The sequence below is a fragment of the Phaseolus vulgaris genome, chromosome 10, assembly GCF_051622355.1.
Source record: "Phaseolus vulgaris cultivar YP4 chromosome 10, ASM5162235v1, whole genome shotgun sequence".
Taxonomy (NCBI): domain Eukaryota; kingdom Viridiplantae; phylum Streptophyta; class Magnoliopsida; order Fabales; family Fabaceae; genus Phaseolus; species Phaseolus vulgaris.
The window spans coordinates 35,411,645-35,483,733 of NC_143507.1; the positions used below are offsets into that span (position 1 = coordinate 35,411,645).

Below are 72,089 nucleotides of genomic sequence, written 5' to 3' on the forward strand. Positions count from 1 at the left end.
ACTTAGCTTTTGCCTTACAAAGGTTGTAGTAAATATAATATAGTGCAAATCTAATAGGTACATATTGTTATTCTGCCAATAAATTATATTATTTAATGTCACTTATTGCAAATATGTTGTATACGGTTCATGTTACGTTTACTTGTTCATAAGTTAATAAATTTCGATTTCAATACTATGTTCCAATTGATACTCTATTGCCTTCTTTCAAAATCTGTTTATTCAATAATCTCAAACATGTTTTCTCATTATTTTCATTCCTATATATAGAATATTTTTTTTTCTATTTTGACTCGCTGTCTTTTTATGAAAACAAGACAGACATACTAAAATACTATTATTTACCATGTCCTATTGCATTTTTTTAAAAATTTTGTCAATTTCATATTTATTAATTTCAATTATACTTGTATCTAATTTTTGTTTCTTTTAACTATTTTAAATTCTTAATAATTACAGGACTTATATTGTGTTTTGTAATTACAGATTTAATATAATACCAAAAAATTATAATTTTTTATTTTCTATAATATTGTAATTTAAAATTGATTTTTTTGTAAAAGTCCCTGGGTTGCACGCGTCAGTACTAGTAAACAACAAACTTTAAAAGCGTCTTGTACCAGGTTAGCAGTTGTAAAGTGGAAGAATGCCACGTTGTATCCATTAATGTGAATGTAAAAATACAAATAAAATAGTTAGAGATTCAAAAACGATCCAACTGTAAAAATGAGTGAAAAATATTTTATTACTATATACACTGAACAGGGTGTTTCTTCAACTACTTTGCATTTAAAGATTGTCTCTAATTTACATTCATCCTACATCCTAATTGCAACAATGTGAAGGTAAAAAATAATCAAATGGTCATATTTTCCTGAATGGCCAAAAATGATCCTATAATCTTTCCTCCCACGTCTGGGAACTCTTCATGGCCAGGAAGGGATTTTACATTACCCTTTTCATCAACTTCTACCGGGTACTTCAGAAGATGCCCTCTCATCTCTGTTACATCACTAGCTGAATATTGTTTCCAGTTCTCTTCACCCATTGTTCTAATCCTTCTAACACATTCAAGGCTCTCTGGTTGTAAGAAGCAGTCTTCAATAGTACCCGTATGTTCAGCCCAAAGTGACATCCTATATCCATGGATCTGCATGTATAGTTTCACAGAATTACAGCCAGGTCAAATGTAAAAATAACATTGTCAAAACAACATGGAAGCTATTTACAACTATTACTCTTTCACTTCACACATTACAAAAACATAAAATTAGTAAACCAGAAGCTAAATTCAGACTTTTAGTACCTTAGAAATTATATTGGGAAATGCATATTAATTTTCCTGGCAGTTAGAGAAACCAAAAATAAGCCCAAAGATATTGTTTTGTGCAAGGGCCTGATTATTTGGATTTGACTCAAATAAAGTAAAGAGGGCACTTTAGAAATTAGAGTGTGCAATAATAGATAGCTGTTGACAGAAAAATAAAAAAGGTGTAGATTTGATCAACTTCACAATATATTATTAGACATGTGTGTGTAATTTATCTCAACTTCAAGTAATGATCTTTCAATCAAGCCACTAACTTTACAATAAAATTAACCTGCCCATGTGGATAAGCCGACAATCTTGCCCAGGTATGATGAGGTTGGTAGGCTCCCATTGCAATCTCGGTGTCCCTCGTTCCCTCCATAGAGCGCTGGTTGATGTTTGCAGACCCCAATATGACATATTCATCATCAACTATCATACCTTTTGAATTAACATACATCATGAATCGTCGATTGTTTCTACTATTTTCCTGGCCAAAGAGCGCCGGCGCACAAGTTTAAAATTGCATTAAAGGGAGATTGCATTTGACAGATGAAGAAAAAAAACAATTAAGACACTTGGATAGAGTATATAACAGTTTTTCACCCTTTGTGTTGTAGGGGGCAATCTACATGCTAACAGAATCATGAAACTTTTGGTATTCATTGGTAATACATATCTATAACTTTATACGAACCCACTATTTCACGACACTATGCAAGCAGAAAAAATGTAGTTGAGAAGGAAAGTGGGAATGGGGAAAGCAGAATTGAAATTTTTTCTGAGCCTCCATGCTCTTCCGTTTTTTTTTTTTCTGAAAATGTAATTTTAACTACACACTAGAATCTTTCAGGGGAGGCCGTCAATAGGCATTAGCCAACATAAAACTGTGCAAGTAGAAAAATGTAATTGAGAAGGGAAGAGGGAATGGGAGCATAGCATTCATACTTGTGGACTATTCGCTGGCGGAGGAGTTTTGGACACACTGACATTCTCATACAAATCTATTGCCTCACGATTGCCAAGACAGAAGAAGTTCAAATAGTCTTGTGGAGAAAATTCTGCTTCAAGCCCAAAACGAGATCAATTCAAATTCAACGTACTCGAATATTATAGGAATTGTAAAATTCCCTATCTAACTGCAAGGTAAGTAATTTCGATGGAAGTTTGGTTTTTTATGATGCCAAATGGAATTGTTGATCCATGCAGCTGCTCCAATGTAATGAGAAAAAGGCTTAGTTGTTGGAAAAAGAAGCCACGTGGTCTAAAGCAGAAAGCATAGGAGAAAAAAATGTAATACTGGTCTATGATTAAAATGGAGCTTATATGCAACTAGAGGCCAGGGTGACCAATCAAAAACCTAAAAGACAGGATTTCAAACATTGCATAAAAGGAAAGCCAGAATAGAACGCAATTGAAAAGAATATTTATCGTAGGCCTTATCATTTCGATAAAATAAAATAACTAATACTCGATTCTTTACAGCATTTTTACACTTTTTATTAAAACAGTCAGACTAGTGATCAAGCCAGGTTGCTTTATGGGGCGAGAAGTCGCATAACTATTATCAACTTAAAGGTTGTTCCAGCCTAATATAAGTTTTAGTCATTTTCTTTTTTTCTGATGAGTCGAGAAATCAACAGGTCATCTGGGTGTTCAAAATCACGATTCATAAAGCAGGAATCCAGGTAGATAATATGAAAGTTCAATCAAATCCTTGTCAGACAAAAAATACTGGCCTTTATCTTGTGAGTTGAAGCATACCTGCCAAAAAAGAATCCTTTAACAGGCACCACCTGTTGGAACACCCTCTGGCCACATTGGAATAACAATGTACACTGCAAATCTCTCATTTTCCCTTATCTTTGCTGCAATCTTGAGCGCAATTTCCATTGGAATTAAATTATTAGCTCCTGCAAAAACATGGAATTACCGTTAAAATGACATATTTGAAACAATCTAATCAACCTCGTTATTCATCTTCACCCAGTATGTGATTATAGAAAATCCACCAGGAGTGTCTAGTGGTGAGAAGTTCAAGTACGTGCTAACTCGCTACAGGTTGTAGGTTCAAATCTCCTTGCAACAACATGGCCAAAGAAAATTAACAACTTAAAGATACAGTTGATATGTCATGAATGTATAAAAGGAACTAAACATTTGATAACACCTTGAAAATACAATTAGAACAAGTTAAATATTCAATTATTAACCTTTAGAGGAACGACAGGGATTTATATTTTCGTAAGATTTGGCTACAAACAATTTAATGAAATAGAAAAAATGTACCACACTATCTGCTATTAGATACTCGTGTAATTTCCAGAGCCTTTGATCCATATAAAATGCACCAAAATAACATATCATGGATTTGAAAGGAACTGGTCTTTTTTCTTTTACATAATTCGTAGATCATCAAGTTTAATTAGTAAAATATAAATTCTGCATAATGAATTTTCGCTTAGGATGCTTTATCCTTTATAAAAACTGATATACCATAACAATTTATGCTCTTCAAAATCTTCAGCACAGTAAAAGAAGGAATTCTTGAAGCAAAAGGCAAACATATTCAGAAAGAAGAGTTGCATACCAAGGTCTTTATATTGACTCCAATTATATGAAGACCCGATGAAAAATGCAGTCTCAATATAAATGTAATGTTGTGCAGCACGAATGGTCTTTATATATGCTGTATGTATACTCATGTCAATCAGAACATTCTTCCCACATACTAGATTCTGCATAAACACAGTAATATTTAACTATCCCTTCATTACACATACGGTGACTCATGTCTGATGAATTGAAATCTAGCATGAGAAGAAAACTTAGAAACATTAAAACCTTTCACTTACCACACTTGATGCATCTTTTGGCTCCTTCGGAAATCCCATGACAGAATTTGAATCAATTGAACGGAATATCTGCATTCCAAAAGCATGCATATTCAATGGTTTCCTTTAACTTGATAAAATGAGAAGAAATTAAACTGCTTCTAGAAATTCTAAATCTCTATTCAGCACTAATCAAATGAGCACCTGAACATGCCATGATGCAGGATTATCCTCATTAAGATTAAGACAATCAGTTGAACTGATAATATCTTTTATTCTGTCTAGCTTAAGCAATGCATCATCATATGAACTTGTAAATTTTTTAGTTCCTTCAGGTTTCGCAGCTCTTAGCCAGCGCTCTTCAAAGTTGGTCAAAACATCATAAGCTGCTGGACCATCAATTTTAGAATGTAATTCATGCCATGGCTCCCGTGGACAGCCACCAGCATTACCCCATCATTGTAAAATCCACATCATCAGAATAATATGGTCTTCTAGTTACAAACTTCGTTTTAGAATTGATAAGTATTAGTTCTTAGCTACATACTTCCATTATTTTTTATTGCAAGGCTAAAATAGGAGAACAACTCTACTATGAATTTGCAGGAAAATTTTAGATGTGCCAGAAATATGGAATAGATTTACATGTTCAAAGACCATCTAAATAGCAACAAACAACACATTATAGATAGAATTGTCAAAGTGGGTCAAAGCCTGTGAGATCCGGCCCACTAAGAACCCAGCTCACCTGAGTTGAACCAATGGTTAGCCAGGCTGGCTCACCAACCAGTGATAATTACTTGGATGTTATTTAAAATTATCATTTAGTGTTTGTACTTTGTATGCATATTAGTATGATATTTAGAATTATCATTTTCAGGTATTGTCTTTTATACATATTAACATATGGCATGGTCATTTATGTGCATATCAATGTGATGCTTTTTTTTGTTATGGTTATTCCAGTATTTTGGTTCCCATTTTCATATTAAAAAGAGATTGAAGAAAAAAAAAACTAAAAATTTGCAATTTTTAAATTAAGTGAATTTCGGCCGATTTAACCCACTAACTTGTGGTGAGCAGAGCCGAACTAATTTTTGTGCAACTCACTGATAAGTGAGCAGTTGGCCCACCAAATGGCCAACCAGTGGTGGGCTAGGCTGGGTAGCCCATTTTAATAGCTCTAATTATATATGAGGTTCTACACGACTGGCAATGATAGATTTACTATTCAAAGTGTGTTGAACTTATCACAACATACACTTAAAACTAATCCTTTAATCTTCCCTACACAAGAATATGGAAATATTTATTTGCCGAAATTTGGTTTCTTCAAGAACTACTAAAAATTGGAGTTATATTATAAACCTTAGTGGCTTTAATTTACACATTTACTTTTGTTGCCTATGAAATGATTGATGGAAAAATCTAGTGATAATACAACCAAACAGAAATATACTACCGTGAAAGTAGGGTTGTGATAGTCATCCTTATGCAGTGTCTGCAGTGACCTAAAGAGAGGATGGTGGGGATCATTATATCGCCCATAGCTCAAATCAAGTCCACCAACAAATGCTACAATTTTTCTTTTGCCATTTCCAGCATCAGCATCCACAATTACAGTTTTCTGATGATGTGTATATATTCTTTCAACTTCCTGATAATTAGAAAGAAAATAATTATTTTGGAACTCTAGAATTGAAATTGTAGAAGTATGTGAACATATAAACAGAGATTCAATGCAAAAAGATGTAGATATAGAAACAGCTAGAGAAACTAAATCTTGTCATAAATTCTGACATTCATGACAAAAAGTTAGGCAAACTACCAAATGGATCCACCCTATCAGTAGTAGTATGGTCCCCATAAAGTATACCTAACTGGGAACAGGAGGAGATTGTTTAAAATATTCTAAGACAATGAATCAACTGTTCCAGTAAATAAAAATATTTTAATGGGTAGAATCATTGTCAAGCCAAACCTTTTGTTTGGCCCAGCTGTGTCGTTTTCCAGCAATGCGAGGACAAAGCAGCACTTGCACAGAAGAGTGCTTGAAAAATCGTCTAGTTTCCTCGTCATGAGTTGCCATTACACCATCCTGAATGTAAAACAGAAATTTTTTGCATAATTAAAATAAAATCATATCATAAAACTATGATTTCAATCAAAAAGAAAAATTTGTTCATGAGTCTTAAAATAAAAATAAAAATGAAGTATACTTCATATAGATGAAGCTAGAAATGCTATCAACACATGACAAAATAATGACTTTGCAAGCTCACATAACATTCACATACCATATAGAAATAATCATTTAGACAAGGTTTACCTATTGTTAGTATTACTTAATAACAGATTAATTGTATATGGAAAAGAAATATCACAAGCCAATAATATGAAGCCCCACCCATATCCAACTGTAAACAGAGTTTGATTTGCAGACAGTTCTGTCAGTCCATTGGAAAGACAAAAACAGAGATTTTACTAAGTGGAACTGAACTATGAGCAGAGTATGAAGAAAGCCATTTCATCTCGGTATTATTTCATATGAGAAATGATACATTTTATAGAAAGAAGGAAGAAAACGAAAAAGAAAATTATAAATAGCATATTCTCAATTAAATAGGGATTACAAAATTACAAACAGATAAAAATAAAGTGTAAAATAAATTACAGTAATCCTTCAAAATAATGAGATGCTCCGATTCTCCTAGAATTTAGAAAATGGCTTCCATGCATTGCATTGCAGGGTATGAAGATGGATCTCTCTTGGCTTCTTCCCACTGACAACTTTTACCAAGTTAAGTTAAGGAACCTTTTTCTTTTCCATAGCTATTATTAAATGAGAAAAATAAATTTACTATCTCCAAGATAAAAAAAAATATATTTAATTCTTTCTTTGTTTAAAAAATAATGTGTATTACTACAACTTCTTTTAATAGTTTACTAAAAAAGTTAGTTTTTTTATTTATTTTATTTTTAGTTGTCATTTTATAACATCGATGAAATATTTTTGTTATATCTTCAATTATTTATCACAGAACTTGAAAATACATAAGCAAATCTAATTAATATAAAAAGATTAAAAAATGAAAATCTAAAATTAAATCACATTTCTTAATTTCGTTCTGAAAAACTTCAACGTCAAAGAGAGTATAAACTTCATTTTTCGTTTCCAATCATTTATTCAAACTTGCTAAACTTTTAATTAAAACTTGGTATGTAATTTGGATTGATTTAAAATATAATTTTATCATATTAATTCTATTAAAATTTAAATTAAATAAATTAAATCCCGAAATTCTAAACCCTAAAAGGTTTAATAATGTTTATTTTATAAAATAAATAAAATTGATCGTAACCTTAAATTCAGTTTTGTAGATAAACTAGATTTAAAATGTAAGAATTGGACATAAAAAAAATACAAACGGATTTAGCGTATATATGTAACAATAAAGACGATTTTAAAAGTTTAGTTTTAATTAAAATTAATTTTAAATTTTAAATTTATTCTAATATTTATTTAACTTAATTTATCTCTTAATATAATTTTATTTTTAAAACAATAATTCAACTTGTTTTAAGAAAAAATAATAATAAATTAAGTTAATTTTGATGGTTTTAAAAAAGTTGAATTAAAATGTTACCTGCGCAGTCGGTGACCGAAGGACAAATCTGGACCACACGGTTGGGTAAGAGAGAGAAAGAAAAAACAAACCAAAAGTGATTAGAGATTTGAGAATGTTTGAAAGTAGCAAACTGAAAGTATCTGATTCAGTGTAATATTTGTTAACTGTAATTATTTTATAATCCTCTGAAGTATTAGTAACGGAAATAACGTCCTGCTACAAAAAAACATAAATTATTTGTGCCTCAAACCGTTATAAATACTCCCATGTGTTACATTGCCAAGAACCAACAATTCAATTCAATTATGTCTAATGGTATATAAGATGGTGGAAATTTTCTTATGAAATTTTATTTAATATATTTAGAATTTGAAATTGAAATATGTGTTTCCATATCTGATTTAATTTTTAAATATAATATTTTTTAGAGAAAAATAGTTTTTATGTAAATTTTAATTAAGGTTTTGCTTAAAACTATATCTATATAAAGGTGAGAATTTAACTTTTCTCAAGTAAATATAAATTTACAGCAAAAAATACCATATAAATTTTTATCAATAAAAAAAATATAATTATTCTGATTTATCAACCTCGTCAGTATTGATTTTGTGTGTAGTACGATTATTTTTCTTGTATCAAACGTTTTATTAGAATGTGCTTTTCAGTGTGCTTCCTATTTAAAAGCTATTTTTAAATTAAAAATAAAAAAAGTGAAATATATTTGTTGTTGTTTTTTAAAAAATTTAAAATCTTTTAAATTGAAAGTTTTTTTTTAAGAAAAATGGTTTTTAAAAATAATAAAGATTGAAATTTTAAGTTATGAATATTTATTTTTTACTACAATTTTTTTTATTATCAGAAATTGCCTATTATATGACGAATAGAACAATCTGATTTAAACATATTTTTGTTATAAATATTTTTTTATATCTCAAATTCTTCTTCAAGTCTTGGGTTTGCTTATAGGGATTTAGGATATGCATATGAAATGAGTTAGATGAATGCTAGTTTAGGTAGTAATCATATTTTCTATTTTTGAGTTGTTGATTTTCTTAACTTGGTTTGCCTTTTTTTTTATTTAAGAACACATAATTAGAGGTAAGGACAATTAATATATTTATGTCATTTAGTGAAACTTAGAAGTTGACTTTTAAGAACACATAATTAAAGGTATAACATTTAATATGTTTATTATGTTTTAGTAGAATTTAGAGGTAACATTTGATTTGCAACTTGAAAAGAGTGAAAAACAAATTTAACATTATTTTATTATTACTATTTGTACTTTCAAGATAACAGGAAGAAATTAGCATCACTGCAAATTATTAAAATCAATTGCTTATATTTAGTCATATTTATAGAAATAATTATAGAAGTCTAACTTCAATTAATTAGCTAAATGGTGGATCACATAAATGAAAACCAAAATGTTCAAACTTCCTTAAAAAACTATGATGTCCTCTCTTCCCCACCATCCATCTTCCCTTTGGGTCACAATAATTTTATTTTTTTTCTCAAGAGTTGAAACATGTATTTATGTAATACATGTGCACACTCTGCTGTGATATTTTGTGATTCATTTTGAAGATTGATTAGGGGCAATGAGTTTTGATACCAATGTGCTGACTACTATGATTATGTTTGGGGTGATTGTAATCATCATTTTGTTTAGAGTATTTTGTGAAATACTACCAGGTCAAGAGCATGTGGGAGTACAAAGAAGAGACATAAAACTGGTAATTTTTCTCTTCTTTAAGATTTAATTAAAAAATATTCAAATAACCAAAATAAATTAATAAAATAGAAAGTACGCGGTAGAAAAACTATCAAATTTACGTGTTTTTTTATATATTTGAATTTATTAAAATGAACTTAAATTTATACTGATAATATGATAATATAAGTGTGTGAATAATAATATTGTTTATTCAATTTTAATATTAAACATAATTATATATAAATAATAAATAAAAAATACGGATACTCATGTTAAAGAATAATCACTTAATATTACTTTTATGTTTGATTATTTATAAGTATTTTATTGTGGTGTAACATTGTGTGTGTTGCACGTAAATGTCACGTTTTTGTAAGAACTTTAACATTTTTATCATGTCTTTTGTAATACTTATCACCTCATCAAACCTGGTTACTTTTTGTCAAATTGTTTTTCTACTTCATTTTAAATCCAATGCTAATTTATTACATTTGTTTTGTGTTATGAAAAAAAATGCAAAATTTATTTCTTTTAGAAAAACGCAAAGTAAGGAAAATACTAAAAATATGTAATTTGATTTTTTTTTTTATTTTAGAAAAATATAAGAAAATGAAAAAAATATTTATGTTTATTACATGTCTAATTTTTGAAATACTTTTCATTTTCTATGTATATTGTAGTTAAATTATTCCTTTTCTTATTTTTATTCAATCAAACAGCTTATATGATTTTCTCCCATTTGATTATCTCTACTTTACTCTTGAGCAAGACACATCTTTAAAAACATACAATTTGGCTTCAATCTTCAACCTTTTCCCCCCAACTTAACCATCATACTAGGATTTTAATCTAACTTAAATTGCAATAGCATATTTTTTTTTATAGATAAATAGAATACTGAGGGAAATAAAAGAAAATAAAAAGGTTTAAAGCAAGAAACTTGCGAGTTAGAACTTCTTCCAGGTTGGAGCAAATTGTTATCTGCATTGGGCATCAGAAGACTCTGAAATGAAGAAAGGTACACGTCTGGAACAAGATAACAAGTTTTATTCATTAAACACTCTGCCACTAAGAATATTCTTAAGAGGTAGATTGCTATATATTTAATATTTCTAAGGATTAATTATATAAATATTTTAGCATGCGAATCACACAAAATAAATACTATTTTGTATAACTATAAATATTATAATAAACAATTACTTCTAAATATATAAATAATTTCATAATTGAAATGTGTGATAAATAATATTTTTGAACATATAAATTATATTATCAATTTATATTTTTCTAAAATATTAAGATTTAATGACTTTTTCAGAGATTAAATTTGAAAGTCCTCATAAGACACGTTTTTCACTAATAATTTTATGAATTTAAATAAAATCATGCATAACATTAACTAAACTATATCTTCATTTTTTCATATTTACAGAAAAGTTATTTTTAATTTGATTTTTTTAGTTTTTTGTCATTACTATTTTTCTATCTTTGTTCTTCCTCTATATTTTCTTCTTTTAGGTTTTGATTTTCGATATTACAATCATCTTAATTTTTCATAAATTTATGATTTTAAACACCACCTTCAAAATAGGATTGGTCATTAGATAGCATTATGTAAAAAAGGTATGTCATTGTGTTCTTAACTCTACTTTTTACATACTATACAAATATTTTGTTTGTTCTTTATTTGTTAATTGTAGAGAGTTAATATTCATAGCAAAATAGAGGAATGAGAGAAAGAAAAACTTAAGAAGCAACAAGTCTTCTCCCCATTTATTTTTCTTAACAATTTTAGTGCGAAAGATAGAAACAATTTAAATGAGTCTTTATACGGGTCCAAGGCAAAGAAAAGATAGCAGATTTCATTGCATTTTCTTCTTTGGTATATAATATTTTTCATGATTAAAGTTGATTGAACAATTGAGAATGAATTTTTGCTTTATTATTTAATGGTGTCACATGTGTTGCAATGATTGTCATATATTATTCGTTGTACATAGACCTAATGGAAAATATTGGTTTGATTTCGATAATTGGTAAAATATTAAAAATATATGAAACTCAAATTTTATTTAATTGTTTTCTCAATTGAGTTTGTAGTTTTAAATAACTTTTAATTATTACCAAAGATATATATCTTTACCCATAATTAATAAAATATTAAAAATTATACAAAAATATGAAACTCAAATTCTATTTAATTAGTTTTAAATAAATTTAAACCATTGCAAAAAATTGTTTTTAGAAGAGTGTTCTGGCATTTTTCAAATTTCATTCTTATTTAAAATTCAATCATAGTGGTTTTATTATAAGTAACAATGAAACATAAAAAAAAATTGTAAGTTTATCTTTTACGTACAAAAATTTAGAAATTTCTTCATACTATAATTTTAACAATAATTATTGGAATAAACAAAACTTTTGAAAAAAAATGTAATTATGGTTGTTATATGATGTACCGTGGGATTTAAAGAAGAAAGAAAAAATTTCAAATAAAATAGTGAAAGTAAAAGATAAACTATAAACTCTAAAATTAACTTTAGAATACATCTTAAAAATATAACACATTATAAATAATATATATATATATATGAGATTAGTCATAAGATGTAAAAAATTAAATTAAATACTTATTTTGACAATCGTATAATCAAAATAATTTAATAAAGATATATTTTGGATTAAAAAACTGTTGTGAAGATAAATAAAGATTATAAGAAAATTGATAACATCAGTGGTGTATTGTTTTATGATAATTAACTAATGTAAAATTTTGTAACAACATCTTAATAAGAAATTAAATAAACCCTAAACCCTTGATTTTGTGGAAAATTGATATATTCAAAAAAAATATAATAAAATTAATAAGAAAAAAAAGAAAACAATTGGAAAAATGAATAAAGATTATGAATAAAATGATAGTATGTTTTTCAATTTTTATTAATAGTTATAAATTTTTAATTTTTATTGTGTCGTGAGTTTTTTTTTAGACAAAAACAGTCTTATATGAAATCAGTTAAAGAAAGTCTTTTATAATATTATCATTTGTATTTAAAATTGATCCATTTCTTACTTTAGGTGTATTTTTTTTAAAAATTTTATGATAAAAAAATATCACATAAGTTACTTTGTAGATAAAATTAATATTGTTAGCAAATATAAAATTTACTTGAAATTAATACATCAATACCCTTCTATGTTTATCTTAATATTTACTAACTTAGTTTTGTTTACTGTAACTTTATCAAAAAATAGTATTAAAAAAATTATATAATCTTATTTAAAAAAATATTTAGAATTTTAAAATGTCTAATTAAAAGTAAATATAAATATTTAATTTTTATAATTTTTTAAATACTTTTTATTGTTTATTATTTTTCTACATTTTAATAGATTACATAACAAAATGAAAATATAAGTGATAAAATATCATTACTAAAACGACGAACACAATTTTGAAGACTAAATGTTTGAAATAGAGAGGAGAAATGAATACAAGAAGAAGAACTTATAGAGAAACAACAATATTCAGAAATGAGATTGACATCTATTTGACATTTGCCTCAATCAATAAAAAATGCGGGTAACAAAAATGTTATTAGTGCTCCATACTATGTTATTAGTGTTCCATACTATGTTTTTACTTTTATTGGTGACAATATGCATTGTAAAATTTATTTAATTTGATTAAAAATTATGTTTAATTAAAATAAAACTAAATTGAATAATCGGTAAATTTATCATATATTACTACTATTTAGCTATGTTTTGATAAAATTTATGTGTTTTCTTACATGTATTTGTATTTATTAAAATGAACTGTAAATTTATCTATACATCTATACATATATATATATATATATAAAGGGGATTTCCCTCTTAAATGCTTTTAAAAAAAATTTCCCCATTTTATCCTTATATTAATATTTAATTTTATTATTGTATTATGGTCATTGTGTCATTTCTTATTTTTTTTTCTACAATATTTGGTATATGTAACGGGACGGTTTTGAATTGAAAGAGAGGTGGAAGAGCGGTTTTGAATTGGAAGAGAGGTGGAAGAGCGGTTTTGAATTGAAAGAGATGTGGAGGAATCGTTATGAATTGAAATAGAGGTGGAAGAGAGGTGGAGGAACGGTTATGAATTGAAAGAGAGGTGAAGGAGCGGTTATGAATTGAAAGAGAGGTGAATGAGCAGTTATGAATTGAAAAAGATGGTTTATTTTCTAAATCAGTTACATAAAGAAAGGAAGTTTATTTTCAAAATCAGTTGCATAAATAAAGGGAGTAACTATTCAAATTTGGAGAGAAAAAAAATATTAGAGAAAATAATAAAGAAGATACGAAGGAAGTGTTGAAAAAAAAAAGAATAAGGAACAGGAAGAAGCATTGGTCACTTTTTATCCTTGCACCTTCCAATCCCACCAATGAGTATCAGTGGCTTCATGTGTCTCCCTTACAACCCACATTCATGAAAAATGTGATATTTTTCTTTGAGTATTTTGGAAGGATCGAGGGGTGCCCTGCCTCTTCGGTCAACAAGGCCACTGGTAAGGCCTTGAAGCTTTGAATTGGTTCCTCTCATCCTGTAAGATCTTTCTCTCAAGGTTTACTCTTTCATTGCAAAATGTTTTTTTTATGTGGTTGTGCTTGATAATTGTTTTGCTAGTTTTTCAATTGGAATTATAGAGATCTTGGTTTTTCTATTACTATTGTATATGTATTTACTATAGTAACAACATGACCGATTTGGTAGCTTTTTCTGTTTTGAATAGTGTACATACCAAATATGGGATTTATGGGTGGACTGGATTGGAGCTTTATGCTTTTAAGATAAAGATGCGTTGTTTTGTTGTTCTGATGTGCAGATTTTGAAACTGTGTGCATTTGGATAAGAGCAACATTAATATGATCATGTCATCGCTTATTACACAACCCAGGTTTTCCCTTATCCCTTTGATTTCCCTTCCCTATGGTTTTGCCTTTTTCTTTAGTCGTTTCTTCATTTTGTTTGGTCACTTTCCGCTCATACTTTTACTTCTCCTTCAATCTTTTAAGTTTATTATACTAACTATTCTCAACACAAAACAGCGTCTGCACCTTATTCATTCCTTCCTTCTGTGACTGCAATTTTAATATTGTTTATATCGTGAGAGGTGAATTTGTTTGTTGTAACTAATTTGGTGTGCGGTCATTGTAGTTACTTGCTTTTCAATGTTTGAAAAGACCTTGATTGCAGCGAGTCGTGATGAAAGCCAAACTGACCAAATTGAGATGAAGATGTTTGGGCGAAAAAGTTGTTTGTAGAATCACAACAACATTTACAATTGAAATGGACATGCTACCAATATTACCGAGATTGGTCTTTCCATTTTATGGTGTAAAGTAGATTCACTTTTACTTTTACATATTATTATTTTGTTAAAAATTTATATATTTTAAATATTCACTCAAATAAAGAAATACATGATGCACAATAACTATATATAATCATGTCATGTTGTTGTGTGTATTGTGGTTGGAGACATGTGTTTTTTTTTTATCTTAGTACATTGCATTTATCTTACTAAATTTTTGGCTTAAGGTGAATGTAAAGTACTTTGTGTGAGATAGATTTAATGATGAATGATTCATTTGCAACTTAAAGTAAATGGTTAGAGAGGAACAAGATATTCCTAATTGGATTCTAGATGAGTCTGGTCGTTTCACTCTTAAATCGGCTAGGACTTTTTTCTTGGAACCAGGAGTTCCAGGTGGTTGGGGTAAGTTCATTTGGTCTTCATCTATTTCGCCTTCCAAAACTTTAGTACTCTGGAAAAATTTTCATGGGAGACTTCCTACAGATCTGCATATTCAGAATAAGGGTTTGCATATATGTTCTATGTGTACGCTTTGTGAAAAGCATGAAGAATCTATTCAACATCTATTTTTTGAATGTTCTAATGCATTACATATTTGGAGTTGGGTTCGACAGATTTTTCTTACTTCTCATTTCTCTAATAAGGATGATCTTCTTTCTTTTATTAAGAGTGATGGTAGTCCTTTGGTTAAATTGATTAAACTTGCTGTGACAACCTTTTCTATATGGATGATATGGCGTATGAGGAATTATGCTAGATTTCAGGATAAGATTGAGGTTTCTAAGGCTATTTCGGTAATTAAAGATTTAACTTGTCTAGTGGGAAATTCGTCTAAAGCTTCAATGAAGAATGATATGTTGGATTTCAACGTGATTAAGTTTTTTGGTATTAAGACTCGTAGTGGGAAAGTTCTTCATCCTCTTCCAGTTAGATGGGAATTTCCTTCACCAGGCTGGGTTGAAATTAACACTGATGGGGCTGCTAGGGGGTATCCTGGTCTTGCTACTTGTGGAGGTATTTTTCGTGGGAGTATGAGAGAATTTATTGGTGCTTTTTCAGGGTTTCTTGAAGTTCAGACTGCTTTGGTTGCTGAGTTTTATGGAGTTATACATGCTATGGAGGAAACTCAAAAGATGGGACTTACTAATGTTTGGCTTGAATGTGATTTTGTCTTGGTTTGTGCTGCGTTTACTGCTAGGACTACTGTTCCGTGGATACTTCGTAATCGATGAAATACTTGTCTTAATTTCTGTAGGACAATCAGGTTTAGGGTTACTCATATTTTTCGTGAGGGAAATGCATGTGCTGATAAGTTGTCTAATATAGGGTTCATTCATAGACAATCATTTCATTGGTATAATAGACTTCCATCTAGTCTGTTCTTAGAATTCTTTATGAATAAGTATAGTCTACCTATGTATCATTTTTGTTAACATGTGGGTTTTGGTCTAGTCCCCCCATATTTTTGTATTTTCTTTCTTTTTCCTTTTTTTTAATAATACTTTTTTCATGTGATGGCAGATGATTGTTGTTACTTGAGGTGTCAACCTAGCTGAGATGTCAAGTTGCATAGTGATGCCTAACATGAAAACTTTCATTAAAAAAAAAGTTTCAATTCTATTATCTCTTCCGAGTCAAGGACTTTATACCAATACTAATTTCTCAAGATATTTCATTTTTATTTTAAGCAATGGTAGATTTAATGATGAATGATTCATTTGCAACTCAATTCCAGTAGAAAATGGAAAATAAAATATTACTTGTTAAGAGAAATTACTTTTATTATGTCATTAAAGACATCTTTGTAAACATTATTTTTTTAAAATTTTCTTAACTGCTTAATTATGATTAGTTATTTTTTAATATTTTATAATAAGATGAGGGACTAAATTAATATTTTAAAGGCTAAGTTGTATAGGGACTAAATTAATGTTTTAAAGCGATAGGACTAAACTAATGTTTTTTCTAAATCCTACTAATAACAAGAACCAACATATACTAATAATTAAAATAAAGACACTAATGAACTTTTTTTCTCTCATGTATACTAATGCCTAAATCATTAAAATATAGAATAAATAAATAGGTAAAAAAAAAATTGAATAACCACTTCATCTTAATTATTAGTGTCCATCCATGTTGTGTGAAACTGAATTTTAAAATATTATTAAGTTAATTAAATTTTATATTTAATTAAAATAAAAACTAAATTGAATAATCAGTTTTTATATTTGATTTTATTTTTTCTTTCTTTCTAAATCGAACTAATTTTATTAACAAATTTACATATTATTTGATTTGATTTGATTTTTTTCAAATCAAAACTGATTTATTAATAATTTTAAATTTTTAATATGATTTTTAACACAATTATTATAAAATTAGTGAAAACACAAGTGTGATAGTGTCGATATCCAAATTTTTATTTTTATTTTCATAAATTTATATGTATCTACATTCTATAATATTTGATATTTTGAGATGATGTTTTACAAACAATAAAAAATTGTTTCATTTACTTTCAATATGTATATGAATATTTTATATGTATATGTATATTTTAACAATTGACAGTGTTTTGTGTATTCTCATTTGCTAATCTTAAAAAATAAATACATAGATGATGTCAAATATTTAGAAATACAGATACACAAGTGTAGTGTTGTCAAATATTTGATACTCATCGTTGTCAAATAATACAGATACATAGACATTGTCAAATACTATAAAATACAAATACATTGTCAAATATTATAGAATACAAATACACATAAGTTTATGAAAAAAATTAAAAAATATAAATACACATAAATCTATATTTTATTTAAATAAATATCAATATACATATAATAATAATAAAAATAAAATATAAAAAATGCGGATACATAGGCGCACTTGCGCCTGTGTTCCCGCTAGTATATATATATAAGGGATTCCCCACTTTAACTGCTCTAAATTCTTTTTCTATTTTATCCTTACTTAATATTTTATTTTATTAATTTATTTTAGTTATTTGGATATTTTATAATTTAGAAGTTAATAAAGCAGTCTTTTAATTTTCAATTAATATTTTATTTTATTTGTTGTTACTTTGGAGAGATTGGTACATTACTTTTTTGTTTTAAACTGATCTTCTTCTCTATTAAATAAAAAAATAAAGATATTTGTTGTGTCATCTTCCTTCAATAGGTTTTCTTTTGCACACATAGTCTCTCGAATACAATAACAAGATTCACATGTTCGAACTCATCAAAAACCTCCAAAGTCATCTGATGGGAACCAAGGATTGAAACACCACCACTTCTACCATCAGATGACATTGTTGTACGAAAATGATATATTGTTTGGGATATTCAAAAAAACTATTCAAATTGCATCTTCCTAGTATTAGATAGATTATTCCACTGCAGTGAGAGACACATTTTCATGTAAAGTGTTTTACTTTATTATCACCTGACATTGTGGTTTCTTTGTTTTTAAATCTCCCATACAGCACAAAGAAAAAATAGGACGATTCATTCATTTCGTTGGTCAATCGAGGAATCTCCGACGACTTCTTCTCTCAAATTTGTTATAGCACCCACCACTATCACTCACTGGAAACTCATCTGTTATGCTTCAATACTTTCTTTTATGTGTCATTTAAATTTTATAAATGTCAATGTAGTATTTATTTTCAAGTTTCTATTTATTAATTTTACTTTTATTTTGTGTTAAAACCAAAATTTAGTGTTAAAACCGGAGGCAGATTCAGAAAGGGACCAATGAGTTGATTTTGTCTACCAGGTTGGTTGGGTGTCCCTATTTTTTACTTTTTTTAAACTATAATAATTTTTAATTTTTACTTATTTTGATGATATTTGATGTTTTTTCTTCTTCTGATGATTGTATATTCGCTCAAGTGATTTTCGATGTCACTGAAAGCAACAAAGAGAGATGACAAGGTTAGTTGATTTCTAAAATATATGAACTTTACCATTAGTATTTGGTATTAGTGATGTTTTTGATTTGTCTGTTCTCATAATTTTCTGTTTCTCCCTAACATCTAAAATTTGATATTTGGCTGCATGAGGGTCACATGGTTACTCTAAATGTTTATGACTCGAGCTAAGGACTTCCACGACAACTTTCAATGTCGTTATTGAAGGCATATGATGAGTGCTTCTCTTTATTGTTGATTACGGAAAAATGAATGTGAAAGGTTGATTTCATTGTATATTCATCTCTTTAAGTTTCAACCTTTGTTGAAGAGTCTTACTTTAACAAATTAATAATTTTGTTTGTACCTTATGTAAATCACTTACATAATGATTTGCACCAACGTAGAGGAAAGTGTCTAATGTGCCAAACATCAATGATGGAAGTCATATGTGCTTATTTTATATACAATAGTTTTGATGTTATAGGATCACATACGTATTATACAATTTCATGTTTTTAAGTTGCACAAAAGAAAATCTAATGGTTCTTCTGATAACCATGATTTTGAAATGAATAAAAGTATTTTGTTTGATTTAGTTGTTTGAGATTTTATTTTTTATTTATTTTAGATTTAGATCAAATTCAAATGAATTATCAAATGGAAATGACTTTCAGAGTAGTTATTTTTTTAATTTGCCAACTTTTAAATATCTTAACCTTCTGTGATAGGGGATGATAGTGGATTGATATCTATTATACCGTTGATATATATTTTATTTCTACAATTCATTATAATCAGTATTTATATTATGTTGAAATGTTATGAAATAGTGATATTATAATCAAATTACAGTGGATTTTTTTTAAAATATTATTGAAGTGTGTTTTGTATATTTAGTGATCATATTTCAAGATTAATTTTAAATTATAACATTTAAATAATAAAATATTATAATTGATATATTTATAAACATTACCGAAAAGAATATAAATAATTTAATTCAATTTAATAAAAACATCTTATCCCGTATTTATTTTTCTTAGAAAATTAATAATTTATAATTAAAATATATAAATATTATTGATAATTATATTTATAAATATTGTACATATTATAAATAGTTTTGTATATCTCTATCATTAATAACTATATTTATATATTATGTTAATATAATTATTTGTACAGAAAGTAATTATCTTAAAATTTATATATTTATAATTAATTATTTTAAAAATACAATTTGTGTTTAAAATAAATATTTTCTTTATTTTCCTCCAAAGGTATATCCTAACAAATAAACATCAAAATACTGTATAAAAAAAAACAAGTTTAGAGTTTAATTTCACATCAAATTTGAATCAAATAAAATTTATACATTATAAGTTAATTTAATTGTTACTGTAAATTTGTTAAAATAAATTTACATACAAAATTATTAAATATTTGTAATGAAAAATTATTAAATAAAGAGATATATTATTTTTTGAAATTTTTATTTATAAATAAATAACTTAATCTCGTAATTAAAAATAATAATATAAATTTGTTCCTGTATTTTAAAAAATATAAATATATTATAAAAACACTTGGATAAATTCCATATCTAGCACCATTTACACTTTTATTTCTCTATTTAGCACCTTTTTGTTTTTATTTCCCTATCTAGCACTCTTTTGTTTTTATTTTCCTATCTAACATCCTTTTATTTTTTTATTTCCCTAACTAGCACCATTTCAAAAATAAATAAATAAAACAATAAATTATTATTTTTTTGATAATTTTAATTTTAAATGCATTAAAAATAAATATTTTTAATGTTTAAAATAGTTAAAAATATAATTAATGAATAAAGAAATGAGTTTTTATAAAATAAAAATAATAAATAATAAATTTAAAATGTTTAGTTTAATTTTTTTTTTAAGAATGTAGAAAATAAAAAATTAAACTCTACAACAACATAAAAATTGAATCTATAAACATAAATTAGTATTTATTTTTATTATTATTGATGATGAAATCATGTTAATTTCAAGTAAAAAATACAAGACATAATTATAAAAAAATCAAGTTGAATAAGGATTGATATGAACATAAGATAACAACATGATCGAACCAAAAAATGTTCATATTGTCAAACACTATGACACACATAAAGAACATGTTCCAACATTACTGAATTGTGCACTTCTCGTCATTAATTGTGTTTCATTTCGCACAAACTAATTAATGGACCATATAATAAAATATTAAATGAATGATCATCTTTAATTTATTTTCCTTTTTATGATCAACATATACTTATATATTTATCTTATTTGGATTTTTTTATATCTTTTATCTTTATTTTATTTTGTTTTTCCTTTATTTTATATCTTTTATGTTTTTAGTTATAATTTTTTTTCTACCATTCTTTATTTATTTATATTTTTTGTTTTTCTTTTTTTGTTGTTGTTTTTATTTTCTAGACTTATTTATTTTTGCATTTTTCTTCTTCTCATTTTTAAGCATTAAGTGTAACATTTGCATTAGTTTTTTTTTTTAAGATTTTGCATTTAAGGTAGACACTTCAATATTATTTGTGTGTCCACTATTAATTAATACTAATTGTGTTTGATTTTTTTTTATAATTATGTCCTGTATTTTTTACTTGAAATTAACATGATTACATCATCAATACTAATAAAAATAAATACTAATTTATGTTTATAGATTCAACTTTTATGTTGTTGTAGGGTTTAATTTGTTTTCTTCATTCTTAAATAAATAATTTTAAACTAAACATTTTAAATTTATTACTTTTTTATTTTTATTTTATAAAAACTAATTTCTTTATTCATTAATTATATTTCTAACTATTTTAAACATTAAAAATATTTATTTTTTAATGCATTCAAAATTAAAATTATCAAAAAAAAGTTAATTTGTTATTATTTTTTATTTATTTTTGAAATGGGGTTAGATAGGGAAACAAAAAATAAAAGGGTGCTAGATAGAAAAATAAAAGTAAAAAGATGTTAGATAGAAAAATAAAAACAAAAAAGTGCTAAATAAAAAAATAAAAGTGTAAAATATGCTGCATAAGAAATTTACGTGACCATGTGTAACCATGTGCATCTGAATAACCATGTGCATCTGAATCTTGTTATAGAAAAAAGCACTTTCCAACTGAGAATCAGTTTCCAAAACAAAATGATCCATCCATCATAAAACCGTTGCTTATAAAAAACCATTACTTATTTAATAACTATTCATATAAATTATTGAAATATCCAAACTAGAATAATAAAATAAATATTAATATGAAAATATCTAAAATAAAATAATAAAATAAATATTGATTTAAAATTAAAATTGAAAAAAATAAACGTATAAAAAAATATTTAAGAGAAGAATCATATATAGATTATTGAAATAAAAATATATTATTAAATATTTGTTTTTAATAATTTATTGTAATTTTTTTACTGTGAAGGTGATTTTTTTATTGGAAAGAATTAGCTATTTAAAGGATAAAATTATAAAAAAACTGGGTTTTTTTTTGTTTTTTTTAATTCAAATTTCACTAAATTTTTTTAAATTCAAATTTTTAATTTAAAATAAATGATTATTAAGTTTATTTTAATATTATAAAGAGATTCTTCTTTAAAAAACTGTTTTTGGTGGAGACAATTTTTTTCCTATTCTGTTTGTGAGAGACATGTACTACATTTATATTTATTATTTATAAAGAATGAGTCAAAACTGAACGTAATTTGATAACCGACAAAAAGGGACATACAAAAGAAAATTTTGAGAGATGCGTGAAAGAAAAAGATGGAAAAGAACAAAAAGTAAAAGAAGTTGGGGAGAGAAAAGAAACATAAAAAGGAATGTGAACCACAAAAAAGTTTGTTTGTTTTTTCGTTCATCTAAAGGTATTTTTTTATTGAACCAATGTCTTACTGTTTATTTTGTTCTAATCAATCAATGCAGGTGGTATAAATTCTAATAATTGTTAATGCTTCTCATTTTTATTTCTTTTACTCTGCTTTTCATTTTCACAACAAGTGGAGGAGGAAAAGGTAGAAGGTAGAGAAGAAGAATTCCTTGAATACAAAAACTCACGAGCATTCAGATTGTTGTACAGGTACAAAGTTTCAATACTTCGCGTCAAATGTGTTACATGGATGTTGTCATGACCTTCTTTTTTAATAAAGAACAAATTTATAAAGAGATTAAGAAAAAAAGAGATCAAATGACCTATGACAAGGAACATTTTGATTGGACTGCCACCATAAATTATGTAGAATATCTTGATGTTATTGTTGATGTGGGCGATGGGGGAGGATGGGTGTGTTCTGACGTTGAAATACGACATTGTTGCAGAGAAGATGGAAGAAGAGATTGGAAAATAGATATTTTCTTAGGGTTTGTTCCAGGAGTTTATCATCTTATCCTTCTATTTATTTTTTTCATTATTATATTCATTTCTTTTAGTTTTATACTAATTATAGTGATTTGTAAGTTCTCGCAATGAAGGAGTTGACTTAATTTCTTTAATATAACTGGTGGGAACACGGGCGCTCTCGCGCATGTGTATCTGCATTTTTATTTTTTATTTATATATTTATGTTTAATATTAAAATTCAAATAAACAATGTCACTATTCGCACACTTGTATTAACAATATAAATTATATAATAAAAGAATGTCATTATCATCATTGTTATGTAAAATTATTATACATTGGTGTGAATTGGCTTAACTAATGCGAGTGATTGATCATCATTCTAAGTGTTTCATTCTTTACAACTTTTCTTTCCTACGAAAGAATGTCAATTATGAATAAATTACAAAATACACACTCATATATATATATATATGCAGTATACATATATTGCATGTTTATGTAGATAAACGTGTGAATGCTTTGTGTTGATATCTTCATTCAATTGTAAGGGTTCCTTGTATATTATGTTACCTTTAATATATAATAACAAATAGTGTAAGTAGAATATTCACATATACTTATCTTTATAAACATAAATAAAATTAAGATTTTTTAGATAACAAAATATCATTATAACAAACATTTTTGGTAAAATTTCTATCTTCTCCTTCAAGGTATCCTTCTTTAATAAGAATTTTTGTTGAAGCTTGAAAAACACCTTTTGATAATGCAACATATAATTGATTATGACTACAAACGTGTCGTGGAAGGTAAATTTCAACATTAGTTATAGTTTGCACCTGTGATTTATTTATAGTAATGACAAAACTTAATTTCACATGAAATTGTTTCCTAATAAGCACAAATCACTTTACTCTTTCTTTTTTACATGTTTCTTTTATTTCTCCTTTTTCGGATCCAACCATTAATCAATGTCTATAGATTTTGAACAAACGAAGATTTAAAATAAAATACAAAGACTAAAAAAATCACTCATTTTAAAAGAATAATTAATAATTTTAAATTCTAAAAAGTGAAAAATCTTATTTAGAAACAAAAGTATTCCTTTATTTTATAAATTTATTTGCTGATTTTTTTATCTTTTTATCCTATCATATTATTTATTACTTTTTTTTCCTTTTAATCTACCATGCTTCCTTTGATTGATCTAATTGTTTGGTTGCTTGAATTTTTTATACATAAATTAAGAAATATTTAATTATGAAAATTAAGCTAATTTATTATTATAAATTTCTGTTAATAATATTTCCTCCAACAGTATTTTATAAAAATAGCTATTGATATCTCACTAACAATAATATTATTTACTCATGTAGGGTAAATTTCCTATCTAGCATCATTTAGACTTTTATTTCCCTAACTAGCACCCTTTTGTTTTTATTTCTCTATTTAACACCCTTTTGTTTTTATTTCCCTATCTAGCACCCTTTTATTTTTTATTTCGCTTATTTATTTATTGATAATTTTAATTTTGAATGCATTAAAAAATAAATATTTTTAATGTTTAAAATAATTAGAAATATAATTAATGAATAAAGAAATGAGTTTTATAAAAAAAATGTTTAGTTTAAAATTTTTTTTTTTAAGAATGAAGAAAATAAAAAATTAAACCCTACAACAACATAAAAGTTGAATTTATAAACATAAATTACTATTTATTTTTATTATTATTGATGATGTAATCATGTTAATTTTAAATAAAAAATACATGACATAATTACAAAAAAACCAAAGTCAATTAGTATTAATTAATAATGGATACACAAGTAATATTGAAGTGTCTATCCTAAATGCAAAATCCTAAAAAAAAAACTAATGCAAATGTTACCCTTAATGCTTAAAAATGAGAAGCAAAAAATGAAAAAAAAATAAGTCTAGAAAATAAAAACACCAACAATAAAAAAAAAATGGTAGAAAAAAAATAATAACTAAAAACATAAAAGATATAAAATAAAGGCAAAACAAATTAAGATAAAGATAAAAGATATAAAAATAAATCCAAATAAGATAAATATAAGAGATATAAGACGATACTAAATAAGTATATGTTGATCATAAAAATGAAAATAAATGAAAGATGATAATTCATTTAAAATGGTACATTAAATAGTTTGTGCGAAATGAAACATAATTAAGGACGAGAAATGCACAATCCAGTAATGTTAGGACATATTCTTTATGTGTCTTGGTGTTTGACAATATGAACATTTTTTTTTCCGATCATGTTGTTCTTTTATGTCCATATCAGTCCTTATTTAACTTTGTTTTTTTATAATTATGTCCTGTATTTTTTACTTAAAATTAACATAATTACATCATCAATAATAATAAAAATAAATACTAATTTATGTTTATATATTCAACTTTTATGTTGTTGTAGAGTTTAATTTTTTATTTTATTCATTCTTAAAAAAATAATTTTTAAACTAAACATTTTAAATTTATTACTTTTTTATTTTTATTTTGTAAAAACACATTTCTTTATTCATTAATTATATTTTTAACTATTTTAAACATTAAAAATATTTATTTTTAAATGCATTCAAAATTAAAATTATAAAAAAAAAATTATTATTTTTTAATTTATTTTTGAAATGGTGCTAGATAGGGAAATAAAAGATAAAAGGGTGCTAGATAGGGAAATAAAAACAAAAGAGTGCTAGATAGGGAAATAAAAACAAAAGGGTGCTAGTTAGGGAAATAAAAGTGTAAATGGTGTTAGATAGGGAATTTACCCTACTCATGTATCTATGAAAGTATAATTGGAAAATAAATATACATTTATGCATATGCTAAAATTACAAATTACTCTTATAAATAAATTTGTGTTACACTTGCTCTTTTGAGTGATGAGAGGTGCCATCAACATCAAAGACACATGAACTGATTTTGTTAGCCATCTTTGTAGGGAGAAAAAGGAAGAGCAATTCTCCCTTATCTATTTTTGTTAGAGTCTTCTCATTCACAATTCGGAAAAAAATAAAAATAATCATCGCAGATCAAAGAACACGTTTATATTCTATACACAAAATTATGATTTCTATTATTATTGAATGGAGCAAAGAGGGTAAAAGAAAGAAACCCTAAGAAATTTTTTTAGGGAAAAGAACCTTCGTGTTGTACAAATTAACGTTGGCCTTGAGGGGTGTGTTTGACGACGATACCATCGACAAAGATGATGAACTCCTTGACGATGTGGTGTTGGAAGTAGTCAAAGTGATCTTCATTATTCGGAAGCGTTTGCAAGAATCATGGGATCATAACCTCCACCGTGCATCTAAGCACCAACAATGTTGTATTGTTTTCTCTCTCCCACTCTCTTTGTAAAAAAAACTCGGTAAAATTTCAAAGAGAATGACAAAGAATAGATAAAAAACAAAAAATTACACAAAATATTTAGATGTGTACTCACATAATATTGACACGAAAACACACCTAGGGAGAATGAAGTAGAGAGGGGAAAAAAGTGCACGAAGATACAAAAGAACAAACTTTGCAAAGAAAAGAACAAATTTGTAGAGAAAAGAGAGGAGAGATGAGAGACAAATAAATATAATGATAAATAATATATAATCATAAAAAGTGTAACAAAGAAGTTGGGTAAAGTGAAGAAGAGAAAATGCATATCTAAGAAAAATGAAATAGTTATTTTTTTATTGAAAGCATGAAACTTTCTTCTTCTTCTTCTTTTCTGCATCATTACACACATTAACACTTTTGGAGAAAAGGGTTCGCTTCTTAAAACCAACAACATGAATTGAGAAAGTTACATGTTTAATGACGTTGCGGAGAAAGATTCTTGGACGGCGTAAGTGGTTTTTCTGAACCATTGGAGAAAAAAAGAGAAAAAAATGGAGTTTGAAGAAAAATGTTTGGTTGAATAACTCACGACTCTCTAACTGGAACTTTGAATTATGTTGACAAAATATCAGTTTTTTAAAATAAAAAATAAAAACATTTTGAATTATGTTTACAATTATTCCATAATTCATAATTCAAATTTTAAAATTTAAAATTTAAAATTTAGTTTTAAAAAATATAGAAGTCACAAAATGACAAATATCTCATCTCATATTTTTAAAATAATAAAATAAAATATAAGGATAAGGATAAAATTGAAATAAAATAAAATGACAGAGGAAAATTCTTTTTATAGATATAAAATAGATATAGATATAGATTATATTTATTGTATTATAAATTTAAATTTATTTAATATCTTTTGTTATTGTAACTTAATTATTAAAATTGTAGGTTAGAACTCATAACTGATAAAATTACATTATTTCCATTCTTCATTTTCTTTGCATCTGACAACTAAATTTTAATTAAATCTTATTACTAACCTGGCTTCTAACAATATTCAATTCAAATCTTCAGAAAATTATTTAACCACAGAATAATTATGATATAAATAAATATTTTAACATTTTTTTTCTTCTGTATTTATTTATTAAATAAATAAAATATAAAATTATAATAAATACATATCTATTTAAATATTTTTAAATGCGAAATAAAAATCATTTTAAAATTTTAAAAAAATTAAACTTTTAAGAAATTAAATTAATTTGAAATAGGATTACATTGATGTTTATGCTGCAACATAATAAATACTAATAATTGTTTTACGCTATGTGATTTTCCTAAACCTTAATTTTTAAAAGTTTTATTTTTTAATATTGAGTCTAAAGATTTTAGAAGTGAGATTCTTCCATAAACTTGGAAATAATCTATACCTAATATAACTGCTTTTTGTGGTTGTACACAAATTTGTTCCTATTTTATCTTTATATCAATATTTTATTTTATTATTTTATTTTGGTTATTTTGTCATTTTATAATTACTTAAATTTTAAACTAAAAAAAATTAATATTAAATTTGAAAGAATACAAAAGAAAACTTGGAAAGAAGTGTGAGAAAAAGAGACTCAAACCAAAAAAAGAAACATCAAAAAATTAATGTAAACCACAAAAATTTAGTGTTTTGTTCATTCTCACTAATCTGAAGGTATTGTTTATTAAACCAATTTCATTATCATTTATTTTGTTTTGATCAATCACTTCATTTTGTCTAAATTCTGATTATTTAATTGTTAATGTTCCTCATTTATATTTCTTTATTCTATTTTTCATTTTCGTACAAGTGGAGGCGGAAAAGGAAGAAGATAGAGAAGCAAAATATCCCAAAATGTTATTTGAATACAAAACATTCAGATTTTTGCACAAGTACACAGTGTCATTGTTGATGTGAGCATCGACAGTGTCATTGTTAGTAGAGTTTCTCATCTTATTCTTATTCTTTTTTTTCATTATTATATTTCTCATTTTTAGTTTTATATTAGTAACAAATCAAAATTAGTGATTTACAAGTATTGAGAATAAAACAGATGACCTAATTGCTTTAATATAATTATATTCATTGTGTTATAAATTTGAATTTGTTTAATATATTTTTTTACTATAACTTAATTATTAAAATTATATGTTGAAACTTATAGTTATGAAAGAAAATGTTTCTATATTATTTTTTCTTAATAATATATGATATTTAAAAGATATGAATACACATATAATAGTATACATAATATTATAATAATAATAATAATAATATAATAATAATAATAATTATTATAATAATAATAATATCAAAATTATGGGAGGAAGAAAAATTAGTTTAAATCGTTTTTTTTTTATGTCAAACCCATAACAGTTTGACGTACACAAAAATTCCAATTATCTATGTAAATAAATATAAGGAAAATGAAACGACAATTTTTTTTTTAAAAAATGAGTACAAGATGTTATTCATCACCAGTCTTATTTCTTTGAGACAACAGAGTATATATAAAAGTCAAATTATTTCCTAATATCTCCTCAAATATTAATTTTTTTTCTTCACATTGTTGTAAGCAAGAATCCACCATTCCACCACATTGTTCACAACCCCACGATCATGATGTACAAAATCAATTATTAAAGAAAAACAAATATATATCATAAAAAATAATAAAAAGAGATTAATGTTGTAAGAGTGAATACCAATATTGATGGTAATAGATTTGTTAACGCCACAACCACTAATGCAATTTTTACTAATGGAATAAGGCGCAACATCGTTTCTGTATCCGTATTTTTGTTTACTCAACTTTCACAATGATATAAATTTAACATAATAAAAAATAATTTTGGATGAGTTGAAATTGAAAAGGAAAAAAATAACATGTAAAAGAAAAATGATGAATTAATTAATCAACCTTTTTTCTTCTTCTCTGATTTGATATTTTTTTTTCAAACTTTTTCTCTTCTTTCATTGGTAGTTTTGTGATCGGAGGGTGTGATGATATTCACCTTAATGTTAGAATTGACTTGATGGTAGATACAAAAGAATAATGATTTTACCAAATAATAGAGTTGCCTAAAATAGAGTACAAAGAATAATTAGAAATGAAGGTTATTTTATTTGATATGTGAGATTTGGTGTGAGAACCTGAGTATGTTTTTATTTTTTTTATTTTTTTTACCTTAAAATAAGAAATTAAAGGAAGAGTGAGGGAAATAGTTTACATATAAAAACTGTCTATTAATATTAATTTAAAAAATTAAAAAAAATATTTTTGTCTTTAAAATTAATTTTTATTTAATGATTTTCTAGCAGTGTAATAAACATAACATAATAAAAAATTTAGAAAAAATAGGTATAAAAAATTTCAGGATTTTTGGGAGATTTTGGTCTACAATATCCTATGGGGTCTAAATTTCAGCATTCATTTTTTTTTTTATTTCAAATAACTTTCATTCTTATTACGTTTCGAGCTCTCTCGATGTTTTTTCTACCAAACTTTGTGTATCTCAAAATCTATGATCATTCTATCACAATGTAGATACTCTACTATTAAATCAAATACAGACTAAGAGAAGTTACCACACAAAAAAATAGTAAAAAATAATTTCCTACCTATTTTTAATGTTTTTTTACAGGATCAGGTGAATAGTAAAATGGATATATTCATAGGAAAAATAAAACGGTAAACAATAAAACAAAACATTCATCATTGTTGTATATGAAATCTAAAAAATAATCACACGAAAATACAGAGAGGAACCTATAAAACTCCAATTCAATAGGAGAAAAACATGCATCACCCAAAAACACCCACAGCCACTATTCAGAGCATAAAACGATCTCCAAAACGTTCACAAACACCCTCTCCACCATCAAAGAAAGAAAACAAGAAGGAAAGAGAAATCATATCAAAATTGTGCGAGGAAGAAAAAATTGGTTTAAATCGTCTTTTTTTTTTATGTCAACCCATAACCGTTTGACATACAAAAATTCCAATTATCTAAAAAAAATACTATCCTATATCTTTTTGTTTTTCTTTTAATCCAAAGTAAAAATGTAACTGAAATTTCATTATGTAAATAAATATAAGGAAAATGAAACGACAATTTATTTTTAAAAAAATGAGCACAAGATGTTATTCATCACCCATCTTATTTATTTGATACAACGAAATATATATAAAAGTCAAATTATTTCCTAATATCTCCTCAAATATTTTTTTTTTCTTCACATTGTTGCAAGCAAGAATCACCACATTGTTCACAACGCCACGAACGTCTGATGCACAAAATCAATTATTAAAAAAATATCAAATATATATCATAAAAAAAATGATAAAAACTTAAAAAGAGATTAATGTTGTAAGAGTGAATACCAATATTGATGGTAATAGATTTGTTCACGCCACAACCACTACTGCAATCACTGCTTGCATTGGGACATTTGGATTATGTTTAATATTAGAATATACTTATAGAAAAATACACTACAATAGAAAAATTCATTTGAGCTGCCAACAAAATACGAGGACGCTAAAAAGAAGTCACTAGCAAGGGTGAAGTCTACTCAAGTTGGACACAAAAATAAATGTTAAATATTGTGTTCACAATGAAGACCTTATAACTCACACTAAAAATTATTCAAAAAATAATAAGTTAGCGTTAGAATGAGAACACAAAGTATATGCAATGAAAAAAATTAAGTGACAAAATAATATTGAGTCTAGAATGAGGACACAAAATAGATGTGTAAGTTAAAAGTTATTAAAATAATAATAAGTTAGCGTCTAGAATGAGGACACAAAGTAGATGCAATAAAAAAATAAGTTGCAAAATGATACTGCGTCGAAAATGAGGACACAAATTGAATGCAAGTTAATATTTTATTACATTTATGTAGGTGTAGGCGACACTAATATTTGTTTCCCAAGTAGTGTTCCCATTGACGACAATTTACTCACATCTGCTTTCACACGTAGTGTCCCCAACGACGACGCTAAGTTTAATTATCGTTGGAGATTCTAGATCAACTAGAAATTAGGAGATTTCATAGTATATAAGTAGGTGCAAACCCCACCTTATAAGTTGGTTTTATGAGGTTGATGTTGGGAAAAACGGGTAATTTTCCCACTAAAACAGAACCCTAACAGAGCTACCCGACAAATAATATTGAATAAACAGAGCGAAATAATAAAAGAGATAAAAAGGAAAAAACACACCAGAAAATTGTTAACGGAGTTCGACCAATTTAGCCTAATCTCCGAGCACAACTGCAACAACTCACTTTTATTATTATGGGAGAAGATATTACAAATTGGGATATATAACAGTGAAGGAGGAGAGTTTAATTTATAACCCTCAAACCTCCTTCCCAAACAATGAACCCACCGATGTGGGACTTGGGATTAAGCCAAAATCAACAAATCTCCACCTTGGCTTAATTTCAAGTCCCACCTAAAACAAATCTTCTCAAAACATAACAAAAACAAACTTTGCAATGCTTCAAATTTGCGCCTCCGGACGCCAACTTCAAATGTGCAACATATTAACCAAGTCTAAACAGTGTTCAAACTTGGTCCTTGTAACCACCTTGGTGAGCATATCTGCAGGATTCTCCGTAGTGTGAATCTTCTGGAGAATAATCTCCTCTTCTTCGAGAATCTCACGCACAAAGTGATAACGAACATCAATGTGCTTCGTCCGTGCATGAAAGACTTGATTCTTTGCTAAATGAATAGCACTCTGACTGTCAGAATATAACTCAAGTTGTTTCTGACCAACTCCCAAGTCTTTAAGCAACCCATGAAGCCAAATTGCTTCCTTCACAGCCTCTGTAATCGCCATATACTCTGCCTCTGTCGTAGACAAAGTCACCGTAGACTGCAAGGTAGACTTCCAACTAACTGACACTTTTGCTAAAGTGAACAAATAGCCAGTTGTAGACCGTCGCTTATCCAAATCACCTGCATAATCAGAATCACAATATCCAACTATGCATTGACCAAGTGATTCATCTTGCTCAAATGTCAATCCCAACATCTAAAGTATTTTGGAGGTACCGTAGAATCCATCTCATAGCTTGCCAATGTCCCTTGCCCGAATCATGCATGTACCTGCTAACAACACTCACAACCTGTGAAATATCTGGTCTTGTACACACCATTGCATACATCAAGCTTCCAACTACATTTGGATATGGGACTTTCTTCATATATTCTCGTTCTTCATCAATCGTCGGAGATAAACGGCTACTCAATTTCAAATGAGGAGCAAGTGGGGTACTTACAGGTTTTATATCTTCGTGTATACCAAAACGTTGTAATACCTTCTGCAAATACTGCTTCTGTGACAACCAAAGTTTTCCCCTCTCTCTGTCCCTGCTTATCTCCATGCCGAGAATCTTCTTGGCTTCTCCCAAATCCTTCATCTCAAACTCTTTACTCAACTGAGCCTTTAACCTGCCAATCTCAACTTGGCTCTTTGCTGCAATCAGCATATCATCAACATATAAGAGTAAGTAAATGTAGGAACCATCTTCAAGTTTGCGCAAATACACACAGTGATCATATTTGCTTCTCTTGTACTTCTGATCCTTCATGAACTTATCAAATCGTTTGTACCACTGTCTCGGAGATAGTTTCAGTTTGTACAACGATTTGCTAAGTTTACAAACCCAATCTTCTTTACCATCAACCTTGTATCCTTCTGGTTGAGTCATATAGATTTCCTCCTTCAAATCACCGTGTAGGAATGCGGTCTTTACATCAATTTGAGCAAGCTCCAAATTCAACTGTGCTACCAAGGCCAACAAAATTCGAATGGAGGAATGTTTAACAACTGGAGAAAATACCTCATTATAATCAATTCCCTCCCTCTGATCAAAGCCTTTAGCAACCAACCTTGCATTGTAGCGAACATCTTCTTCATTAGGAAATCCTTCTTTCTTTACAAATACCCATTTGCACCCAATTGCCTTCTTACCTTTTGGTAATTGTTCCAGCTTCCACGTCTTGTTTCTTCTTCAAAGACTGCATCTCCTCTTCCATCGCACCTGCCCAATTACCACTCTCTGAACTCAGAATGGCTTATGGGTAAGTGGATGGAATGTCATCAACAATTGGAAGTGCATAGGCAACAATATCCATGAAACGAGCAGGCTTCTGAATATCTCGTCTCTGTCTTCTAACTGCAATTGGCGCTGATTGCTGTTGAGATTCTTGGGTAGGAACCTCTTCCTCATCTGACTCTTCTTCTGCCATAGGAGAGTCACTTGTGGTATTTCGTATTGGGATCACCACTGTCGGCTCAAACTCCACCTGCTTCCGGGCACACTCCACCTGTTGTGGAGTACTATCAACTCCTTCTGGATTTACCTTCTTTAACATGGAAGATTCATCAAAGGTAACATTCTTGCTGATAATCGTCTTCTTTGCCTCTAGACACCACAAACGGTATCCCTTCACTCCAGGACTAAAGCCCATGAAAAAAAAACCTTCTTTGCCCGTGGATCCAACTTTGATTCAATCACATGATAATATGAAATAGAACAAAAAACATGCAAAGAATCATAATCAGTTGCAGGTTTTCCAGACCATACCTCTAACGGGGTTTTGCCATCTATAGCAGATGATGGCAAACGATTGACGAGATGTTGAGCGTATTGTTGGGTTTAATAGTGTCAAAGTTCAAGAAGGGGAGTGAATTGACCTTTTAAAAGTTTCTCGTAGAATCAGTATTTATCTCAGTATACAGAAAATAAATCGATTTATTTGAAAATGAACAGATTTATTTTGGCACTGTTAATGTTTAAAAACATTTATATCAGCCAAGTTAATTTCAAAATTATGTAGATTAATTTGCAAGTCACACACACCCTGATATTAGAAAGAGAACCAGTGAGTCACAAAACAACAACCTTCAATTTTAAGTAAGTGATTAAGGTTCAATTGATAGCTTAACAATTAATTGAGTAACCTATCACAATCAATCTGTTCCAGTGGCTTTTAACAGATTATATATGTTCTTTTCAGAAGCAAACAGTTTTTCCAGAAATTAAGAACAGTATGAAACAAGCCTAGAAAGAACTTATTTATTTTTAATTGAGCAGATTTATTTCTTGACAGTTTAACAGATATGCAGTAATTCAAGTGCAGAGATTAAGGGAGAATGAACACAAGGCAATTATACTGGTTCACTCCAATGAGCTACATCCAGTCTTCACTTAATCCAAGGTGAAATTCACTAAATCACAATTCGAACAAACACAGACACCACTGTTCTTGAACCCTACAAGAACTTTAGTACACTTGCTGAAAAACTCTATTTCAACACACACACTCTTCAAGAAACCCTATCAAGAAGAGTTTACAACCACACTTTTACAGGAAATGAAATGTGAAACGAATACACCTGATAGAGGATGCAAAAATCTTCCTTAAACCAGTAGAACAGATCGCTTGAACAGTAGCAGCACCTCTCACCAAGCTTTGGAACCAAACAAGAACAAACACACTTTTGATTTTCGAAATCTTTCAAGAACAAATTCTAATTCTTTGTAAATCCTTAATTCTCTGATGCAAAACTTGTTTTCTCAATTGTATGATCGATGTTTAAACTTAGAAACAAGTTTTTTTTTTATAGAAAACCAAATTATAACTGATTTTTAAAAAATAGTTAAAGCTGTTATAAAAAGAACAGATTGAAAATAAAATGAACAAATTTATTTTCAAAAGCAGTTAGAGAATCTGTTATCTGAAGAAGACTTAGTCAACCATTCTGGTGCATGGACAAAACGAAACCGTTTAAGATAGACATGACACCAGAGTCAAAAAGAATCTATTCATTTACAGATGAACAAATTTATTTTTCAAAACGATAACAGAAAAAGCTTAACTATTAAAACACAGTCGTTTTGAAAGGTAGAAGACTTAGTCAAAATACGTGATGCACAAAATCTAATTTTCACAAGACTTAGCCAAAGCATCAGTTTAAAAAAGAATCTGTTTATTTAGAAAAGAACAAATTTATTGTTATGCAGTAAATGTGTTTTTTGTAAAACATGTGAAAAACAGTTTGAGAAATTTTGTGCTTGTTCTTATCATATGGCAAGGGGTTAGGAGGTGAGTTACTTAGCAAAATGCCTACTCTTAAACAACCACTAAACACTACCTAAGACATTCTTAAAGCAAAAAGAAATATACATGAATTGTACATAAATGTATTCATCAAACACATGTCTGGGAGGGGCAACAACCATCTTCAACAATCTCCCCCTGTTTGATGGAGAAAAATCCCCATAACTCTGTTGCTTTAAGAACCTGTTCTGCACCAAATACTAAACCAGAAAGTTGAAACATTGCATAACATGTGAATCAGTTTTAAGGTGCAGAATGTGACTTCCTGTTTCAGCTAGCTTCACCTAGCATGGTGAGCTATTTTTCTCCCCCTTTGGATTCATCAAACAACATTTAAGCATAGGGAAAGATAAAATAGAAACATAACCATAACAGTCCCAAAAACAAAGACAAATTGTTCAACAGTACATAATTGAAAACTGATAAAAGAAAGCACGGAAAACAAGATACTTCTAATCCTTGTAGTATAGCTATGCAAGCTGCACCTGAACTCCTTCAATTTGATCATCAAGGTGCTGAAACCTTGCTTGAGTGGTCTCAAAATATGCCCTCCGTTCTGCAGTCATGACATCAAGGCGATACAGAACTTGCCTTTCAAACATGGATAATGGTTCACCTCGGTATTATGGAGTTTGATAGGCAACAATGACATTTTGATAAGTTGCAGCAACTTCTTCATGCACTGATTGGGGAGTAGGTGAGTCTCCTCTGACTTCTACAGATGGAGAGCTTGTCCTATGACTTCCAACATGACCAACAGATGCCTTTTGCCCGTAGGAGTGATGGATAACATAGCATGAGTGTTCTGCAGCTTGAACCGTGTCATCTTCCATGGGAACAACTTCATCTCCATCTTCATTATTGAGGTTTGAGGCTCCACGTTCTTCTTGAGAATCCTTGCCTTTAAGAATCACCCAACTGTTCTCCACTTTGTGAAACCCCATTTTTGCGAGAGTTGAGTTGTCAATCTCACTCACAGCTTTGATGGGTTCATTTCGCTCATTTGAAGTGTTAATGCCAAAGTGGTCAATCAATTTTGAAACAAGTATAGCATAAGAAAAACGATAATCAGTTAACCTTTTGGATTTCAGCATGTGCTCATTGATGATGAACACCCAGTTGACCTTGATCAGGTTCATAATGCAGTATAGAAGGATTAAATCCTCTTCATGTAAAACAACATGATTTGTACCTCTTGGGATGAACTGCCATGCTATAACGTAGGCAACAAGACGTGGTGTAAGGTTCAAATGACCTGCATGGAATCTGCTTATGCTCTGGGTAGGAGTCCTCATACAGCTCTTATAATATTGCAGTTTATAGAATTCTTGAATTCCACTGGTGTTTCCTTTTCCCACTTTCAGTCCAGCATACTTGATTCCAACCACAGAATTCCAAACATCACTTGTGACCTTCATTTTGATCCCTTTCACATAGGAGACAATGTTCTTTCCATCCAAGGTTAGATTAGTGTAAAACACCTTAACTAAATCAGGATATACATTACCCGTTAATTTCAGCAGCTTTTTCAGTTTCTGGTGCTTCAATGCAGCTTTTGTTTCTGGCAATTTTTCTGATTTCAGCCAGTTGAAATCCAACACCTTGGGTATATTAATTTGCTTTCTGCTCATCTCGTGGATGTAGGCATTGATACCTTCTTCATCTCCAGCGAACCAACCTTCTAGCACACCTTGAAGGGTGCTTTACTTGCCCTTATTTTTCTATTTCTGTCTGGAAGAAGAAGCCATGGTTGAACCAGAATTTTCTCTTTGTTTCAAATGGTGAGAACCGAAAATGGATAGCCAATGTGGGTAGCAGATTTTCACACAGATTTATATTGTAGAATGAGATGATGAAGCAGTTATGAATGGATATGCATGAAGATTTTATGCTCTGAATTTGTGCAGAGAATTTTTGAAAAATGCAGCAAAATATTTGGGGACACGATGCACACTTATCACACCTTAATTGAGCACCCAAACCATCAAATCGGTTACATAACCATGACCAAAACCGTCAAAGGTACAGAGGTTAATGCCCACTAAGTCAGTCAATCAGTCAAAGATAAGAATTTCTCTTTCCTAGTCATTAATGCATATCAGTACAAAAAATAAACACATTTAATTGCGAATAAACAAATTTGATTTTTCTACTGCGAGGTACAATTAACATTTATAATTCCCAATTCATTGAGCAGAAAATTAAACCTATCTTTAGCCAAAGGTTTTGTGAACAAATCAACAAGCTGTAAATCTGTACCAATGAACTTAATCTCACATGTTCCATTAGATATGTGTTCCCTTAGAAAGTGATGCCTAATTTCAATGTGTTTGGTTCTTGAATGCATGCCAGGATTTTTGGTTAAGTTGATTGCACTTATGTTATCACACAGCAGAGGTATATGGTTAAGTAAGATACCAAAATCATTTAACTACTGTCTTAGCCATATAGTTTGAGCATAGAAACTCCCTGCTGCAATGTACTCTGCTTCAGCCGTGGAGAGAGCTACACAAGCCTGCTTTTTGCATTGCCATGAGATCAAGCTTGATCCAAGCAAGTGACAGGTTCCACTTGTGCTCTTCCTATCAATTTTGCATCCTACAAAATCTGAATCAGAATATCCAGTTAAACTTAATGAGATGTTACCTGGATACCACAAGCCAACTTCTTTAGTTCCTTGCAAATACTTCAAAATCCTTTTGGCAGCATTGTAGTGTGATTCTTTAGGAGCGATTGAAACCGAGCACACATGCACACTGCAAATGATCCTGCCTGTTGACCGGAACGCTGGAAACTGCCTCGTCAAAGGATCGACGTGCGCACCGCTTCGAACCTCCGTCCTTCCTCAAGATCTATCTCAAGAACCTGCAAAAGAACAGAGCGGCGCCGCTGCGGCCGATCGCACTCCAACGCCCAAGTCAGTGACCGAATCACCAAATACTAAGAGAACAAGAACCGTGCAATATCTCTCTCACAGTGTGCTCTCGAAACTCGCAAGAGTAAAGAGTATATCTGAACGTGCGTACCTCAGAAAGTTTGTTAAGAACTCTTATATACCTGGTGGCTTTCTCTCTCCTGGCAGTTACAGACTTGGACACGTGGCTCGCATCCAACTGTACACGTGCCATCATCTGGAGGCTCCTTGACTTGGGCGCTGCTTCTACTCTCATTTGGCTAAGTTACTTATGCATGGTACTGTCCAGTGCATAGCTAACTTGGGAGTGCGATCTTCTACTGGAATTGGCGAGTTAGGGCGCTCTCGTACACCTTCCCTGTGGTCTCGCCGGCCGCCTTCATAATCTGCATCACCTTCATCTTCGGCGATGTGCTTGTTCTGGCGATCGCCAATCATGTGGTCGCCTATTCTGGTATGCTGGAGGTCGGAGCACGCCAACTTATCAACTGGCGACTACACGAGCCCCCCGACTTCCTTCCCTTCTGCGGATCTGGCGCCTTGTCAACATACCTACACTGTAGCTTGGTGCCACGTCATCACTTCCGACTTCCAGGACGGTACACAAGCCCCCCAGTCTTAAGCGAAGACTTGTCCAGCGAAAAGACTGAAAGAGTCATGTCCACACCGGTCTACGTGGCACTGTCGCAGAATTCCAAGCGGTTGTACCTTCTGCTTCTCTGACGCTCCACCAAACCCCTCAGCCATCGCTCGACACGTGGCCTCATCAACGACTCTCTTCAGTTGTCGTTTGCGCTTCCTAAACCCATTTCGAAAAAACTCTTAAACCCATTTTCACTCTACTGTTCCATCACTCTTCTTCGTATTCACAAACGCTCTAACTTCCTTCTGCAAAAACTCTCAGCGCTCTTCAACATCCTGAACCATCATCGTCCTTCATCGTCTCCCTGATCATCAAAAGGTACCTACTTTCCTTCTTCTGCTGGGTTTTCTTGCATTTTGATCGATTCGCATCATCCTGTAACTGCCTGGTGCATACGCTGTGGGTTGTTTTTCCATTTCTCCTTTCTCGTTACTTAGGGTTTCGTCCATCGTTACAACGAACCTTCGTTCGTTCGTTTTTCACCCTCCTCCTATGATCGAGTCAGCCTTTGCGAACCCTGATCATTTCTCCTTTTATTCTTCCCTTGCAGCTTCGAGAATGACTCGCCAAAAGATCACCCCGAATCCTCCTCCTTCATCGCGAAACCCTTCTTCTCAAGCACTCAACCCGCAACCGCGAGCGCGTGGTGCTTCATCTTCCCAGGCTGAGAGGCCTGCACTCTCTCGCCCGAACTTGGCCCAGGCGACTCCACCTACCACCGGAGGAGCCCCCGTTCCCCCACCAGACTTCAAAACCCTGTATCCCTGGGCCAACTCGACCCTCTTGAGGGAGACATCTTCTGTTAATACTGCTGGAGCAGTTTTGCGGCTAACAAAGGGGGATGAGCCCAACCAGACGTTTCATAAGGAGCACGATGAGAAAATGATAGTGCTACCTTGCCCCCCCGATCTGCCCGTTTGCGCTGATGATAAGGCGAGTGCTGACGGGCCCTTCTGCTTCGTTTACACAACCCTATTCAAGAAGGTGAAGCTCAAGTTCCCTTTCACTCGTTTCGAAAGGGAGCTCCTCACCGAGCTCAACGTCGTCGCCGCCCAGCTCCATCCCAACAGCTGGGCGTTTATCCGAGCGTTTCAAGTGATGTGCGACCATCTGGGGTTGCCCGCATCGGTGGACGTGTTCCTGTTCCTCTTCGAAGCCAAGCACCCAGGAGACCGCCTGTGGATCAGCTTGAATGGGATTGCTGGGAGGTCGATCTTCTCCATCTTCCAGCAATCCTATAAGGACTGGAAAGGGAAGTTCGTCCAAGTGCGCCCTAACGATAAGGACGCCTCCTTACTCGACGGCTTCCCCTTGTACTGGGTGGACAAGGGGAAAAAAGAGTCCAAGAGCTGCTTCAGGAGACCCAGGAGTCCTGACAGCATGGGAGCACTAGACAGAGACCTCTGTCTCTTCTGGAAGAGGGTGGCGGATGCCAACATAACTTTCCTCACCACCACCCTGATACTCTTCGAATTCTACGAGGACCAACTAGAAATTCGAATAGGTTAGGATACTTGAACTTTGTTTTGATACTGCTTTTGTTTAGCTGTTTCTGGGCGTCTTGTGCGTTATGCACAAGACTTTGGTTTTATCTTTCTGCATCACTCATCTGCTTTGCATACTGCCTTATGCACTCATTGTCTCCTTGAGTTAACCCATGCATTTTCGTTCTATGCAGATAACATGTTGGGCAAAGGCATGCTCGTCGAATTGAAGGCGCTCGCCCGAAACCACGGGTTGGCGATGGGCTCTCAAACAGTGCCCAACTCGGTGGTGGAGAAAGCCATCGTCCACAGACGATCGCCACCTAAGGAACCCGTCGCCCAACGCAAGAAACTGGTTCTAAAAAGGCCTAAGAGGAAAGCTCCTCAGGTCATCCACGAGGAGGAAGAAGAGGACGACGAGGCCACTGAAGATGGTCTTGTCACGAAGAGGAAGAGGGTGGCACCTTCTTCACCACCTGCACCACCCCCTCTTCCCACATCAACGCCACCATCTACACCTGCTCCTCCTCCATCATCGCCACCTACACAAGCTCCCGCTTCCCCTGTCCAAGCAATCCCACTGGCCACTGCGCCACCTGCAGTGGAGGCCCAAGAGCCAAACTTCATGGAGGACCCCCCGAGTGCCTCCACACCATATGTATCAGCTGGACGGGGTCCCCCTTCAAACGCCTCAGCTGCAGAGGTTGAACCAATCGGGGATGAGGTTGCTCATACCTCTCCGATTCTGATCACTGAATCCCCGATTCCGTCGCCACGCCAATAAGCGCCTACTGAAGAACCTGCTAAGGAAGGTGGCGACGAGAACCAACAACAGGCTCCCACAACGCCTTTAGTGCCTCTACAAGCAGCAAACCTCCCCCTTGAGGTCACGAGGATGTGGGAGCCGCTATCTGCTAAGCTAAAAACGATAGCAGAAGACATCCCTGCCATCATCGCCAGAGCTGTGGAGAGCTCAACCAGGAGGCTTCAAGACGACCTCTTCAACCTCAAAACCGAAAACAACACCATCAGAGTCGAGGTGGATAAGTTGTCCGCCAATCTGACACTCGCGGAGGTTGAACACTCCCGATTAGAAGACGCAATGAGCACCGAGCTCAGATTGGCGCGCAAGGAGGCCACTGATCTCCGCCATAGGGTGCATCAACTTGCTCAAGAAAAGGTCGAACTGGAGAGCAAGATTGTGCCTTATCGCGTTAAGGTGGCTGACCTGGAAGCTCTTACAAAAGCTGACGCCGCTAAGGTGCAGAAATTGGAGCAAAGGTCAGTCGACCGAGAGAAACTCCTTGGGCAAGTGGAAAAGGCAAGGGACGACGCCATAGCTGATCTTGCTGAGGCCAACAAAGAGAAAGGAAAGGCAGTTACTGAATTGGCCCAAGCACAAGCGGAATCCAAGAATGTTGCTGAAGACCTTCTCCAGGCTCAAGAGACTAATGAACAACTCAAGAAGCAAATTGAACAGCTGGAGCAGCAGAACAAGGGGCTGAAAGAACAAACCGAGAAACAGATTGAGGAACTTCAGAAGCAAATTGGAGACCTCAAACTGAATTCTGCCCAAATTCTGGCCGCCGGATTCGAAGCTGCGCGGGAACAATTTGCTTGCCTGTTCCCCGACCTGGATCTCAGCATGGTGTCGCTGAACAATGAAGTGGTGGATGGAAAAATGGTGCCCGCCGAAGACTAATCAATTCAATCCATCCATCGCCCTTTATACTTTCCTTTGTAAATAACTTGTAATAGACTTTATGTCCCTTTGTATATATGTTCTGAACTGTTATTCACCGTTAACTGTTAATGACAAAGGTCTACGTTTTTCCTCTTATGACTTCTTCACTCGCTTCAACTTTCCTTGCTTGTTTAATTCCAAAGAAAAGACTTAGGAAAACTGTAGGCACGACCTTTGACCTAACTGCTTCGAATCACTTCAGCCCTAAGCAACAAACACTCAACAATTCGTAATCTTAAGGCAATTAACTTTATCGTAAAAACAGTCTTCAAGCAACAGACTTTAAATCAGATATTGGCTTAAACACTGCTTCACCCGATCTGCTCCATCAAAACGGGTCCTTTAACTTTCTCGCCGCTGTTTGAACTTCTCCTGGTCGCCAGAGACTCTTGGCGATATCAGCGTCTTTCTGGCTTCATGCCTTGGCCATTGTTCCTTCATCTGCGGGTAGAGGCGCCTTTCGGATCCTTCTCTACCTTCCTCACCTTCAGAACAAAGACCGGGTGGATAGGCGTTCTCTTCGAACCTACCTTAGCCACCCTCCAAACTTCTTCCACCCTCTGCACCATACCTGAACTCGTTCGAGACGAGAAGGATTTTATCTTGCCTGAACTCGCGCATAGGCGAGAAGGTCTTTAACTCGCCTGAACTCGCTCAACGGCGAGAAGGTCTTTTACTCGCCTAAACTCGCTCAACGGCGAGAAGGTCTTTTACTTGCCTGAACTCGCTCAACGACGAGAAGGTCTTTTACTTGCCTGAACTCGCTCAACGGCGAGAAGGTCTTTGAAACGTGCCTCTACATTGCCCCAGGGGTTACATCTTCTCGCCCCCAAAAACACTGAGGACTTTTCACTTGCCTCTACATTGCCCCAGGGGTTACATCTCCTCGCCCCCAGAAACACTGAGGACTTTTCACTTTTCCTCGCCTGCACTCGCTCGACGACGAGGAGGTCTTTATCTCGCCTCAGAACGCGCGAGGGCGTTGAGGTCTTTTATCTGGTGCCTCCGATCGCCGAAAAACGATGAGGACTTTAAAACTTCAACTGGTGCCTCCAATCGCCGAAAAACGATGAGGACTTCAAAACTTTAACTGGTGCCTCCAATCGCCGAAAAACGATGAGGACTTTAAAACTTTATTTAGAAAGCATGTAATATATCTTTACTTGCCTTAAATCACGTATAAGTGATAAGGTCTTTCTTCAAAAACTCTCTGAAAACAACAATCATGCAATCTAAAACACCTTCGAACTTCGAAAACTCTTCTTTTATTGGGTAACCTCATTAAAAACCCTCCTTAGGGAAAAAAGAGTGCTCCCTTCAAACTGTTTTAACAGAAACATTGTAATGTAACTTCACGTTTGTCTTTACTTACAAAGCTTCTTAACTGTAATATAACTTGAGGTGTGTGGCGTTCCAAGTGCGAGGAATCGCCCCTCCTTCCAATGTCTCTAAACGGTAGGCGCCGTTCCCGAGCGCCTCGATTATTCTGAACGGTCCCGTCCATTTAGGCGACAGCTTATTCTCCATCTCGTACTGGTGAGCCTTCCTCATCACCAGATCGCCTTCTCTAAACTGCCTTGGCATCACCTTCGAGTTATATCTTCGTTCAATCCTTCTTTTCACCGCTTCAGCCTTCAACCTCGCCTCTTCCCTGACCTCATCCAGTAGATCCAGGTTCAGCCTTCTCTCTTCATTCGAGTCTTCCTCTACGAAGTTCTGGAATCTCGGCGAGCTCTCCTGGATCTCCACTCGAATCATGGCGTCACACCCATAGACCAAACTGAACGGGGTCTCATGGGTTCCTGACTGCTCGGTGGTGTGGTACGCCCAGACTATACGGGGTACCTCCTCAGCCCAGCTTCCCTTGGCTTTCTCGAGCCTTCTCTTCAATCCTCTCAGCAACACCCGATTGGCTGACTCCACCTGGCCATTCGTCTGAGGATGCTCGACGGATGCAAACACTTCGACAGGTGACTTGCAAACTGAGTCCCATTGTCCGACACCAGGCGCTTAGGCACTCCAAACCGGCACACAATGTTCTTCCACACGAAACCTTTGATCTTGTGTGCGGTGATCTGGGCCACTGGCTCTGCTTCGATCCACTTGGTGAAATACTCAATTGCCACCACCAAGTACTTCATCTGCCTGATCGCCAGCGGGAAAGGTCCCAGAATGTCGATTCCCCACGTATGAAACGGCCAAGGGCTGTAGATCGACTTCAACTCCTCAGGAGGCGCCTTATGCCAATCGGCGTGCTGTTGGCATTGTTTGCAACATTGGGCATACTTCTTGCAATCTTCTCTCATCGTTGGCCAGTAGTAGCCTGCACGGAGAGTCCTCGCGGCCAGAGCTCGACCCCCGACGTGGCTTCCGCATATACCTTCGTGGAGCTCTGCCATGATTCTTGTGCACTTCTCACCATGTACGCATTCCAGGAGTGGGTGAGTGAACCCAAACCTGTACAGATCGCCATCAATCAACGTGTACTTGCTAGAATTTTTCTTTACCTTCCTAGCCTCTGTCGGATCCAGCGGGAGAAGGCCATCTGCCAGGCACCGCTTGTATTGGGTTATCCAGGTGTCTGGCTCATGGATAGCGCAGACCTGCCCCATGTTTACCTTCTCTCCTCGACATGCTCTAATTCTCGGCGATCTCAGAGTTTCTTGCGTCAGGGACTTATGACTTCTCGCTGCTTTCTCCGTCGACTTGCTTATCTGAAGAACCAGGTGATCTGCCACAAATGCTCTGGGCGTCTTCAGAGTTTCTTGAATCACCGTCCTCTGCCTACCCCCCTTGCCTGAACTGGCGAGCTTAGCTAGCAAGTCAGCTCGGGCATTCTGCTCTCTGGGCACATGCACCACTTCAAAGGAGGCAAAGGAACTCTTCAATTCCTGCACATACTCCAAGTAAGCCGCCATTTGTGGATCTTTAGCCTGGAACTCGCCCGTTACTTGCCCTGTGACTAGCAGCGAGTCACTCTTAGCCATCAGCACCCTGGCTCCCATCTCCTTAGCCAGCAAAATCCCGGCGATCAGCGCTTCGTATTCTGCTTGATTGTTACTGGCTTTGAAGGCAAACCTCAAAGATTGTTCGATCAATACGCCGTTGGGTCCTTCTAAAATGACTCCAGCACCGCTACCCTGCTGGTTCGAAGATCCATCCACCGAGAGCACCCAACGGAAGTCGTCCCCTTCTACTCGTGCCGCCTCTGATGAGAGCTCAACCACGAAATCTGCGAAGATCTGCCCCTTGATCGGGCCTCGGGGCTCTTACTTGATATCAAACTCCGACAACTCTACTGCCCACTTCACCATCCTTCCTGCAACGTCGAGCTTCTTCAAAACCTTCTGGATGGGCAGGTCAGTCATCACCAGTATGGTGAAGCTATGGAAGTAGTGGCGCAATCTCCTCGCCGAAAACACCACTGCCAACACAGCTTTCTCTAGGGCCTGATATCTCGTTTCGGGGCCCTGCAACACCTTACTCACAAAATAAATAGGCTTCTGAGCCTGATCTTGGTCTTGGGCGAGCACCGCACTCACCGCCCTCTCAGTTACAACAAAATACAACCTGAGAGGGATCCCCGCCAGCGGTTTGCACAAAACCGGCGGGCTCGCCAGATATTCCTTCAGCTTGACGAAGGCTTCCTCGCACTCCTTCGTCCAAGCAAACTTGTTGTTGCGCCTCAAGCACTGAAAATAGGGATGTCCCTTCTCTCCGCTAGCTGACACAAAGCGAGACAGGGCTGCCATCCGACCTGTTAACTGTTGAACCTCCTTCACCGTAGCCGGGCTCCTCATCGCCAAGATGGCGGCACACTTGTCTGGGTTGGCTTCTATTCCTCTTTCAGTCAAGAGGAAACCCAAAAACTTTCCAGCCTCCACGCCGAAAATGCATTTCTCTGGATTCAGCTTCAACTTGTACTTGGCGATCGTTGTGAACAATTCTTCCAAGTCTGCTACGTGCTTGCCCTTTTCCGGCGAGGTCACGACCATGTCATCGACGTATGCTTGCATGTTCCTTCCCAGCATCGGTGCAAGTACTCGATCCATCAGCCTCTGGTACGTGGCCCCCGCGTTCTTCAGCCCAAACGGCATCACCTTATAACAATAGCACGATCTCTCCGTCATGAAGGCTGTCTTCTCTTCATCCATGGGATGCATCTTGATCTGATTATATCCCGAGAAGGCATCCAGGAAGCTCAGCAACTTACACCCTGCAGCACTATCGACCAGGGCATCTATGCTTGGTAAAGGATACGAATCCTTTGGGCAAGCTCTGTTCAGGTCGGTGAAATCGACGCACATGCGCCATTTCCCGTTACTCTTCTTCACCAGTACGACATTTGCTAGCCATTCAGGGTACTGGACCTCCCTGATGTGGCCTGTAGCGAGGAGTTTCTGCGTTTCGTCCCTGATCGCCTGCCTCCGCTCCTCGTTGAACTTTCTTCTCCTCTGTCGCACTGGCCTCACCAAATTGTCCATCGCCAGGTGATGGCACAAGAAGTCGGGATCAATCCCGGGCATGTCCGAAGCGGACCATGCAAACGCGTCCAGATGCCGCTCAATCACCTTGGCGATCTGGTCCTGGAGCTCGACCTCCAGAGATCTTCCCAGCTTGAAGATCTTTCCCCCGATCTCTTTCTCGAGCCACTGCTCAACGGGTTTTGGCCTGGATTCTCTGGCGATCACCGCCCTGGCGATTCCCTGCTCCCTCGCTTCCTCAGGGCGATTCCGCGCCTCTTCCTCCTCCAGACCGGCACTCCTCTCCCCCAGCTCAGCGTCCACCATCTCTACGTCCCTTCCGGCGATCTCCTCTGTTACCGTCGATCTAGGCTTCACACCGGGAGGTGGGGTGGTTGTTACATAGCTCACCGATCTCTTGTTTTTCAGGCTATTCTCATAGCACTTTTTTGCTTCTTTCTGATCAGACTTGATCGTGATCACCACCCCTTCCATAGACGGCAACTTTACCGTCATGTGCCGAGTCGACGATATAGCGCCTATCCTGTTAAGCGTGGACCTTCCCAACAGGATGTTGTATGCTGAAGGAGCGTTTACAATGAGGTACTTGATTTTCTCCGTCCTCGAACCAGCCTCATCTGTAAACGTGGTTCTCAACTCAATGTACCCCCTGACCTCCACCTGGTCACCAGCGAACCCATACAAGCACCCTTCATAGGGCCTTAGCTGGTCAAGGGGCAACTCCAGCTGCGTGAAAGTCGGCCAGAACATCACGTCTGCCGAGCTTCCCTGGTCCACCAGAAATCTGTGGACCTTCCTTCCTGCCGTTACCAAGGAAATCACTATGGGATCGTTGTCATGGGGCACAACGTCCCGAAGATCCTGCTTGGTGAACGTGATGTCCACCTCCGGCGAGTGATCTTCAAACATATCCACTGTCATCACCGACCGCGCGTACTTCTTCCTCTGCGATGCGGTGCATCCACCACCCGAGAAGCCTCCTGCAATGGTGTGGATCTCCCCGTGGATAGGCATCTCGTGCTGCTGGGCTTTTCCACCTGCTGGCTGGGAGCTCGACGCGCCCCCCGTCCTTCTATCCAGCAGGTAATCATTTAAGAATCCGCTCTTAACCAAATCGTCGAGCTGATATCCCAAGGATAGACACGAGTCCAAAGTGTGGCCAAAGCCTTGGTGAAACTCACACCAGGCATCTGGCTTTGACCCCAGCACCTTGTCGCCCACCTTCTCAGGCGCTTTCAACCTAGTAGATATGTTAGGAATGGCGATCAGATCCGCCAGTTCCATGACAAACTTGTGCTTAGGCGGGCGGTTGTATTCCCGGCGTGCTGGTTGCTGGCGTCCCGGGCCCCTCCCTTTGTTCCTCCTATCATAAGGATGGCGAGTCCTCTGGTCCTTCCTGGCCGCCGCCGCTGTCTCCAGCACCCTCTGCGGCTGGATCCTGGTCTGGGCGCGTGGCCTAGCGGGAGCCACGCTTCCTCTCTTCTCGGCGACTTCACTCTCGTCGGCGATGTGAGCCACCGCAAGTCGCCTGACTTCAGCAAACGTCGCAGGGTGAGCCCTGATCAAGGCCTTGCAGAATGGTCCCGGCAACACGCCCTTCTTGAATGCATAGACCAGCATTTCTTCATCTTTAGCCGGCGATCTGACCATCTGCGCTCCAAAGCGATTCAGGTAGTCTCGGAGGGACTCTCCCTGGTACTGCCTGATATCAAACAGATCATAAGACACCCTGGGCGGTGCCTTATTCACGATGTACTGCTCGACGAAAATCTTCGAGAACTGTTGAAAATTGGTTACGTGGCCGTTAGGCAGGCTCACGAACCACTCCAACGCCGTCCCCTGGAGCGTACTCACGAACATCTTGCAGTACACGGCGTCTGATCCCCCTGACAGCATCATCTGCGTATGGAACGTGGTGAGATGAGCTTCAGGATCCTCCACGCCGGTGAAAACAGCCTTAACCGGAACCACGCTTGCAGGAATAGGCGTGTCAGTGATCGCCTGAATAAAAGGCATGGGAAAAACACGAGGTGGCGACGATGGCACAACCTCTTCAGCGGAAGAACGCCCTTGCTGCTCCTGAAGAGCTTGGCGCAACTCCTCAGTCACCTTGCTGAGGTCCTCATTCCTGGCGCGAGAGGCGACCAGGTCCTCATGCATTCTTGCCTGTTCGATGCGCGAGGCTTCCACAGTTGCCTGCAACGAACGCATAATCTCCGCCATCTGTGCCATGGTCATGGCAGCGGCGCCTTCAGCAGCGACGGGCGCAACCGGACTTGAACGATTGCTTCTCATTTTTCTCATGAAATTCAGCGAATCACAGAATGCAACGAACGACACTTACTTCAGCTACGATCGACTCAGCGATCAATCGGAGAAAACTGTGCGAAACGGCGCAAGAAGACTCAAGAACACCGTAATCCTTCAAAGAAAACCACAACTTCACCAGAAACCACCGCTTCCCCACGGACAACCAAACGAGCGAAAGAACTCGAGCTCCAACGAACAAAATACGCGTAAACAGCAGGAAAACCTCACTTCACCGATCGGAAACCCAAAGAAACGGTGTAAAACGCGAATTTACCGAACAAAACTCAAGCAAACGGCGAAAGATGGTTACACCAGCACACAACCACGCAGAAACTTCAAAAACCTCCAAAAACTCACGCTGCGGATGGGAGCAAGATTTACACGGCCCCACGGTGGGCGCCTAATGATCCTGCCTGTTGACCGGAACGCTGGAAACTGCCTCGTCAAAGGATCGACGTGCGCACCGCTTCGAACCTCCGTCCTTCCTGCAAAAGAACAGAGCGGCGCCGCTGCGGCCGATCGCACTCCAACGCCCAAGTCAGTGACCGAATCACCAAATACTAAGAGAACAAGAACCGTGCAATATCTCTCTCACAGTGTGCTCTCGAAACTCGCAAGAGTAAAGAGTATATCTGAACGTGCGTACCTCAGAAAGTTTGTTAAGAACTCTTATATACCTGGTGGCTTTCTCTCTCCTGGCAGTTACAGACTTGGACACGTGGCTCGCATCCAACTGTACACGTGCCATCATCTGGAGGCTCCTTGACTTGGGCGCTGCTTCTACTCTCATTTGGCTAAGTTACTTATGCATGGTACTGTTCAGTGCATAGCTAACTTGGGAGTGCGATCTTCTACTGGAATTGGCGAGTTAGGGCGCTCTCGTACACCTTCCCTGTGGTCTCGCCGGCCGCCTTCATAATCTGCATCACCTTCATCTTCGGCGATGTGCTTGTTCTGGCGATCGCCAATCATGTGGTCGCCTATTCTGGTATGCTGGAGGTCGGAGCACGCCAACTTATCAACTGGCGACTACACGAGCCCCCCGACTTCCTTCCCTTCTGCGGATCTGGCGCCTTGTCAACATACCTACACTGTAGCTTGGTGCCACGTCATCACTTCCGACTTCCAGGACGGTACAACAAACATTATGTCTGGCCTGCTGGCAGTGAGATACAGTAGAAATCCTATGAGTCCTCTGTATTTGGTTTCATCAACAGAAATTCCAGCTTCATCATGATCTAAGTGACAGCTAGTTGAGAAGGGTGTACTGATTGGTTTTCACTTGTCCATTTCAAATTTCCTCAACAGATCCTTGCAGTACTTAGCTTGATTTAAGAAAATGCCATCCTTGAGTTGTTTGACCTGCAAGCCTAGAAAATAGTTCAACTCACCCATCATTGACATTTCAAACTCACTCTTCTTGACTTTCACGAAAGTTTCACACTATTCTCCATTGTTTGATCCAAAAATGATGTCATCCACATATACTTGTACTAGAATTGTGTCATCTCCTTTATTCTTAATGAACAAGGTCTTATCTGATGTGCCTCTGTCATAGCCTTGAGAGGTGAGGAAATCACTTAGCCTCTCGTACCATTGCCTAGGAGCTTGCTTGAGTCCATAGAGAGCATTTTTGAGTTTGAACACGTATTTTGGATGTTGATGGTCTTCAAAACCTGGTGGCTGTGAAACAAATACCTTTTCATTTATATAACCATTTAAGAAGGCACTCTTCACATCCATTTGGAATAGCTTGAACCCTTTGATGCAGGAGAAGGCAAGTAACAGCTTGACAGCTTCTAGCCGAGCCACTAGTGCATATGTCTCATCATAGTCTATTCCTTCTTCTTGATTGTATCCTTTAGCTACAAGCCTAGCCTTGTTTCTTGTGATCACTCCATGATCATCCATCTTGTTTCTGAATACCCATTTTGTTCCAATTATATTCATCTCAGGTATTCTAGGAACAAGAGTCCAGACCTCATTAAGAGCAAATTGATTAAGTTCCTCTTGCATGGCTAAAATCCAGTTGTTGTCCTTGAGGGCTTCAATCAAATTTTTGGGTTCCACTTGAGATACAAAGGCCATTGTTTCACAGAAGTTATTCAATGATTTTCTAGTTGACACTCCTTTCTCAATGTTCCCAATAACATTGTCAAGGGTTAGGTCTCTCGGGGTTTTCCACTCTTTTGGCAAACCTGCAGTCACAGTAGGTTCTTGCAAAGCATGTGCATCAGCAGTATCAATATGAATCGATTCATTTTGATTTAAAATAGATTTAAATTCATCACTGTCAAGGTTATCAGCAACAGTTTTAGATATGTTATGATCAGTTTCATCAAATACAACATTTATTGATTCTTCTACTATGAGCAACCTTTTATTGAAGACTCTATATGCATGACCATTCAAAGCATAACCAATGTGCACACCTTCATCAGATTTAGCATCAAACTTACCTAAATTTTCTTTTCCATTATTCAATACAAAGCATTTACACCCAAACACCCTAAGGTGACTCACACTAGGTTTTCTGCCCTTATACAATTCATATGGAGTTTTCTTGAAAATGGGTCTAATTAAGGTTCTATTTAACTCATAAGCTGCAGTATAAACTGCATCTGCCCAAAAATACTTAGGAAGCTTAGATTCATTTAACATAGTTCTAGCTAGTTCCTCTAATGATATGTTTTTCCTTTCAACTACACCATTTTGTTAGGGTGTCCTAGGGGCTGAAAAGGTGTGTGATATCCCATGCTTCTCACAGAACCTCTCAAATCTAGCATTCTGAAACTCTCCCCCATGATCACTTCGAATTGATTTTATGCAGCAACCATTTTCATTATGTAAAACCCTTGCTAATTTTTTAAAGGCAATGTAAGCATCATTTTTATGTGCAAGAAACAGAGTCCATGTAAATCTAGAGTAGTCATCCACAACAACTAAAGCATACAAATTTCCAACCAAGCTAGCAACTCTAGATGGTCCAAATAAGTCCATATGCAATACATCCAATGGATTTTTTTGTAGAGACAATATCTTTTAAATTAAAAGAGGATCTTATTTGTTTACCTTTCACATAAGCATCACAGAGCCTGTTATCCTGAAATTTAATGTTAGGTAAACCAGAAACTAAATCTTTAGATTTCAATTTATTTAAGTGATTAATGTGTATGTGAGCTAACCTCCTGTGCCACAACCAAGACTCATCACTTCTAGACAGCAAACACTCATTTGAAGAGTTAGTTTCCATGATATTCAACAGATATATGTTATTCACTCTCTTACCAGTAAACAGTACTTTACCAGACGAATCACTTGAGATTGTGCAGCCATTTGACTTAAAATTCACCTTGTATCCTTTGTCACAAAGCTGACTTATGCTGAGAAGGCTATGCTTGAGTCCTTCTACATAAAGCACATTCTCAATAGTAGTTGAGTTTCCTATTCCAATAATGCCTCTGCCCAAAATCCTTCCTCGATTATTATCACCATATGTTACATGTCCTTCTGCTTTGAGCTTCAAGCTAGTGAATTTTGTAAGATCTCCAGTCATATGCTTGGAGCAGCCACTATCCAAGTACCACTGATTCTTCTTATTGCTCACTTGCAAAATAGAGTAAAAATAATACAAATGGTACCCTCTTCAGTATAGGGTCCAACACATATTAAAACTTTCTCTTTGGTAGCCATTTTGCTAAATTCTTAGGGACAAGATGCTTTCTAGCAATGCAAGACCTAGAGGTATGACCAGATTTCATGCAGTAAAAACAGGTTACATGAGATGCCTTTTTGCCACTGTTAAAAACTGAAAAACCTGATTTTGCTAGAACAAAAAAACTTGAAAGCTTTTTGACATTGGTTACATTTCCAGGGGTATAACCAAAACCATTTTTATTGAAAACAACATTCTGTGAGCCAAGGAGAGACTCAAGGTTTTCTCTTCCCTCGGTGAAATTGGAAAGGGTTTTCAGCAAATACTCCACTTGTTTTTCCAATTTTTTGCAGTTTTCACAGGTTTTAATAGAGGCATGCAAGCATGTTAGTTCAAGGCTTACCAAATCTGTTTTGGCCTTATGCAGTTCTTCCTCAAGTGTTTTTACTTTAGGTGCAAGCACATTATTTACCTTTTGTAATTTACTGCAAATTACAGCTAGTCTATTTGCTTCATCATGTGTTTCCTTGAAAGCAGCAAGCAAGTGATCATAGTTATCAGAATCCACAGAAAAATCACTTACTGAATCAGAGATTGAATCCTCATCCTTCATCATGAAGCACAAATTGTTTTCCTCACTCTCAGTTGAAGAGCTGCTGGTTGAAGATACTTCATTTTCTTCCCATGAGATGTAAGCTCTTCTCCCCTTGCTCCTTTCAACCTTCTTGCTGGCAGATTTGTCCTTTGATTGATTGTTTGGACAATCCATTTTGATGTGCCCTGTTTTTCCACAGCCAAAGCAAGTATAGTTAGAGGAATTTGATTCATTAGGTTTAAGATACCTTCTTTTCTGCTAGTTCCTATCTCTGATTTTCTTCTTCAAGAATTTGCTGAATCTTTTTGTAAGAAGACTGATTGTATCATCATTTTCAGCATCTTCTTTTTCTTCCTTGATCTCATTCTGTTCACTTGCTTTCAGTGCAAGTCCTTTGGATTTTCTTTCCACTGTTTCCTGCTCTTTGAGTCTATTGAGCTCCATCTCATGCTCCATTAGCTTTCCAAAGAGTGCAGCAGTTCCCAGCTTTGACAGATCACGACTTTCTGATATGGCAGTCACCTTTGGTTGCCAGCTTCTGTCGAGGCACTTCAACACTTTTATGTTGAGTTCCTCTCTGTCAAATTCCTTTCCCAAACCAGTAAGGTGATTCACAATATGAGTGAACCTTTTTTGCACATCAGCAATGCTCTCCTCGGGTTGCATTCTAAACAATTCATATTCTTGGATGAGAGAATGTTTTCTTGACCTCTTCACATCTTCAGTACCCTCTTGAGTGACTTCTAAGACTTCCCACATTTCCTTAGCTGAATTACATTGGGATATCCTGAAGAACTCATGCATTGTTGTTGCAGAGGTTATGATGTTCTTGGCCACAAGATCATATTAAGCCTTCCTCCTTTCGGTCTCATTCCATTCAGATCTTGGCTTTACCACTTCTTCATCCTTGACAACCTGCATTGGCACATAGGGTCCATGAACCACAACTTCCCAAATTAATGCATCAATAGATTCCATGAAAATTCGCATTCTAACTTTCCAAAATGCATAATTCATTCAATTGAACATAGGTGGTCTATTAACAATAGATCCCTCAGCAAAAAGCACTTTAAACTCAGACATTATTACAAACAAACTTGACTAAAATACAAGTCCTAGCTCTTGATACCAATTGTTGGGTTTAAAAGTGTCAAAGTTCAAGAGGGGGAGTGAATTGACCTTTTAAAAGTTTCTCGCAGAATCAGTATTTATCTCAGTATACAGAAAATAAATCGATTTATTTGAAAATGAACAGATTTATTTTGGCACTGTTAATGTTTAAAAACGTTTATATTAGCCAAGTTAATTTCAAGATTATGCAGATTAATTTGCAAGTCACACACACCCTGATATTAGAAAGAGAACCAGTGAGTCACAAAACAGCAACCTTCAATTCTAAGTAAGTGATTAAGGTTCAATTGATAGCTTGACAATAAATTGAGTAACCTATCACAATCAATCTCTTCCAGTGGCTTTTAACAGATTATATATGTTCTTTTCATAAACAAACAGTTTTTCCAGAAATTAAGAACAGTATGAAACAAGCCCAGAAAGAATAGATTTAATTTTAATTGAACAGATTTATTTCTTGACAGTTTAACAAATATGCAGTAATTCAAGTGCAGAGATTAAGGGAGAATGAACACAAGGCAATTATACTGGTTCACTCCAATGAGCTACATCCAGTCTTCACCTAATCCAAGGTGAAATTCACTAAATCACAATTCGAACAAACACATACACCACTGTTCTTGAACCCTACAAGAACTTTGGTACACTTGCTGAAAAACTCTATTTCAGCACACACACTCTTCAAGAAACCCTATCAATAAGAGTTTACAATCACACTTTTACAGGAAATGAATTGTGAAACGAATACACCTGATAGAGGATGCAGAAATCTGCCTTAAACCAGTATAACAGATCGCTTGAATAGTAGCAGCACCTCTCACCAAGCTTTGGAACCAAACAAGAACAAGCACACTTTTGATTTTCAAAATCTTTCAAGAACAAATGCTAATTCTTTGTAAATCCTTAATTCTTTGATGCAAAACTTGCTCTCTCAATTGTATGATCGATGTTTAAACTCAGAAACAAGTTTTTTTTTTATAGAAAACCAACTTATAACTGATTTTTTAAAAACAGTTAAAGCTGTTATAAAAAGAACAGATTTATTTTCAAAAGCAGTTAGAGAATCTGTTATGTGAAGAAGACTTAGTCAACCATTCTGGTGCAGGGACAAAACGAAACCGTTTAAGATAGACATGGCACCAGAGTCAAAAAGAATCTATTCATTTAAAGATGAACAGATTTATTTTTCAAAACGATAACAGAAAAAGCTTAACTATTAAAACACAGTTGTTTTGAAAGGTAGAAGACTTAGTCAAAATACTTGATGCACAAAATCTAATTTTCACAAGACTTAGCCAAAGCATCAGTTTAAAAAAGAATATGTTTATTTAGAAAAGAATAGATTTATTGTTTTGCAGTAAACGTGTTTTTTGTAAAACATGTGAAAAACAGTTTGAGAAATTTTGTGCTTGCTCTTATCATATGGCCAGGGGTTAGGAGGTGAGTTACTCAGCAAAAAGCCTACTCTTAAACAACCTCTAAACACTATCTAAGACATTCTTAAAGCAAAAAGAAATATACATGAATTGTACATAAATGTCTTCATCAAACACATGTCTTGAAGGGGCTGCAACCATCTTCAACACGTATGTCAAAGCCTCAGCCCAAAACTCTCTGCCTAACTCAGCATTAGACAACATACAACGAACTTTCTCCACAAGTGTCTTGTTCATACGGTCCGACACCCCATTCTGCTGTGGTGTTTTTCTAACAGTGAAGTGTCGAACTATGCCACAATCTTGACATACCTTCAGGAACGGATCACTGTTGTATTCTCCTTCATTGTCTGTTCGGAGAACCTTAATCTTCCTTCCTGTCTGGTTTTCAACTTGAGCTTTCCAGTTAAGGAAAATTTCAAGCACATCATTTTTGTTCTTCACAGTAAACACCCAAACTCTCCTGGACAAATCATCCACAAAAGTGAAAAAATAATGCCTACCTCCGATTGACGGAGTCTTGGCAGGTCCCCACACATCTGAATGCACATAATCCAAAATACCCTTGGTATTGTGAATTGCAATGCCAAACTTCTCTCTTCGTTGTTTTCCCAGAACACAATGCTCACAAAATTCAAGTTTGCAAGCCTTCGTACCTTTCAACAATCCCTGCTTGGTAAGAATTTGCAAGGATTTCTCTACAGCATGTCCCAACCTCATATGCCACAACTTCGTTGCCTCGACATCCTTCTTAGAGCTAGAAGTTGTTGTCGCTACTGTCCCCACCACTGTACTACCTTGATAGTAATACAAATTGTTCTTCCTCACGCCTTTCAACATCACCAGTGCTCCTGAAGTTGCTTTAAGAATTCCATCTCGCATCGTCACAACTAGGCCTTTAGATTCTAAAGCCCCCAATGAGATGAGATTCTTCTTCAACTTTGGCACGTACCGTACATCCCGCAAAATTCTGGTGGATCCATCATGATTCCGCAGCTTGATTGAACCTATCCCAGTTGTCTTACATGGATTATCATTACCCATGTAAACAATCCCGCCACCGAGTTCTTGAAATTCAAAGAACCATTCCCGAATGGGACACATATGATAGGTACAACCTGAATCCAATATCCACTCATCTGGATACGATGATGCTGAAAGCGAGACAATTAAAGAGATATCTAATTCCACATCACTTTTGCATTCTGCAACATTTGCATCTTGCGGAGGCTTCCCTTTCTTCTGCAGTTTTGGACAGTCTTTCTTCCAGTGTCCTTTCTCATGACAGAAAACACACTCATCTTTGGCAACGACTCAACCTTTAGACTTAGACCTCCCTCTTCTCCCCTTTGTTTGACTTTGTTGACGACCTCTTGCCACCAATGTTTCTTCTGATGTCGTTGATTTGGTTTTCATCTTATCCTGTTTTCTCAATTCATGACTATATAAAGCAGAACAAACAACATCTAACGACACATTCTCCTTCCCGTGAAGGAGCGTAGTCTCCAAATGTTCAAATTCATCAGGAAGAGATGATAACAACATCAAAGCCAAATCCTCATCCTCAAACTTCACATCTAAATTCAACAGGTCTGCTACTAATTGATTAAACATAGTGATGTGTGCATTCATAGTAGTACCTTGTTGGTAGTCAAATCGGAACAACCTTTTCTTCATCAGGAGCTTGTTCTGGCCACTCTTCTTCAGAAACTTGTCCTCCAATGCCTTCCACAGTTTGTGTGCAGAAGTCTCGTTTTTTACAGCATACTTCTGCTCTCTGGACAGGCAGCATCGAATAGTTTCGCATGCCAATCGATTGATGATGCTCTAGTCTTTCTCCTCTACCTCTTCTGGTTTCTCTCCTTCAATAACAATATCAAGACCCTGCTGAAAAAGAGAGTCCAAGACCTCTCCTTGCCACATACCAAAATGTCCAGTGCCATCAAATATTTCCACTGCCAATTTCAAAGTGGACACCGGGAACCTCGACCATGATGACGAGGAGCCTGAGACTCTGGATACATCCTTCGCTTCTTCTTCTTGATTTGCCATTACAAACTCAAAATATAGTATTCAATATTAATAATTTCAAACAACCCAAGGCGAACCTTCGGCTCTTGATACCACTTGTTGGAAAAAACGGGTAATTTCCCCACTAAAACAGAACCCTAACAGAGCTACCCGACAAATAATATTGAATAAACAGAGCGGAATAATAAAAGAGATAAAGAGGAAAAAACACACCAGAAAATTGTTAACGGAGTTCGGCCAATTTAGCCTAATCTCCGAGCACAGTTGCAACAACTCACTTTTATTATTATGGGAGAAGATATTACAAATTGGGATATATAACAGTGAAGGAGGAGAGTTTAATTTATAACCCTCAAACCTCCTTCCCAAACAATGAACCCACCGATGTGGGACTTGGGATTAAGCCAAAATCAACAGTTGAGTAAGGCTTAAAGTCCACTTCTTAATATGGTATCAGAAACATTCCAAGTCTATCCTACCGATTGTTTGTTGGGCTTATCAGGTCACTTGCTATATTTCATAGTATATAAGTGGGTACAAAGCTCACTTTATAAGTTGGGTTTTATGAGGTTAAATTAGGATTAAAGTCCACTTCTTAATAATTATTTAATTTTATATTCATTTTAATGTCCCCTAAACCTACGCTATGATTAAATAATATATTTTTCTTTATGTAGGCTTAGCCAATACTACCTTATAAATTTGTGTCCTATTGGAGGTCGTCTATAATGCATAGCCACCAAAAGATTAGCTTACATTTCTGTTGGGACGCTAAGCACACACTAACCTCATGTAGTGTCTCTCTTTTACTCTTTGTGTCGCTCTTTTGGAGACTCTAGCATCATTATTTCTTGTAGTGATAGTAATAAAAGTAAAGAAGTTACCACACACACAAAAATGAGTCAAAAATCATTTCCTACCTAGTTGACGGGAGAAGAAATTGGAAAATAGATATTTTCTTAGGATTTGTTATAGGAGTTTCTCATCTTAATATATATATTTTTTTATTATTATTATATTCATTTTTTTAGTTTATATTAATAACAAATTAAGATTAGTGATTTGTAAATCTTGAGAGGAAGGAGTTGACGTAATTACTTTAATATAATTATGTTTATTGTGTTATAAATTTAAATTTGTTTAATATATTTTTACTGTAACTTAATTATTAAAATTGTATATTGTAACTTAATTATTAAAATTGTATATTGGAACTTATAGCTGATGAGAGAAATGTTTCTATCTTATATATATTTATATTATTTCCATTTATCATATTTTTTTCATCCACAACTAATTTCTAATTAAATCCTATTACTAACTTGACTTATAACAATATTTAATTCAAATTTTTAGAAAATTATTTAACCACATAATAATTATGATATAAATAAATATTTTAACATATTTTTTTTTCTTTTGTATTTATTTATTAAATAAATAAAATATAAAATTATAATAAATACATATCTATTTAAATATTTTTAATTGCGGAATAAAAATCATTTTAAAATTTAAAAACAATTAAACTTTTAAGAAATTAAATTAATTTGAAATACAATTCCCGTGTGTTTATGCTGAATGCAACATAATAAATACTAATAATTGTTTTAGGTCTATGTCATTTTCCTAAACCTTAATTTTTAAAAATTTTATTTTTTTAATATTGAGTTTAAAGTTCTTAGAAATGAGAATTTTTCATAAACTTGAAAATAATTTTTGATAACGTTGTTGTTACCCTTGTAAAGCCACCAAAAGCCTAGTAAAGCAGCAGCTATGACTTGAATTCAATTCCACTAGGATTTCTTCAGCTAACTTTGAGATTTCTTCTGCATCTTTGCCTTTTCTGTTTCCTTTTGCATTTTTTCTTGTTGTGGTTCTAAGAAATGATATCTTGGATGAAAAGGGATCTGTGACTACTTACTTCTACTGACTTTTGTAATACTGGTTGATAGTAGATATCGATCTGTGGCACATAAAGAGTCGGCTTACATCTGGATCAGTAATTTTTCTGTGTCCTAATCCTACTATGAATCCTACATTTAGATGATGTAATAAGATTATAAGATAATTATCTTTGCATTTGATGCTGTTTTCCTTTATTCAATGACAATGTTCAAAAGATAAATATATTGTGATTGGTTATTATTTGCTATATGCATGGCTTTGAAGGGCTTGTTGTTGTGATCCTGTTGGCATGTTGTTAGTGTCAATAAGCTTGTTTGGTGTATGCAGGATTTAATTGCTTTGGTTATTTTGATCCTAATAAGTGAAAGAGAAAAGCTACTTAGTGGGCTACTACTTTTTAGACCTTTAGTGCTTTTTAGTCTTTTACTGCGTGTTCAAATGCAATCGACCTTTCATAGAATATTGTGGTAACTTTTTATTAGTTTCATTATAGAATAATGAGGGTTACTATTTGGTTATTAGCACAACTTGTTTCTCCAGCTAGCTGTGTAGGATTGGGAATTTAGTACGAGGGTAGGATTTAATGATTGTAGTTTGGCCATATTATTTATAGTGTTTACTATTGTGGTCTCATTCTTAAAGGCCCTGTATGCTTGGTTGAGAGGTTTGTATTTTGGAGAGCTACTTGATTCATTGGTTTCATATCAGACCCTGTGAATGGTCTAGTAATGCAGTTATATTCTCTTGCACCATAAAAAATATATGTATGGAACTACCTTTGGTGGTCTTTTTTCTTGTAATAAAATTTAGTTATTGCCTATTCTATTAAAGGGAAAGCTACTCACCGAGTCTCTATTCTTTTACACCTTAATTATTGATATTATTATATATTCATATATGCCTGGCCTTTTCTACTGCCATAGTATATGAGGTTTTAACACTAGTACAAAATGTATAAACAACGACTATTTATTTAATGCGGTTTTAGGGTTAGTCGCTGTCATTCAAAAACGCGGTGACATTTTTTAAATTAATTTCATTTACAAATGTGACTATTTGTAATAGCCGCATTCTTAAATCAAAACGCATGATTTACGAATGCGGCTATTACTAATAGCCGCATTCTTAAATCATTTTTTACCCTAATTTTGAAGCGCGCTACTTACGCTTTCACTTTCTTCCTTTATGGCGCTTCGCGTTTTCTCTTTGTTTATGTTCTGGTGTACCTCTCTTATGTGAGTTTCATTGTGTTCTCGTACCAATGTAACTTCATTTCGATTCGCTCTTTCTTCTTCGCCAATGATTTATAAATTTTGTTCGTTTCACTTATTTGTTTGTTTTCTTGCATTGGCGAATGGTTCTCTGACACTTCATTTTCTCTTTTGTTTATGCTCTTGTGCTTCCTCTCGTTTTCTACGAGCCTTCATTGTCTTCTTTGTGCCATTGTAAGTTCTTTTCGAGTTCTCTTTCTTCTTCACCATTGATTTATATATATTTTTTTGTTTCTTATCTATTTGTTTTCTTCTATTAACGAAGGTCACCAGCTTCATTGCCTGCTGTTTGGATTTTTGTTATGCCGTATTTGCTCCGTTGTTGTTGCTGCCACTGCTATTGCTGCCTTAGGGTTTAGGGTTTTAATTTTTTTTTTTTTAAAAATTAAATAAGAATGCGGCTATTTACCATAGCCGCATTTATAAATCGTATTTACGAATGCGGCTAAATAGACACACTTGTAAATCTTCAATTTAAGAATGTGTACTGATCAAGTGCGGCTATATAACCGCCCTTGTAAATGTAAAATAGACGCACTTGTTTGGCTTGTCTGCACTAGTGTAATGAGGTCATTGTTTGCTTATCACCACAACATGTTGCTCTAGCTAACTCAGAAAGGTTTTGGATGAGAATTTAGTTTTTGGGTAGGATTATTGATTTGTAGTGTGACCATGTCATTACAGTCTCATTTTATATGGTCATGTGTTATGCTTATGAAATTATGAGTTACCACACCATGTGAGTTAGAATGCTGACCGTGTAGTTGTGCAGTTGCGCAGTTGCATGAAAAAAAATAAATGTATGAAATTATCTGGTCTTATTTATTCCAATAAAATTTTCAGATGTTGCTATTGATATGTAAGTCTGTTCATCTTAAAACTTATAACTAGGTTATGGTTTAAAATAGCCTGGAAAACTGGTGGTTTTGTTTGTATGTTGATCGAATTTATTAAAAATAAAATCATCCCCATTGTATAATGTTGTTATGGAGAGTGAACTAACTTTTAAATTGTCTTATACTTTACTTTTAGTGGCTGCGGATGGGAATGAACTAGTCCAGACGAGGCTACACGAATCCTTAAGGTTGTGGAATTTTTATGTTGATTTGGAGGAAAGCTTAGGTTCTTTGGAATCTACGCGTGCGGTTTATGAGCGAATTTTAGATCTACGAATAGTCACACCACAATTACTGATGAATTATGAGTACTTTCTGGAGGTAGGTTTTACTGTTTTAATACCGATCAATTATGCCTACTCTCTGGAGGTAGGTTTCATTATTTTTGTACAGAATAATATTTGTTTGAACTGATTTTGGCTTATGGACAATTTCTTTTATTGATTTATGCAGGAACATGATTACTTTGAAGATGCTTTCAAAGTTTATGAAAGAGGAGTAAATATATTTGTTCCTGCTAGGAAGATGAGACCTAGAGAACTATTGAAGGCTTCGTCTTCTTCCTTCCTTTGGACATATTGTTGGTGCTTAACTGTGATCCTTCTCGTCTCAGTCTCTCAATCTCTGGTAAATGCCAAATGGGGGAGGTACCTGCAGAAGGCACTCTGACGCTCAAGTCAGTAAAGAGGGTACTCGGCACTCGAGTGTGTACAGTAATAATGACCTTCTTGGAATGTGTGTTATTTATATTATTTTAATGGGCTTACCTTATTGGGTCTAATTAGTGGAATGAATCACACTTATGATTGCATTACCTAATTCTTAATGGTAGGTTAGCTTTATTGACCTTGGTTTGAGCGTTAATGGCTAAGTGTGTCGGTCGGCTAGGCCGTCCATGGGGGTCTCGGTCAGCTCGGTCTCGTCCCATACCAGTACACTTGCCCCTCGGGCTCGAGAATGGATGTGTCCGATGAGTCTTTGATGGTGGGTGTCGGTCGGTTCCCTTTGAGTGTGTGACTGTTGGCCTTCCTGAGGCGTGATGTGACCTCAGGCGGTGTCACATGACCCACATTAATGAGGGTTTTTTCGGGCGCGAGGAATTGTGGACTGTTGGATCTAAGAGATCTAACGATTGAGATCATTTCGACGTTTTGTATTCTGAGGTCCTTGGGCCCTGTAAATAGTGGTCCCAACAGTGCCGAGATACTGTGCTTTTTCTTTGTGAGTGTTTTGACTACCGAGCGACCTCTCGCCCTTGTTCTGATAACCGAGTGCTCTCTCGCCCTTCTGCTTTGTTCCCGGTCTTCGGCTTTATATATAAGGTTAGTCATGTCGACCTTGTCTCGACCTACGTCTTCCTCCGATCCTCCTTCTCCTCCTCTCGTTCGTCCTTCCTCTTCGTCTTCTTCTTCTTCGTCCTTTACCACAGATTCCTTGTCGGTCGAGGTGGTCGAGGTGCCACTTCAGGTAGAGGTAGTTAGGGGAGATGATCCGGCCAATGTTGTTGACCGGTCGGACTCTCCCCTGCTGGGCGTTCCTTTGGTGGACCTTAGCTGGATAGACTTTAAGGAAGTTGGGATCTCGTCCTCCTATAAGTCTGAGGCTTCTGTATCCAAATTTTTGGATGAGTGCCCAAGTTTAAAGGCGGGCGGGCATTCTAGCTTCTTTAGCGTTGTGCCCTGCTCGTCCACCGAGAACGTCTGCTTGGGGAGGTCAGGTACCGGTCCCCCTTTCTGCTACATGTATACTTGTCTCTTTGCAGACTTACATGTTTCTCTTCCCTTTGATAAGTTCACAATGGGCGTCCATTCAGGCCTTTCGCCTGCTGTGCGACGTCCTTCGCCTTCACACTTCTCCCTCTTCTTTTCTTTCTTATTATACCTCTCACCCCGCCCAATCTATTTCCTGATACTCCCTGATTGGTCGGTCAGGGAGTGTTCTTTTCAACTCCTTCGCAGTCTCTTACAAGAGATTTAAAGAGAGGTTTGTGAAGGTTATCATTCGGCCGGAGGTGACGACCTATTTTTTTGACAAGGCTGGTTGGTCCCGGTTCCCTCTCTACTGGACTGGCCAACCTCGTGACTTTAAGGAGTGGCTGAGGCCGATGGGAGGTGCGAACGAGCTAGAGATTCTCTCGCTCTTTGATGCACTCCCGAGGAAGCTTCCCACTAGGAGGTTGATCGGTGCATATACCGAGTCGGCACGATGGGCGGCCGTTAAGGGTATGAGTCTTTGCTTTTGTTATCAGATGGTCTTTACCTTTCGTCTTCTAACACTTGTTCTCTTTTGCAGAAATTATGGCCCAAGAGTCACCTGCTGGTGCCGACGTCCTGGACGCTTATCGAAAATGGGCGGCCGAGAGAAAGGGACGTCGAAGTATTGATGCCTTAGACACAAAAGGCTAGAGCGCCCATGCTGATAAGGGCTCGACCGGTCCCTCCAAGTCCAAGAAGAGGCCAAGGGAGGGTGGGAACATTGCCACCACCACTCGCTCCTCTAGCACCCTGCCAACACCTCTTCCTCGTTGGGACACGGTCGAGGTGGACTCGCCCTCACCCAAGCGTGCGGTGAAGGTGGCTGGCCCTCCCGAGATCGAGCGCACGGTAGAGGTCTCTATGTCACCCCTGGCCCTTCTGGGGGGCGACATGCAGTTCACTCGGGGATTGCGCCTGACATTACCCGAGCCCACCTGGGAGGTGATTTGAGTCGTCCCCTCATCAGACTTGTTGAGGGGCGGCTTGGAGATGCTTTGCCACTCGGTGGTGATGATCCAGCTGGGCAGTAAGGAATGAGACCGCCATACCGAGGAGATATCCTGGTTGGATCATTACTTGGCCAAGGCTTCTGATCATCTGAAGTAGTCTTTGGCTGTTAACTCCGACCTCTCGAAGAGGTTGGCCTCGGAGGTGGCCGAGAAGGAGAAGGCTCAGCATGAGGCTGTTGAGGCTGGTCGTCGCTTGCCGGAGGTGGAGGTCGAGATGACGAGGGTGGTGGCTGAAAACACCCGGCTGAAGAAGATGCTCGAGGAGAGGGATGAGAAACTCTCATCCTCGGCGACCGAGCTGGCCACCCTCCAAGTGGCTAGGGACAAGGCTGAGGTCGAGCTCGACCACAACTTTGACCAGACCGAGGAGTTGCTGAAGTAGAGCTTCCTTCGCGCTGTCTGCCAGACCCACGTGCTTTATGGAGGGTCGTCGGCCTCTGGTGCCTTCGATCTTGATCACGAGGTGTACCAGGGTCAGATCATGCCCATTGCCGAGATGAAGGCCTTGGCGAGGCAGGAGGCTGGGACGACTGAAGGCAAGGAGGGCGAAGACAATCAAGATTAGATTTGTCTTTGGCCGTGTTGTAGCTTTTGTTATGTAATCTCTCTCCTCCAAGGCCAGGGTGTGGCCTCCCCTTTTGCTATTATTAATATATAGGTCTCTTCTTTTATGTTGTGGCTTCGGTCTAATTGATTTATTTTTTTTAAAATTTCACAAGTTAAAATTGTCGGTCCTCATTTGATTAGGAGGTCGACCTTCAATGCGAGTCTTTAATTTGAACATGTTAAAATGGCGATCGACCTTTAATGTGATTGATTAACCGAGCAAGTTGAATGGGCGGTCGACCCTTAATGCGACTTTTCAATCGAACAAGTTGAATGGGTTGTCGGCCATTGATGTGATTCTTTTAATTGAACAAGTTAAATGGGTTGTCGGCCATTGATGTGATTCTTTTAATTGAACAAGTTGAATGGTTGGCCATTAATGTGAGTGTTTAATTCGAACAAGCTAAATGGGCGATCGGCCTTTAATGTGATTCTTTAATGGAACAAGTTGCGTCAAGTTAAAACGTTAACTTGTGTATGTGGCAATCGGTCTTGGTGGGGTATGCCGGTTAAGGCTACGTCCAGACCAAGCCAAATTGAGCGGTATCGACAGGGTTTTCCGGTTAAGGCTCCATCTAGAATGAACCGAGTGAGAGGTGTTGGCAGGGTATGCCGGTTAAGGCTTCATCTAGACCAAACCTAATTGAGCGGTGTCGACAGGGTAATGCCGATTAAAGCTTCATCCAGACCGAACCGAGTGAGAGGTGTTGGCAGAGTATGCCAGTTAAGGCTTCATCCAAACCAAACCTAATTGAGCGGTGTCGACAGGGTATGCTGGTTAGGGCTTCATCCAGGCCAAACCGAGTGAGAGGTGTTGGCAGGGTATGTCGGTTAAGGCTTCATTCAGACCAAACCTAATTGAGCGGTGTTGACAGGTTATGCCAATTAGGGTTTCATCCAGACCGAACCGAGTGAGAGGTGTTGACAGGGTATGCCGGTTAAGGCTTCATCCAGACCAAACCTAATTAAGCGGTGTCGGCAGGGTATGCTGGTTAAGGCTTCATCCAGACCGAACCGAGGTTTTGAAGGAGAGCAGTGCTAGTAGTTTGAGAGAAACGCCTCGTTAAAACCTCCCTGGTAGGGTGAGGAAAGAGTATGTGATTTCATTTCTTTCAGCTATAATAAAATTTAAGGAGCGTGGCATTCCGCGTCCTTGATACAATTTTGCTCGAAAGCCATTCTAAGTTATAAACTCCCCCCTTTGCGACTTCTCGGACTCGGAATGGTCCCTCCCAGTTGGCCGAGAACTTCCCTTCACTTTTTCTCATATCGTTGCGCATCCTCCAAACGAGGTCTTCCTTCTGGAAGCTCCTCGGACGAACTTTTGTGTTGTAACGTCTTGACGCACGAAGCTTGCACGCGGTCTCCCAAATCTTGCTCTTGTCACGAAGCTCACTTACCAAGTCTAGGTTGACCACTAGGCTTTTCTCGTTTAGGGTGAGATCGAACATTTGTCTTTGTATGGTGGGCTCGCCCACTTCGATCGGGATCATCGCCTTAGTCCCGTATGTCAAGCTGTATGGAATCTCTTGTGTGGTCGTCTGGGGGGTGCACCTGTACGCCCATAGTACTTCTATCAGCTCTTTTGTCCATCAGCCTTTCGCCTTGCCTAGGCACTTCTTCAGCTCGTTCAGTATGACTTTGTTTCCGGCCTCGGCCTGCCCATTGGTTTGTGGGTGCTCGACCAATGCTGTGATTGACTTGATGTCGAGGTTGGCATAGAAGGATGGCAGTCCTTGGTCAATGAATTGTCAGTCATTGTTAGTTATTATCGTGTTCGGGACGTCGAACTAACAAACGATGCTTCGCCAAACAATGTTTTGCATGTTTTTGGCCGAGATGGATGTGAGTGGCTCGGCCTCGATCCATTTTGTGAAATAGTTGACTCCAACTAGGAGGAACTTGGTCTGCCCTTTTCCTGGCGCGAAGGGGCCGATGATATCCATCCCCCAGATGGCGAACGACCATGGAGAGATGAGACTGTGCAGCTCTTCTAGCTTAGTATGGTGGAGGGGGCCGAACTCCTAGCATTTGGTGCATTTTTTCACGTACTTGGCACAGTCTCCTTGGACGGTCGGCCAGTATAGCCTGCCCTCAGGACTTTAGAGGCCATCGTCCGTGCCCCTGAGTGGTTTCTGCAGACTCCTTTGTGGATCTCGACCAAGACGTAGTCGACCTGCTCTTTGGTGATGCATTTCAACAGGGGGCCCGAGTATTCTCTTTGGTATAAGTCTTCGTTTATCATTGTGTACCGGGCACACTATTGCTTCATTACTTTTTCTTCTTCTGGTTTGCATGTGCCGTCCTCGAGGTACTGGATGATAGGGAGGCCCGCTGGTAAAAAACGCGGGGCGGGCTGACCTTTTCAACCCGCTAACTCGCATTAGCCCGCCCCACATTAGCCCGCACGGGCCAGCAGCGGGGCGGGGCGGGGCTGGTTGGCCTGCGAACCCGCAAGAAAAAAAAAATTGTCATTGTTTTAATGTGTGCAGATGACGGAGAAGATTATAATTATGAAAAAAATGGATGAAAGTTCTTCTAAGGCGGCATTCAATGTTATTGAAATGGAAGAATGTCAATAATGTTTATGTTTAATGTTTTGGAATTAGGTATTTTTAATTTTTTGGAAGTGGAAGAATAGTGATATTTGATATTTATCTTAATGTTTAATGTTTTGATGTTTGACTATGTTTGAAAAGGAAGAAAAAAAAATTAGGTTTGATAGTAACAAATATATAGGTTTAATTTGACAATTTTTTAAGAACAAAATGTAAATAAAAAACATTTAATTTAAAAAGAAAAGAAAAAGAACGCGGGCCAAGCGCGGCGGGTCGAGAATTCTAACCCGCAATAACTTTGCGGGGCAGGCCAACCCGACCCGCATTTTTGCGGGCCAAGCGCAGGGCGGGCCAATGCGGGGCGGGCTGGCCTGCTTTGCCACCCCTACTGGATGATGGGGGTTATCCATTTTTCAACTTCGGCCTCGACTATTGCAAGGGATTCGATTTCTGGCACACTGGGTGTCTTAGCCATATCTGTATGACTAATCGTTGGTGGCTCTTCTTCTTTGTGACCGACAACCTAGACAAGGCATCGACCCTTTTATTTTCCTGCCTCGGTATATGCTCCACAGGTGCTTTGTGTGCATTCTCTCTATCCCTAACTCTTTAAATTCAGTTTTGATATTTGTTAAGTGGTATAAACAACCGATTGTTTTCCTGGTACTGCTGTTTTTGCTTTCTGGTTTGGCAAACTGAATTTCTTATCAATTGTTTCTTGAGATAATTTCATTCTTGGTTTAAAAGTTTGCGAAAACCCTCTTTAAACAATCCCCCCCCCCCCCCTCTAGTTTAAAGCCATCCATTCTAACAATGTAGATCAAGGAGATAAGACATTTGAGGACCAAGATCAACAAACTCAAGTCCAAAATGAGGCCCAAACCCAACCTATGAGTACTTCATCTATTATGCCTCAAAGAATTACAAGAAGCAAGGCACAAGCATTAGGTGATGGATATCAATTAATGTCTCTTTTTGTAATAACTTTAGAATATATTCTAAATAGATCATTAAAAGGGAAGTAGTAGGAAAAGTCACTTTTCTAGAATAAGGAAGTGACTTGAAAAGGGGCGGCATTTACATTTCCTTTTCATGTACCTTGCCTCTTCATTCACAATGCCACTTCATGTATCTTACCTATTCATGACCGTCCTCTATTCCTATATAAAGAGAGCCTTGCTTTTGTAAACACAAGTAGAATATTGAAGTTGAAAGTGAAGTTACTCTCTTGAAATTGAGTGGGTTCTTTGTGAGACTTGTTCTCCTTCCTCTTGTCTTATCTTGTGGGTCTTGGGAATCCTCAAGTGGCGGAATTCTTCACTCATCTTGGAGCCTTCCACCATCCAAGTGGCGTGACCACTCCCATTGTCTTTAACCACATAAGTTTTCTTCAACTTTTCATCTTCTTCTTCCATGTCCATCCATATCAAAAACTCTAAACATGTCTTTTGTTGTTTCTTGATGTTTCAATATGTAGAACTTGTTTAGTTTCTGGTTTTGTTCGGTAGTTTGTGATTGTTTGTTGTTCTTTATGGTTTATATGTTCTTATTGAAGTTTTAATCGGTTCATATGCTTCCTTTCCATGTTTCAATCGGTTCATGTTCTTGAAATGGGTTTCCATTTGGTTTTCTTGTTCTTGTTGTGTTCTTAAATTGCTTGTTGAATCTTGATCCTAATTCTAGAAAGTGTCATGATTCATCTTGTGGTAGCATTATAACAAAAATAGAATCAAGACATGAAAAACAACATTTAAACAATATGGAAAAATGAAGAACAAATTTTTTTGAGAACTTATTGTTGATCAAGAGTGATCAAGTGCTTTGAAGAATCCAAAATCCAAGGTGTTTGATGAAAGATTGGTGTTGCTGTTGTGTTTGGGTGGGATTTGGGTAGAATAAAGTATGATCCACTTCTTTCTTGAATCTAAAACTGATGTGATTAAAAACCTTTTTTGAAATCAAGTGTTTTTCCAACTAAGTGAAAAACAACCTGTTGTTTTGTCGAATCAACCGGTTGTTTTGCTCTTAGAAGTTTTGAAAAGGTTGAAAATTGTTTTGGTTTGGTTGACTTAACTGTCAAGCCAAAACAATCCGTTGTATTGTGGTTTCAGCCGATTGTTTCTTTGAAAATCCTAACAAAATTATGTTTTAAATGGTGAATCTGCTTTAAATGTTTTTTCTACTGAATACGCTCCTTCATTAATTGTTTTGACCAATCTTTGGAAAATATAAATGGTTAGTTTATGTTTTCAAATAAGTATGAAATATTTTTGAGAAATTCAGTTTGACAAATTTGATTCTAAGATTTCAAGATTCACATTAAGCTTTGGATTTTCAAAGAGAGAATGGAATAGGATTGCAATTGTATTCAATTCAGATTGTACTGTGATCAAGTGTAATCCTTTCTAAACCTATTGTATTTCTGGTGTTGTGTTGCCAAGGAGTATTGTGTGTTCTTGAGGTGTTCAAGATCAATACTCTTGGTGTGGTTTGCCAAAGGTAGTGTGTTTCTTGAAGGGTTCAAGATAACTACTTTTGTGGTTTGTGTTTTGTAATTTGTAATTTAGTTTGATTGCTTAGTGATTTACCCAGTGGTATTCTGGAGACTGGATGTAGCTCTTGGCTTAAGAGTGAACCAGTATAAATTGTTGGTGTATTTCTCTCTTACCCTTAACTCGTTTAATTTTTGTTGCTTTGCTATATAAATTGCTTAAATTCTTGGCTAACTTGATTCCTGTTCTGAATTCACACAAAGAATTTTGTTAAACCTGAAATTTTTTTCAAAACTCCCTCTTAAACAATTCACCTCCCCTATCGTTTAAGGCCATATATTCTAACACATATCTCTTGAAGAACCGTGAACCTAATACTCTGATACCAAATGACGCAATCCTGGCTTACATGGCTATGAGTCTTTTGTTTTGTATTTTGGGGTGTGGAATTTGGTGTGATTGGGTGGCTAAAACGGGTGAAATAAACTATGAAGTATTGGTGGATGGAGAATGATAATGAAGCTTAAGAGAGGTTAGGCCAACTCCTAAGAAGATTCAAGCAAAACACTAATATAAGTACAAACTTGAGAGTGAGTGATGGAGATCAAGCTCAAGAGGACATGGAGGCCAATCAACAAGATCAAGAAGAGGTGGAGGCACAAATGGAGGACGCCCATGGAGGTCAAAGTCCACCTCAAAGGATTACAAGAAGCATGTTCAAAGCTTTGGGAGCTAGAGGACATTTATTTTCTCTTTTTGTAATTTCTTTAGTTGGAGGTGCTTAGAGGGAAACATTAGAAACCTCTTTTGTTTTAGCATCTTTTAGGCTTTAGTTAGGAGCTTTAGGAGGGGGGGTGTATTAGTAGATAGGTGTAGGAGTAAATAAGGAGGTGCCAAAGTGAGAGAAGGGATCACACCTTCCTCATGCTTTGTTTTAGGCGCAAATTCTAGAAGCTTTTTAGGAGGGAGTTTTTGAATTTGTGTAGCTTACTTTTCAGCACCTTAGGCTATAAATATAGGTGCTCTCTTTGTAAAATTCAGATTGGAATTAATCTAAGAAAACTCTACTCAAATTTTGAGTGACCTTTGGAGAGCTTTTGGAGCCTTCTTCTCTAGTCTTATCTTGATGGATCAATGGAGTCCTCAAGTGGCGGCATCACTCTCATCTAGGAGCATTCCACACTTCTAGTGGCGAGATCATCCATCCTCCTTCCATCTTCATGAGCATTCTCTTCTCCTTCCTTTCTTCTTCTTCAATTGTTCATGTTGCTTTGTGTTCTTGAGTTTTTCAGTTTTGGTTTTTCTATTTTCCAGCACTATGTTCTGTTTTGTTCTTAATTCTGTTTGGTTCATATGAATTGTTGTTTAATTCTGTTCGGACATTCCAGCTTTCATTCCCTTTGTTGATTCAATTTGACAATATTTGGTTCATCCAAATGAGTTTGGGATTTGGTACTAGTTTTT

The 72,089-nt window shown here is 35.4% G+C and overlaps 1 protein-coding gene across 1 annotated transcript; it reads right to left on the minus strand.

Annotated features, from left to right (window-relative positions):
* Positions 1–640: 640 nt before the first annotated feature.
* Positions 641–36,305, minus strand: LOC137817952 (phospholipase D beta 1-like). Its single transcript, XM_090296141.1, has 9 exons — positions 36,189–36,305; positions 6,125–6,247; positions 5,602–5,800; positions 4,348–4,580; positions 4,165–4,233; positions 3,900–4,047; positions 3,095–3,222; positions 1,602–1,823; positions 641–1,150 (listed from the first exon to the last, which is right to left on the minus strand). Exons 1-9 carry the CDS (start codon positions 36,303–36,305, stop codon positions 857–859), a joined length of 1,533 nt encoding a protein of 510 aa, XP_090152267.1. The 3' UTR covers positions 641–856.
* Between the last annotated feature and the right edge of the window lie 35,784 nt (positions 36,306–72,089).

Coding starts and splice junctions, on each gene's coding strand:
- LOC137817952 (XM_090296141.1), bottom strand. CDS start 36,305: ATGTTTGAAAGGCAAGTTCTGTATCGCCTTGATGTCATGACTGCAGAA. Junction 6,248..36,188: donor ATCAAATTGAAGGAGTTCAG/GTGCAGCTTGCA, acceptor TTTCTGTTTTAC/ATTCAGGATGGTGTAATGGC. Junction 3,223..3,899: donor GAGTCAATATAAAGACCTTG/GTATGCAACTCT, acceptor ATGTTTTTGCAG/GAGCTAATAATTTAATTCCA.